Here is a 72,089-nt window from a genome sequence, read left to right as displayed (position 1 = left end):
AATTTAAACCTGATCACAGAAGCAAATGTGTTTTCTAATGGGCAAAACCATGTGTACTGCAGGTGGGGCAGATATAACATGTCGGACAATCAATGAAAGGGTCCTACAAATGTGGGCAGTGTGTCATTTGCCAATATGCACATCCGAACACATGGAACATACTAAATTTTAATGACTCCAAAATGTATCCCATACAAGAAATTATCAACTGTAACACATCATGGGTCATATACATATTAGAATGTCCATGCAAATTGAAATACTTTATGTTGAAAAATCTAAACGTCAATTAAAAATTTGGATACAGGAACATGAAAAGAGCTTCAAAAACAAACAAGAGAATCACACAATTCCCAAAAATTTCAAAAATGATCATAAATCAGATGTTTCAGGTTTGAAATTCAAGGCCATTGAATTGGTACAATTGGGACAAAGAGGTGGAGATCGGGAGAAAAAACTCTCCCAACGTGGAAATGTATTGGCTTTTTAAACTAAACACCCTTCATCCAAATGGGTTAAATGATAACTATGAAATAGCGCCTTTTCTGTAACAATTACCCAGATAAGCTTTTATATGTTTTTTTAAATTGTACATTAAATACTGCTTATATAAATAAACTGTTTTATATGTTTGTGGTAATAGACTATTGCGGTCCTTTTTCTCTATATATATTGTGAGTACAAAGGGGGTAATTCAAACATGATCATAGCAGCAAATTTGTTAGCAGTTGGGCAAAACCATCTGCACTGCAGGGTGGGTAGATATAACATGTGTAGAGAGAGTTAGATTTTGATGGGGTGTGTTCAAACTGAAATCTAAATTGCAGAGTAAAAATAAAGCAGTCAGTATTTACCCTGCACAGAAACAAAATAACCCACACAAATCTAACTCTCTCTGCAAATGTTATATCTGCCACACCTGCAGTGCACATGGTATTGCCCAACTGCTAATAAATTTGCTGCTACGATCAGTTCTGAATTACCCCCAATATGAGGAATCTTGAGACCACTATGTGAGGGACTCCACTGACATCACACAAAAGTGGGTGGGTCTACCCCATTAACAAGACCATTTTCGAAAATTCCACCATAGATGGTTATTTTCCATTTTCTGTTAAGGTGTTACTATTTTTTGCTAATGGACCAAATAACAAACTCACAATACTGCACTACACTAGAGGGCACCATTCTCACCCTATATACTGTATATATATATATATATATATATATATATATATATAGTGTGTGTCTTTTCTCATTGCCTAATACTCCTAATAAAACCATGATACAGTAAATCTGAATAGGGAATCAGAGTATTCTCATAGTTTCACTCAGCTGGTGTTATTATTACACTATTTGTCAAATTTGTAACCTGCACGATATACAGTAGGAGAACGATTTGACCTTAGCTGGGAGCAGCGGCATGCTGCAGGGGTGAATATACAGTTACCTGTACCTCTCCCTTCCTGCCCTCAGCAGCTGCTAGATACTTACAGCACATTCTGCTGGATTAAAGGACCTAATTCAGACATGATCACAGCAGCAAATTTGTTCTCTAATGGGCAAAACCATGTATACTGCAGGTAGGGCAGATATAACTTGTGCAGGGAGAGTTAGATTTCGGTGGGGTGTGTTCAAACTGAAATCTAAATTGCCGTGTAAAAATAAAGCAGCCAGTATTTACCAAGCCGGCCCTAATCAATATGATGACCTAAGCAAGATTTTGGCTGGTGCCCCCTAGCACCATCGCTAGTTCCGCCACTGACTCTGCACCACTTTCCCATCACCATCAGCCCTCACCCATAGCAGTCCTCATTTTGTTGCTCCTATCCGCTATATTTTAAATAGGAACAGTGCACATAGTCATGACACAGCCTAAAAAGCGGCGTGTTCTTACTGGGAAGGGGCATGGCCACACAATAGTACCCCCAATTCAAAATATGACACACAATAGTGCAACTTAATTTTTATTTTATCATGCAATAGTATCCCTTATTCATGTTACATAACACAGTAGTACCACATTACTTTATTTACGTTACTCTTTACAGTAGTGCCCCTTATTCACATTACTTCACACTCAATTGCTCCTTATTCACATTACACCACACCATATTGCTCTTTATTCACCTTAGTCCACACAGTAGTGACCTTTCTTTTCATTACGCCACACAGCAGGGCACCTTATATACATAATGCCACACATTAGTAATGCCTTTATACACATAATACGACACAGTAGTGCCCCTTACACATATGACACACATTATTAATGTCCTTATAAACATAATGCACCTTACACATTATGCCAACCTTTATTAATGCCCTTATATACATAATTACACACATAATGCCCCTTACACATATGTCACACATTATTAGTGCATTTATACACATGACACACATAATGCCCCTTGCACATATGCCAAATACTATTGCACAACGAACCCACCCACACACAGCACTCACGCAGTGGCTAACACTGACATCTGCCTCTGCTTGGATACAGATGTGTCCTCATACATCTTGCCTCAATATGCCATGCAGCTCCTGTCCAACTCTGCTGATGTTGGGCACCTTTTTTTTCCAGAAAATGTATCTTATTTGCATTGCTGTGTGACTAGGACACAATCAGCTTCTGCTGATTAAAATGATACTAAGCATGCCTATATTCTGTGTGTGACTGTGGTTGTATCTGCATACAAAATGTTACATTACAGTGATTTCCAGGAATACAATGTGATGTAGCATTCAGTATGCAGATACAGCCGCAGTCACACACAGAATATAGGCTGCATATCATTTTAATCAGCAAAATCTGCTTGTGCCCAATGACATTCCAAATGCCCTAGGCATTTGCCTAGTTTGCCTATGCCTATGGTCGGCTCTGATTATTTACCCTGCACAGAATCAATATAACCCACCCAAATGTAACTCTCTCTGCACATGTTATATCTGTCCCTCCTGCAGTGCACATGATTTTGTCCATTAGAGAACAAATTTTATGCTGCAATCAGATCTAAATTAGGCCAAAAGTCAGCCAGCAGGGTGAAAGAACAGTAGGTGTTGTGACCTCTTTACCTTGTAATATTGCAAAAGCCAGCATCCATTCAGGCTCACTGACAACTCAACCTCAGACTACAGTCTAGCAGCTGCACATTCACTAGAACTACAGTACACTACTATGGACTGGGAGGATGGAGCCCCTCCACCTGCACCTCCTCCCCCAGCCTATGTACACATACTACCTGCTCTGCTCGACATCCCCCCATCCCATAGACCTAAACTACCTCTATCCCAAGGGACAATTTATAGTTAAGAAAGACTTCTATTGAACTCATATTATACATCAGATACTTTATTAATATTGCGCCAATATTTTCAGCTAGATTTAATTATTGCTTTAAGTTTAGACACTGGCTCTGGTGGTGGGCTATGGTTAACCTGCCCTACACCATGGCCTCTGAAACATACCCATAAATTGCCCCTCACACCATTGACCAGCTTTTGTAACATAACATACCCCATTCCATGATTTCTAAACATACAGTAACCCCCAGCCCAGGTACATATACTACCTACCCTGCTACCCCCCACCCAACCCCCAGCCATTAGACCTAAACTATCCTCTTGCCTATGGGATATACACTCCCCACCCTACCTATTGCCTACTGGGCCCATGGACATATACTCATATGTCCCTGAGTTGGGGGGGTACTGAATGTTATAAGACAGGGGAGGGGGTATATTACCCACCCTAACACAACCACCCCATTCCAATGGACATATACTACCCCCCACCCTGCCCCCCACTTCATATCCTTGTTCCTCACTGTACCCCCAACATCAGAACATACACTACCTGCCCTACCACCACTACCCTCTTTTGCTCGAGAGACATACACAACCCACACTACCCTCCCTCCTTAGCCCACTAGACACTGTTGTCCCCCAAACCAGGTTACGTGGCGGAGACCAGCATGACAGCCAGTTTTGCAGACAGGTCAGTCTTCTGTGGGATGTATGTTTTATTTTGTTCCTGTGGGAGCCAATGTGTTTTAGTTTTTTTCCTGTAGGGGTCCAATGAGTATTATTTTTTTACTGTGGGGCTAATGTGTTTTATTTCTTTTTTCTTGCTAGGTCTATTGCAGTTTTTTAATCTTCCTGTGTGGGTTAATAAGTTTAATTTTTTTGTCTTCAGCATGCCAACATATTTTCTTTTGCCCCCTATGAGGGCCTATGTGTTATTTTCCTGTCTGGGGCCAATGTGTTTTATATTGTGTGCATGCGCAGTTGCAACATGGCTTGTGAGCATGGGCCAGTCCTGGCACTTGTCAGAGCCATTGTGCTGGTGCTGGCACCTGGCTGTCTATTCATCTCTCCTCTGTGAGTATGGGGGTAGGGGCAGCCCCCTCCTACAAGTAGATAGGAGCCACCACTGCATCGGACTAAGAAAGCACTGGGTTGTAGTTTCCCAATGCTTTCTTATGGCAATGATTGGGAGTCATTTGTGGAAAAAAAAGTTATTTGTGAAGGAACCAAATAGGTGGGAAGGTTTTTTGTCAGGATCCTGACAAAAAAAGAACCCTTTCCTTGTTGACTTATGTCAGCATTCCTGACCAGTCTAATGCTTTTTGGCACTACATTTAAGTAAGTTTCTGTCACTTTGCATGTCTAGATCTTGGAATTTGAGCACATTCTTCTTGACAAAATTGTTGAGGATTGATGGTTATAATTGGTGTACTGCAGTTTTTAAATAATTACATACTGTAGCTGCTCAATTGGTTTTATCATCTTGAAGCTGCCACCACTATGCTTCAGTTAAGGGATGTTGTGTCATTGCTATGTGCAGTACTGGCACCAAGCATATTGCCCAGTATTGTGGCTGAAGAGGTCAATGTTGGTCTCATCAGACCATAGAATCTTCCTTCACATGGTCATGTCTCCCAAATATCTTTCAGATATATATATATATAACAACTTTGATGAGAGTTTGTTTCAACAGATGTCTTCTTGTCATCCGCCTATAAAACCCAGATGTATGAAGCATGTGTCTTATTGCTGACCAATACACAGTTACTATCATCGCTGACTCATTTAGTTTGCCAAATTCATCTTGTTGGTCTCCTTTACTACAGGTCTTCTCCCTCCAAAACTCAGTTTGGAGGGTAGCCTGATCTAATCAGCTCCACAGTTGTTTCATGCTCTCATGCTTTCTTAATTTGTTACAATGGATTTCAGTGTATAAATGGATAGATAGATATATATAGACAGATAGATAGATAGATAGATAGATAGATAGATAGATAGATAGGTGTGTGTGTGTGTTTGTGTGTGTGTGTGTGTGTGTGTGTGTGTGTGTGTTCCTATATACAGTACCCACCTCATTACCAAAAGATACAGCTGCCATCTTGGACTATAAACTAATTTGCATTTTAGAAGTAAATCTTTACCAGTGATGACTGCCTTTACTAAGCACACTTTACCTCAAGGACTATCAAGTTTGTGGACATAAGCACATAGTTAATTTTTCTTACAATATGTACATTTTGAGAGTTTTTTATTATTATTTTCTCTGTTGTTGCAATAAACATGTGCATAGAACAGAGTGCACCATAGAGATTTTCCTTTATATTCTTATGTCACCTGGAAGCTTGTATGTCCTATTGTGATGGTGAAAGCTACACACAAAGCAAAACACAGATAAGCAGCATGTCCTGTCTCTATCTATCCCTTGTATGTACGTGTATATATATATATATATATATATATATGTATATATATTGGATCGATGTACTCTTATTCTTTGCTAAATGGGGGCTGCACCTCTAGAATAACCATTCTGCTAGCACAGGGTTCAAGAAACACGTAGAAAACCAAATTCAGAGGGCGCACAATAGTAAATAATTAAAACAGTACAATATCTTATTGATATTTAGAAACCAACCAGCAACCAAATACAGAAATATATATAAAATTTATTAAAACATAACAGTTGGGCAAATATACCCCTAAAGTACTATTAATTTCAGGGGCTTGTTGTCCTTATAGAAGATGTATTCATTTCGCAATACAGCTTGGTAATATAATACTACTAAAAAATAAGAAGTACGCATATAGATAATCCATTTGGGAAGAGACAGACTTACATCTTGTTGGAGCCATACCCATGGATCATTATTTTTGACGTATAAAATAAAGGACACAATCTCACTAAATACATTATTATCACATATTGTTAACTACTAAATCTTCTTCCTGGCAAAGTGAGGTCACTTTCATGATCATACTTCTTCATTTTTAGTAGTACTATATTATCAAGCTGTACTGTGGATTTGCTTCACCACTTGTGAAATGAATACATCACTTATTGGATGGTGACTTATCAAATGAGCTCTCTCTCCAAATTGATTTCCCCTGATGAAGTCATTCTAAGGACGAAACTCGTTGGACCAGAGATTAATTCTCTTCTATAAGGACAACAAGCCCTAGAAATTAATAGTACTTTAGGGGTATATTTGCCAACTGTTATGTTGTAAGAAATGTTAAATATATTTTTGTATTTGGTTGCTGGTTGGTTTCTAAATATCAATAGGATATTGTACTGTTTTAATTATTTACTATTGTGCGCCCTCTGAATTTGTTTATATATATATATATATATATATTTATATGCAGAGGCTGACTTACATTGGTGCAGCATGTGCATTGCTGTGGAAGAAGGGGTCTACTGCTATCCCCTGGCTTCACCCCGCAGATCATTTTCAGTAATGTCGGATAAATGGCCAAGTACAGAGAGCAGGGTGAGCCCCAATGCCCCTCTCTGTCACCATCTACTTGCCCTTGCCTTCTGCTGCCAGCCTTTGCCTCTCTATGTTACTCTCGGCCTCCCCATCTCTTATGCTGTCACCCTCTGTGCCTTTCCCTGTCACCCATTGTAATGTGGCATATTGTGAACCTGGGTTGGAGTGGAGGGGGTCAAAATTAAATTTTTGCACCTAGACCCACCACTCACATGTTCCGCCTCTCTCTCTCTATATATATATATATATATATATATATATATATATCGAAAGAAGAATGGAGGGCGCAGGTGTAAGTAAAAGGTTTACAATTCCATTTATTAAAAACAAATGCTCACATACATCTCAGTTTAAAATGGTGCGTTCCGTCCTTCACATAGCAATCAAGCACCGGAGCCGCTCTCTCCCATAACCGATCCTCCGTCTCTCTGTTAGGAATCATGGGCAGTTACTCCTTCTTTCACCGGGAACAAGACCAGGGTATGACAGTCTGTCACCAGCTCCACAGGCCACACCCAACGCGTTTCATCAATGGACTTTGTCAGGGGGTGTGGCTATGAACTATCTAACACTTCATTTATACCACAAAAAACACCTGTACATCATTATCATATGAACCTGTGCAATCTACAAGGATTGGAAGCATTTGAGCTGACACATTCTATACACATATATAGATATCAAGATCACATGCTTTTAAGAGATTTGTATACAGTGCAATCTCTCCAAAAAACTTTTACAAATACTTATTCATATACCATTATTTATAAACCGCTACTATATATCAACATCATATCTCTACCTAGTAGCTATCATATAATAACGAATTTAAAAAGGAATTTTAAAAAGGAATTTAAAAAGACACAACAAGTATGGGTACTCCAGATATCACATATTAGCGCAATACAACCTGAAAGAGAGTAAATGAAACGGTGACTGGCAACAGATACAAACTTCATAATAGATCATTTCAAGGGATAAATCCAGAGAATAATAATCATTTTGATATGCTCAAGTTCAACAAAGGCATTTATTACAAATTAACCCCTTTCAACCTGAATTCCAATATACCCGTAGGAGCTCAGCTCACAGTGGGGCAAAGGGATCAATGATCCGACTACAATGCCGCACAAAGCGAGGTCCCCGTGGTACATCTAATGTAGAAAAGGGGTAATATCATAGTTCTCATTTAGTCCTAATGGACTAATTGTCTCTAACTCATGGATCCAAAAAACCTCCCTTTTACTAAGCTGTTTCAGAATATCTCCCCCTCTATCATCTAACCTAACATGCTCCAGTGCTTTAAAGCTGAACTTACTTAGATCACCTCCATTGCACTTCAGAAAATGCCTCGGGACACTATGTTCCAGACATTTATTAGTTATACTTCTTGTGTGTTCTAACATACGAATTTTTAGCTGGCGTTTGGTCTTGCCTATATAGCATGCTCCACATGTGCACTCCACCATATATATCACACAAGTGGTCTGACAGTTTATTATTTCTTTAATAACCCAATGCTTACTTTTATCCCTGTTCCAGATTTTCTTTCTTTCTTTACTTACAAAGGAACACATTTTACATCTACCACATGGGAAGAATCCGGTTGTTTTTTTCAACCAGGAGTCATCCTTCATTTTTGGCAGATTACTAGGTTGGAATCCCCTGTGTGCATGGGTTTATCAATGTGTCTAAATAAATAGACACTGGCTGTTATAATGATCCACAGGCATCGAATGGCGATGAACAGGTGAGAGCACTTCAGTTTTAATTATATGTGGGGCTTCAGTTTATATGTTTTGTAACTTTTAGTCTTCGTGAGCCTGTCCCTGATGATGGGCGTAAGCCCGAAACTTTGGATAATCAAGTACCTATTTTTTGCATATTTACAAATCTGCTGGGTGCAGCCAGATATTTGGATGCACATGTGGGGTTGCTACACCCTGGGAGGGTACCCCGGCAAGTATTGCTTGAACACTTATATGAGTGCTGGACCACATGGACTATATATATATATATATATATATATATATATATATATATGGGATGAAGGGATGTGCGCTGGCCGAAATTGTGGTATTTGGTTTTGGATCGGTAGCTTCTACATGTTTTGGAGCTGTATTTCTTTTTGCCAAAACCGCTCTTGTGGGTTTTGGATCTGTATTTATTTCCAAAAATCATAAAAACAGCCAAAATCACAGAATTTGGGTCAGTTTGTTACTACAGTAATACTATCCTCAATAACATTTAGTTCCAGTAAGTTCCTCTCTATTCTGACTCAAGCTATCTGGCTGACTAAGCTCCTTTGAGTGAAATGCATTAGGGGACCTGTTGCTGCAATACATATTTTCTGTGAATCGCCTCTGAGACATCGCTACACAAGGTGAAGTACAGGTGCGGCTTCACATTCACTGTCATGGATGTACTTTTAATCCGGACATTTGAAACAAGTGGAGACTATATAGCAAGCCCTGGAGCCCCTTTTATGTACACTCATGGAGAAAATGAAACTGATGGTAGCTGTGTGCAGCGCCTTCCCTTACTATACTTCATAGAGAAGAATGGGAGTGCCGCTTGAAGCAGCTCTCAGTAAGCTTATTGGAAGTGGTTGCTATCCACTTATTAATGACATTATATTTGTAACTATGCAGCGATTGCAAATTACATTTAACTCACCCCACTCCCGAGTGTGGGGAGAAGAAAAAGTGCTTACATATTCAGATTTTTTAAATACCTGTTAATCAGAGGATATTCCTCTCTTTGAGTTAGACTGACCCAGGTGTGCACCTATATATGTTTTTAAAAACATTTATTGTATGTATTAATAACAAACAAAAATCTGTATATGTTATACATTATAAATTGTACCATTTTTTGTATTTTTTCATCCATAATGCTACAACTTTTATTAGCGCAGCTCTATCTTTTTTTTCTTGTTTACTAAACTAAGCAACAGCAGAGGCCAGCAAATACGTGGCAGTTAAAAATATTTTTAAATATTTTATTTGTCTGTTAAAATTATTTTCAACTTTAATGTAGGATCAATTTCTTCAGTTCCTGAAAGACATCTTTGACCTGGAGAAGGTTCTCTAATCATCTGTTGAAATTATTTTTAGCCTCAATGTAGGATTAATAGGCCCTACACACAGGGCGATATACGTGAAAGATATGAACGATCTTGATCATTATTGAACGAGATACCGTTCATATCATTCATTGTGGAGGCACCAGCGATGAACGATGTGTGGCCCCGCACTCGTTCATCGCTGGTGCCCCGTCGCTTGTGCATGCAGGCCAATATGGACGATCTCATCCATATTTGCATGCACTGCTATGGAGCTGGGTAATGAGGGGAGTGAAAAAACTGTGTAGGGCCAATAAGTTGTTCATTTCCTGAAAAATCTCTTTGACCTGGAGAAGGTACGCTATTCCAGTGTGGAGAGTTTGTTAGAAGATATCATGCAGTATTTGACTATGTACCATTGCACAGAAATGTTTTGGGCATATATAGCAGGATCATGAAGCCAATTTGAGTCCTATGTGAACTACTGTAAGTTAAACCAACCATCTAAAATCTGATCATATGAGCATATGTTGCTAACACATGGGGGGTCATTCCGAGTTGTTCGCTCGCAAGTGTATTTTAGCAGATTTGCTCATGCTAAGCCGCCGCCTACTGGGAGTGAATCTTAGCATCTTAAAATTGCGAATTATGTATTCGCAATATTGCGATTACACACCTCGTAGCAGTTTCTGAGTAGCTCCAGACTTACTCGGCATCTGCGATCTTTTCAGTGCTTGTCGTTCCTGGTTTGACGTCACAAACACACCCAGCGTTCGCGCAGACACTCCCCCGTTTCTCCGGCCACTCCTGCATTTTTTCCGGAAACGGTAGCGTTTTTTCCCACACGCCCACAAAACGGCCTGTTTCCGCCCAGTAACACCCATTTCCTGTCAATCACATTACGATCGCCAGAACGATGAAAAAGCCGTGAGTAAAATTCCTAACTGCATAGCAAATTTACTTGGCGCAGTCGCAGTGCGGACATTGCGCATGCGCATTCAGCAGAAAATCGCTGCGATGCGAAGATTTTTACAGAGCGAACAACTCGAAATGACCCCCATAGTGTATGCACCCATTTTGTGTCAGCCTCATGAATATTGATAACCATAGTGAGCAGACCATAAATGGCTGCTACCAGTGTGAATTACTGACAGCTATGCTAAATATTTTGTGTGCATCTAACAGAAAGGTGGTGGCCTTGTTTCTGGAGGCTCTAATAGTACACACTGTAAACATATTTATTTTGTGCTCAGGGTGGTTATTGGGGATAATAGGACCAAGATTTTCTGTTCTATGACAGAGAAAAGCAGCCTGTAGCTCTCCAGCTGAACTATGACTTTCAGGATCCATGTTGTTTGCCGAGCCTGCTGGAAGTTGCTTGTCAACAACGGTTGGAGTGCCTTTACATACCAATATACACAACTGATTTTTGTATTAATTAATTAATTAACTAGATCATTGGCCCACGAGAGGAGTGGAAGGAAGGATTGATTAGTAATTTAATTTAATTTGTTTGATTCTAAAAATTTAAAATAATCAATGGGGGCATTGGTGATGGTCTTTATAGCATAGACAACAATCTTTATTAGTTATTGCACTAATCCGACTTTTACTATTTCTTTGATTTTACATGTCCTGACTTAAGCCTTCTATGCCCTTGGGCATCGACCATAGTAGAAGATGTTGATGGGCTTGTATCATCATGACTGGCGGCAGCATCTGCAGCACTAGTATGTGGTTCATGATTTCCTCTCAATTGTTTTCCCTCTACACAGTATCTCTCAACAAACACAAAGCAAGGGGTACATCACACATCACAATTTGTACAAAAAATGTACCATCTACAGTGTCACAATACGTGTATGAGTAAGAGATAACAATCTAACACTACAGTAAACTTTCACCTACAGTGTCACACAATGCGTGTATGAGTCAGAAAGAGGAATCAAACACTGTAGTTTAATTTTACCAAATATTAGTATAGTACACTGGGGTTTAGCACTATTTTTTTTAATTAGATATTTAGCTATTATAACTGGTGCAGAGCGCCCATCGATTGGCAGAGGACACCTTTATGTACAACAAAGCACAGACCCCTACAGTGTTACAATATGTGTATGATTATACAGTACGATCTACACAAACACAATGGGGGGTCATTCCAACCCGTTCACATGCTGCGGTTCATCACTGTGGTGCGAGCAGGTAAGAACTGTGCATGCGCGGTGGCCGCACTGCACAGGCGCATCACTGCCCGGCAATGGCTGTCACCGGGCAGTGACGCCGCATACGAAGAAAGCGGTCGCAGCGACGACCGCAAGAAGATTGACAGGAGGAAGGCATTACGGGGAGTCAACTCACCATTTTCTGGGCGTGGAGATCTGAACGCAGGCGTGTCCAGGCGTTTGGAGGACGGATGTCTGATGTCAATTCTGAGACCTTCATCACTGGATCCATCGCACAGGATAAGTAACTGCAGGGCTAGTCTTGTTTTACACAAAACTTTTTTTGCATTGCAGGGCTGCACAAGCGATCACAGCCCTGCTATGCTAAAATACACCCCCCCCTTAGGTGGCATCTAGTTGATCGCACGAGCAGCAAAAAGTTGCTACGTGGGATCAATTCGGAATGACCCCAATATAATCAAACACGGTAAGTGCTAATGCAAGAGAAAAACGGAAAAACACCCTAAGGTGATTTTCTCAAGGCGCTGAACTAGGGGAGGTTCAACACAGCAGCTATAAAGAAAGAGGTTGGTCAGACCTCACAAAACAATGGCAACAATAGGATTCTAGCGCTATAAGGTCATAGATGAGATGAGAAGATCAATATACAATCATATTTAATGCATATAAAAAAAGACCTTGAAAAAGTTGTGTGATCACAACGAAACGCGTTGGTGTGAGCTGCTCTCCTGCAATACTCCCTGGACCTACAAATACCTGGAGATAGAGGACCTGAACCAAGCCCCCATACTGAACCTCATGGACCTTTGCTGGAGGTAAACCATTTCAATTGAGGAACTTTACAGCCATTCCACTGCACCAAGGAACTGCAATACTGCGGAATGCTGAGCCGCTTAAATATCCTTGATCATCTGTGGTAACTATTGTTAACAAAGGACTATCCTATTGGTACTATTGGATACAGAAGGGGACATTTTTCATAGGAACAGGTCCTAGTATTTTCTCCACAATTTCAGCTGAATGTGTCTGGGAGTTATGCTATACACCCTTTTCTAGGGTATATTATCATCATACATTTTATATATGTATAGTTACTATATATTTTTTATTTAAGTGTTCAATTCCATGGATGTTTTAGTGATTTTTTATATGCATTAAATATGACGGTAAGTGCTAACATACTGGTGGAATTTTATCCTTTCTAATTTGATTATTTCTTATTAGTGTCAGCTGCTGCTTCCGCACACTGAGGTAATTGCCAACCTCTTTTGAAACAGAAAGGAAAAATAAAGAAAGTTGGGGATGCGCTGCTTCCACTAATTTAATGAAACTATTAAGCAACACTCTGAGCGGTCATGTGTTACATCATAAGGAGCCCGGTTACCGTTGTGGCCATTATCACTCCACGGACCACATACGAATTGGAACCACCAGCAAACTAACAGTCCCTGCACTAATAGCACTGCCATTACCATCTGAATCAACAGTGGAGGCTAAGAGGGACAAGGTCTTTACGTGGAACCAGGGGAATAAAGTGGAAAAAGGACTCTCTTTAAAGGCACAGTGGTGAGCAGGAATGCATTGGCCTATGAGGTTACCGGGAAGGTTGCCGGGAGGCTGACCGCACCGTGGGGCTGATTACCGCATGTGGCTCTGCCCCCCTCATGGCGCATCACTCAGCATTAAATATGCCAGCTGCAAGAACCTATCAGAGGCTATAGCTTGGGGGAGTTCTGACTCTGGATATCATCGCACGTGACAGAGCTCCCCCAGTCACCAGTAACAGTTCCCGGCAGCCCCACAGCAAAGCACACAGGGTGAGTGTCTCCTCTCCTGCTCTCTCTGCTACAGTCTCAACCCCTTCTCACACACACTCCACCCTCATCTGCTCCCTCCCCCACCTGCGATGCCCCCCTTCCCCACTTGCGGCACCCCCCTCCCCCACTCGCGGCACCCGCCCATCCCCACCTGCAGTATAATGTGAGTAACGTATGTCGATGTGTGCTGTAATGTGACGCCGCTGTGCGCTGTAATGTGAGTAACGTATGTCGATGTGAGCTGTAATGTGACGCTGTTGTGCACTGTAATGTGAGTAACTGTTATCGCTGTGCGCTGTAATGTGAGTAACGGTTGTCGCAGTGCGCTGTAATGTGACACCGCGGTGTGCTGTAATGTGAGTAACGGTTATCGCTGTGGGTTGTAATGTGACGCCGCTGTGCACTGTAATGTGAGTAACGCATGTTGATGTGCGCTGTAATGTGATGCCACTGTGCACAGTAATGTGAGTAATGGTTGTCGCTGTGCGCTGTAATGTGTGTAATGTATGTCGATGTGCACTGTAATGTGATGCTGCTCTGCACTGTAATGTGAGTAACGGTTGTCGATGTGTGCTGTAATGTGATGCCGCTGTGTGCTGAATGGGAGTAATGGTTGTCGCTGTGCGCTGTAATGTGACGTCGCTGTGCGCTGTAATGTGAGTAATGTATGTCGATATGCACTGTAATGTAACGCCGCTGTGCACTGTAATGTGACGCCACTGTGCACTGTAATGTGAGTAACTGTTGTCGCTGTGTGCTGTAATATGAGTAACGGTTGTCGCTGTGCGCTATAATGTGAGTCCCGGTTGTCGCTGTTCACTTTTATGTGATGCGCTGTGCGCTTTAATGTGACGCAGTGTTTGCTGTAATGTGACACACTGTGCGCTCTAATGTGAATAATGTGACACCGCTGTGTTCTGTAATGTGAACGGACATCGCCCCACAGCAGTGCACACAGGATGAGTCTGTCTCCTCTTCTGCTCTCTCTGCTACAGTCCTGACCCTTTCTCACAAACACTCCAACCCCATCTGCTCCCTCCCCCACCCATGATGCCCCCTTCTCCCCCACTCGCAGAACCCCCCATCCCCCACTCGTACCAACCCCTCCCCCACTCTTGCAACCCCCGTCCCTACCTGCAATATAATGTGAGTAACATATGTCGATGTGTGCTGTAATGTGACATAGCTGTGCGCTGTAATGTTAGTAATGGTTGTTGCTGTGCGCTGTAATGTGAGTAACGGTTGTCGCTGTGCACTGCAATGTGACGCCGCTGTGTGCTGTAATGTGAGTAATGGTTGTCGCTGTGCGCTGTAATGTGACGCTGCTGTGTGCTGTAATGTGAGTAACGCATGTTGATGTGCACTGTAATGTGATGCCACTATGTGCTGTAATGTGATGCCACTGTGCACTGTAATGTGAGTAACAGTTGTCGATGTGCACTGTACTGTGACGCCACTATGCGCTGTAATGTGAGTAAGGTTTGTCGATATGTGCTGTATTGTGACACCGCTGTGTGCTGTAATGTGATGACGCTGTGCACTGTAATGTGATGCCACTGTGCGCTGTAATGTGAATAATGGTTGTCACTGTGCGCTGTAATGTGACGCCGCTGTGCACTGTAATGTGAGTAATGGTTGTCACTGTGCGCTGTAATATGACGCCGCTGTGCGCTGTAATGTGACGCCATTGTGCGCTGTAATGTGACGCTGCTGTGCACTGTAATGTGAGTAATGGTTGTCGCTGTGCACTGTAATGTGATTAAGGTATGTCGATATGTGCTGTATTGTGATACCGCTGTGTGCTGTAATGTGATGCCGCTGTGCACTGTAATGTGACGCCACTGTGCGCTGTAATGTGAATAATAGTTGTCACTGTGCGCTGTAATGTGACGCCGCTGTGCTCTGTAATGTGAGTAATAGTTGTCGCTGTGCACTGTAATGTGAGTAATGGTTGTCGCTGTGCACTGTAATGTGATGCCGCTGTGCGCTGTAATGTGACGCCATTGTGCGCTGTAATGTGACGCTGCTGTGCACTGTAATGTGAGTAATGCTTGTCACTGTGCGCTGTAATGTGAGTACTGGTTGTCGCTGTTCACTTTTATGTGATGCGCAGTGCAATTTAATGTGATGCACTGTGTGCTGTAATGGGATGCATTGTGCACTCTAATGTGATGCACTGTGTGCTGTAATGTGAATAATGTGACACCGCTGTGTTCTGTAATGTGAACAACGGACATCAGTGTGTGCTGTAATGTGATGTCGCTGTGCACTGTAATGTGATGCCACTGTGTGCTGTGATGTGATGCTGCTGTGTGCTGTAATGTGAATAACGGACATCACTGGGTGTTGTAATGTGATGCTGCTGTGTGCTGTAATGTGGCGCTGCTGTGTGCTGTAATGTGAGTAACGGATGTCGCTGTGTGCTGTAATGTGACGCTGCTAAGCACTGTAATGTGATGCTGCTGTGCGCTGTAATATGAGTAATGGACGTCGCTGGGCGTTGTAATATGACACCACTGTGTGCTGTAATGTGACGCCGCTGTGCGCTGTAATGTGAGTAACGGACGTCGCTGGGCATTGTAATGTGAAGCCAGGGGTGTATCTAGGGGTCTGAGTGCCCCAGGCAAAGCAAGGGACTGGCGCCTCCCACCTCCCCCACCCAGAGACACAGAGAGGGGAGTTACAGATAGGCTGAGGTCAGGGACACTGAGGGAGAATTACAGGGAGGGTGTGGGTGCGGTGTCAAACACAGGATTTCTAGAGGGGGTTTCCAAATGCAGTACACAATCTCCCACTCTGCGGAACGTTGGATCGATTGTGGGAGTCTGGGGGAGCGGTAGAAGAACTTAGTAAATACCCTGGACATTAATGTATACTGTATGGAATGCAGTATAAATATTTAACACTACAGATGGTCTATAGTATAGGCTGTATCACACATTTAAATAATATAAATAAGTGGTCTGGAAAAAGATTAAACATACCATAATAAATATTACAAACATAATAGAACCAGTCCTGCACTTTTTAAGCACAAGTTCTCCCACCTCATGGTAAGGCTCCTGTCTTTTCTTCCTAGCTACTCTCTTGTCCAGTGTACTGATTGAGGATTCACACAGCAATCTTGGTAGAAGATGCTACCACTGGGCATGTGCAGCAGCTCTGTTCTGTCCCTTACACTGCATTATGTAGTGGTAGCTCTAGTTATCGTGTTATATACCATTGCTATTGTTTTCATAATTTGAGCCACTTGCCAAGAAGAGGGGGTTTTCCGGGCAACGGGAACCCCCCCTGCGTTTGCCTATGTGGTAGGGACAATGAGGTGGAGGTCTTACAGGGAGACTCCTCTCTAGGTGTGGTGGCACTACATGTATCAGCAAATCCAGTTGACAAGATGTGCTGGGACTTGTAGTCTCAACACAGCTGGACAGGCAGTCACTGGTCTAGATACCTCTCCATACAGAGCTCTTTGTAACATGTTATCCAGACTGCCAGGATAGACCATGCAGAGCACCTACGGTACTGCAGAAATTGTACAGGTATGCTCACGCTCCACTGCTGACTGGTGCTGATTGTAGTGGCTGGTGTTTGGTGACAGACCACATGGGACCAATGAGAAGGGGAGCGGATGAGGAAGAGGAGGTGCCTCACCCCTCCCCATACCTGGAAGTGCCCCACTCCCCGGCTATATTTACCATCATTGTGACTGTAGTCACAGAGAGTGTCAGAGTGCAATACGCTTTTAAGAGTCCAGCAGTGGATGAGCACTGCTAAGGGATGTACTCAGTGAGAACTACTATGTCATTCTACCCCCTGGCATGTGTGTCACTGCCGGGCGGTGCCCCCCCACCCCCCTTGGCTGGCGCCCCTGGCAAGTGCCATCCTGGACAATAGGAAGATACACCCCTGTGTGACGCCACTGGGTGCTGTAATGTGATGCCGCTCTGTGCTGTAATGTGAGTAACGGACATCTCTGGGTGTTGTAATGCGATGCCGATATGTGCTGTAATGTGATGCACTGTGCGCTGTAACGTGAAGAATGAACAATGGACATTGCTATGTGGTATAATGTGTTAGGTTCCTGGTGCTCAGAACAAGGGAGATGTTATGAAGCGAGTCCAGAGCACCAGGACGTAATGCTGGGAAAGGGGAATGGAAAGGGAATAGCCCCTGGCGCCCTAACTCCGTTGTCTCGCCCGTGTGGTCAGAAATCCCCTGCGAGACTATGGTTGCTTGAGCCCATGGCAGCCGCGTTTGAAGGGCGGATTATGTCTGCCCAACTCCGATGCCCCCTCAGGTCTTAATGGGAGACAAAGGGAAATCCGAGACAGGGTGATAACAAGGGGCCCTCTGACTAAACAACCAGGCCAGGGGCTACAAGCTAACTGACTAAACCTGAGGTATGTGCGGTAACCCGCCAGGAAAAAGGACAACCAAAATCCACTAGTCCGTACTCCTACCCAGCACCGCTGGATACCAGAGTGGATCTGTGGGAGCGGAATCCTCCGCAAAAGCTCCGGAACACAAATAATAAAAGATAAATAATTAAGCGGCCCAAGCCGCAACACACGGCTACGCCGTGACTCACGAACACCACTGGATGTTCAAAGGTGCTCAGTCAGGACTCCAGGAACAGATGACGACTTCCGAGTACAGGACAACTGAGAACAGGAACGACCGGATACAGCAGGACTGGAAACACTTTCAGCAAACAGATTCAGCATTCAGGAAGCTCAGGAACTAGCAGGAACCAAGCTCAGAACTCAAGCAGACTGAAAACCCAGAAATATCACCAGCATCTGCGAACTGCAATCAGCCAGCATATAACAGAGAGGCCTAATTAATAATCCAGTGCAGCTGGCCTATTGCAGGACTCCAAGCTGACAAGATGCAATTAGCAGCCAGATGAGGCTGAACACATGGGAACAAGCTGCAATTGCACAGACTCACCAGCGGCAGCAGACAAGAGTAATCTAAAACAGAGCAATGGGAAATCCTGGCATGCAAGACAACTAAATAAACATAAAATAGAAATGAACCACTACCTGTGGTTCATAACAGTATCCCCTCCTTAAGGGTGAGCTCCGAGCACCCCATGACACCCACGGGGAACATAAACAGAAGTATAACATAAAATACATAACAAAAATGCAAAACAGGAATGAGCCACAGCCGTGGCTCATAACATTACCCCCCCCCTTGAGGAGGGGTCAAAAGACCCCAAAATTCAGACTATCCAGAACAAGGGATACAAAAAAAAAACAAAAACCTGACACACTGGTCTAACAGACAAGAAAACAAAAACAAGCTGTAGCAACAACTTGTAACAGTGCCCTCCCCCTAACGGTGGCCACAGGACACAAGACAAGGAGAAAAAAAATCTCTTTTTTTTTTTTTTTTTTTTTTTTTAAATCAAGGCAAGAGTCAAAAAATTATTTCTTTTTCTTCTTCTTCTTTTTACAAAGCTCTTTAGGTCTGACCAAGGTAATTCCCCAAACATTGTCTGAACTGATGGTACCACCCAGCAAGGCTGCGTTCAAATCAGAGACAGGTTTCTTACCCTTGGGAGCTGAACTTTCTGGTAAAGTACTATTATTAGAAGAAGAAGAAGTCAAAAAAGCACATCCTGCAGTCAAAACATCGGGCTGGGACTCTTGTGCAGAGTTTACAGTATTTGGTGGACTCTCAGCAAACAAGACGGGTGACTTAGAGGAACCTGAACCAATTTCTTTGGAACCGTATCTTTTAACAATTGCATCACAGAATGCTAGGGGATCCTGAAGAATGGGATCTTCAGCTTTCATTAGGCTGGTTGCCCACTCAGAAGGCTCTCCTCTAAAAGAATAAATCAGATAGAGCCCAAGGTTTTCTGAAGTGATGCCCAGAAATGGTCTAGACAACATAATAGTGTAATAGTGTTTGAAAAGCGCCAGAAATTGGGCGAAGTCCCCATCAAAGGTTATGGATGTTGAGATATCAGAGTCAGGATCTGTTTCCTTCTCATCTGACTGACTGGAGTGCTTTGCTAGGACCTGGTCACTATTGACCTTACTCGAGGCTGAGACTCTCTGAACCCCACCCGGGGCTGAGACTTTCTGAACCCCACCCGGGGCAGTGACTTTCTGAACCCCACCCGGGGCAGTGACTTTCTGAACCCCACCCGGGGCAGTGACTTTCTGAACCGCACCCGGGGCAGTGACTTTCTGAACCCCACCCGGGGCAGTGACTTTCTGAACCCCACCCGGGGCAGTGACTTCCGGGAACCCCGCTGGGGCAGTGGCCTCCGGGGACCCCGCTGTGACAGTGGCCTCCGGGGACCCCGCTGGGACAGTGGCCTCCGGGGACCCCGCTGGGACAGTGGCCTCCGGGGACCCCGCTGGGACAGTGGCCTCCGGGGACCCCGCTGGGACAGTGGCCTCCGAGAACCCCGCTGGGGCAGTGGCCTCCGAGAACCCCGCTGGGGCAGTGGCCTCCGAGAACCCCGCTGGGGCCAGCACCTCGGATTCTTTTACTGGGACCGGGCCGTTGGCCTCCCTGACTGGGATCGGGCCATCGGCCTCCCTCTCTGAGTCGATAATTATCGAAAGTTCTCCCGGGACTATGACTTCCGGGACTTTTGCTAAAGCAATAACGTTCAGATCCTCCACTAATGCTATGCTTCTTAAGTTCTTTCCTGGGGAAGCGACTTCTAGACCCTTCTTTGGGGCTGCGTCTCTCGAGACCCCACTTGGGGATATTACTTCAAAGATCCCTTCTGGGGTTTTGCTTCTCGAGTTCCCCTCAAGAACTATGGCTTTAGAGACCCTTTCTAGGGTTGCGCTTTTCAAGTCCCTACCTGGGGTAACAGCTTCTGAGACCCCTTCCGATATGGACACCTGAACTATAATATTTGATGTCCCTCTATAAGCTAGGGCATCGGGTACCGCTCCAGCACTCTGGGCATCGGGTACCGCTCCAGCACTCTGGGCATCGGGTACCGCTCCAGCACTCTGGGCATCGGGTACCGCTCCAGCACTCTGGGCATCGGGTACCGCTCCAGCACTCTGGGCATCGGGTACCGCTCCAGCACTCTGGGCATCGGGTACCGCTCCAGCACTCTGGGCATCGGGTACCGCTCCAGCACTCTGGGCATCGGGCACCACTCCAGGACCCTGGGCTACGGGCACCACTCCAGCACTCTGGGCATCGGGCACCACTCCAGGACCCTGGGCTACGGGCACCACTCCAGGACCCTGGGCTACGGGCACCACTCCAGGACCCTGGGCTACGGGCACCACTCCAGGACCCTGGGCTACGGGCACCACTCCAGGACCCTGGGCTACGGGCTCCACTCCAGGACCCTGGGCATCGGGCACCACTCCAGGAACCTGGGCATCGGGCACCACTCCAGGAACCTGGGCATCGGGCACCACTCCAGGAACCTGGGCATCGGGCACCACTCCAGGAACCTGGGCATCGGGCACCACTCCAGGAACCTGGGCATCGGGCACCACTCCAGGAACCTGGGCATCGGGCACCACTCCAGGAACCTGGGCATCGGGCACCACTCCAGGAACCTGGGCATCAGGCACCACTCCAGGAACCTGGGCATCAGGCACCACTCCAGGAACCTGGGCATCAGGCACCACTCCAGGAACCTGGGCATCAGGCATCACTCCAGGGACTTGCAACTCCGCTTCCACAGGAACCTCAAGAGAGGAGAGAAACATTCTCTTTTGATTCCTGAATCTATAATGGGGCTCCCTTGCCCAAGGACCCCAATTATAGGACAGAGAGCTTTTTTGTGTGGGTTGTGTGACAAGTGCCTCTGCCACAGTAGAGACAGGAGTAGGTCTTGTATCATGACTCAACTTGGCCAGAGGGCAAGACTCGTCACCACACTTTGGCTTGCGCAACTCACAGGTCTGCAGATAATGGCCTAAACCCCCACAATATAGGCATAAGTTTAAGTTTCTGCGACGCAGACGCTCCTCTTCTGAGATCCTGGGCCGCAGAAAACTTTTAAACCTTTTCTCTTCAATTAGACCAGAGGATTCTCTTGTCACCATACTGTGAGCAAGAGTCTCTTTAGAGATAGATGTACTCTCAACGACTTCTGGCAAAATGAGCAAGATTTTAGTCAGAAGGTTTTGCAGTTGCTTTAGGGATTGCTGCAAAACTTCTAGTCGCTCTGGTCTCAAAGCACTGAATACAGAGTTCAGAGCTGCGAGAGATGCCTGCAGGGCTTGCATAGTAGACATAGGAGGATTTAAAACTAGAAGAGAAGACGAGACAAGACAAGACAAGGCAAGACAAGGCAAGACAAGGCAAGGCAAGACAAGGCAAGACAAGGCAAGACAAGGCAAGGCAAGACAAGGCAAGACTACATTTTGCTAAACAAAACAAGACTTTTTTTTTTTTTTTTTTTTAAACACCGGACTGGATTCTAAACACCGGACAGGATTCAAAACACCGGACTGGATTCAAAACACCGGACTGGATTCAAAACACCGGACTGGATTCAAAACACCGGACTGGATTCAAAACACCGGACTGGATTCTAGACTAGACACTGGACTTGGCCAAAAAAGAAAAAAAAGTTTTATTTCTTTTTTGTGGTATGGCTGGTGATAATGTTAGGTTCCTGGTGCTCAGAACAAGGGAGATGTTATGAAGCGAGTCCAGAGCACCAGGACGTAATGCTGGGAAAGGGGAATGGAAAGGGAATAGCCCCTGGCGCCCTAACTCCGTTGTCTCGCCCGTGTGGTCAGAAATCCCCTGCGAGACTATGGTTGCTTGAGCCCATGGCAGCCGCGTTTGAAGGGCGGATTATGTCTGCCCAACTCCGATGCCCCCTCAGGTCTTAATGTGAGACAAAGGGAAATCCGAGACAGGGTGATAACAAGGGGCCCTCTGACTAAACAACCAGGCCAGGGGCTACAAGCTAACTGACTAAACCTGAGGTATGTGCGGTAACCCGCCAGGAAAAAGGACAACCAAAATCCACTAGTCCGTACTCCTACCCAGCACCGCTGGATACCAGAGTGGATCTGTGGGAGCGGAATCCTCCGCAAAAGCTCCGGAACACAAATAATAAAAGATAAATAATTAAGCGGCCCAAGCCGCAACACACGGCTACGCCGTGACTCACGAACACCACTGGATGTTCAAAGGTGCTCAGTCAGGACTCCAGGAACAGATGACGACTTCCGAGTACAGGACAACTGAGAACAGGAACGACCGGATACAGCAGGACTGGAAACACTTTCAGCAAACAGATTCAGCATTCAGGAAGCTCAGGAACTAGCAGGAACCAAGCTCAGAACTCAAGCAGACTGAAAACCCAGAAATATCACCAGCATCTGCGAACTGCAATCAGCCAGCATATAACAGAGAGGCCTAATTAATAATCCAGTGCAGCTGGCCTATTGCAGGACTCCAAGCTGACAAGATGCAATTAGCAGCCAGATGAGGCTGAACACATGGGAACAAGCTGCAATTGCACAGACTCACCAGCGGCAGCAGACAAGAGTAATCTAAAACAGAGCAATGGGAAATCCTGGCATGCAAGACAACTAAATAAACATAAAATAGAAATGAACCACTACCTGTGGTTCATAACAGTATCCCCTCCTTAAGGGTGAGCTCCGAGCACCCCATGACACCCACGGGGAACATAAACAGAAGTATAACATAAAATACATAACAAAAATGCAAAACAGGAATGAGCCACAGCCGTGGCTCATAACATAATGTGCATAACAGACCTTGCTGTGTGCTGTAATGTGCCGCTGCTCTGCGCTGTAATGTGACGCCGCTCTGCACTGTAATGTTATGTGGTATGCGCTGTAATGTGAATAATGTGACAATGTGCGGTTTAATGTGACTAACGGACGTCGCTGGGTTCTGTAATGTGAGTAGCGGACAACGCTGGGCGGTGTAATGTGAGTAAAAGAGAACGTTGAGTGGTGTAATATTAGTAATGGATGCCGCTGTGACGCCCTGTGCACTGTAATGTGAATAATGTGACACCGCTGTGTGCTGTAATGTGAACAGTGGATGCCACTGTGCGGTATAATGTGAGTAACAGACATTGCTGGGTGCTGTAATATGAGTAACAGACAATGCTGAGCGGTGTAATATGAGTAGCAGATGCCGCTGTGTGGTGTAATGTGAGTATCGGACGCCGCTGTGATGCGCTGTTCACTGTAATGTGAATAATATGACACCACTGTGTGCTGTAATGTGAACAGTGGATCCGCTGTGCGGTATAATGTGAGTTACAGACATTGCTGGGTGCTGTAATGTGAGTAACGGACACTGGTGGGCAGTGTAATGTGAGTAACCGACAATGCTGAGCGGTGTAATATGAGTAACGGATGCCGCTGTGTGGTGTAATGTGAGTAATGGACGCCGCTGTGACGCGCTGTTCACTGTAATGTGAATAATATGACACCGCTGTGTGCTGTAATGTGAACAGTGGACGCCGCTGTGCGGTATAATGTGAGTTACAGACATTGCTTGGTGCTGTAATGTGAGTAACGGACACTGCTGGGCAGTGTAATGTGAGTAACCGACAACGCTGAGCGGTGTAATATGAGTATCAGATGCTGCTGGGCATTGTAATGTGAGAAACGGATGTTGCTGTGTTCTGTAATGTGAATAACGGACAACGCTGAGTGGTGCAATGTGAGTTTCAGACAACGCTGAGCAGTGTAATATGAGTAATTGTTGCCACTGTGCGGTGTAATGTGAGTAACGGACTTCGCTAAGTGCTGTAATGTGACGCTGCTGTGTGCTGTAATGTGATGCGATGTGAGCTGTAATGTGAATAATGTGACACCGCTGTGTGCTGTAATGTGAACAGTGGACACCACTGTGCGGTATAATGTGAGAAATGGATGTTGCTGGGTTCTGTAATGTAAATAACGGACAACGCTGGGTGGTGTAATGTGAGTAACAGACAACGCTGAGCGATGTAATATGAGTAACGGATGCCGCTGTGACGCCCTGTGCACTGTAATGTGAATAATGTGACACCGCTGTGTGCTGTAATGTGAACAGTGGACACCGCTGTGCGGTATAATGTGAGTTATGGACGTTGCTGGGTACTGTAATGTGAGTAACGGACACCGTTGGGCAGTGTAATATGAGTAACAGATGTCGCTGGGTTCTTTAATGTGAGCAATGGACAATGCTGGGTGGTGTAATGTGAGTAACAGACAACGCTGAGCGGTGTAATATGAGTAACGGATGCCGCTGTGTGGTGTAATGTGAGTAATGGACGCCGCTGTGACGCGCTGTTCACTGTAATGTGAATAATATGACACCGCTGTGTGCTGTAATGTGAACAGTGGATGCCGCTGTGCGGTATAATGTGAGTTACAGACATTGCTGGGTGCTGTAATGTGAGTAACGGACACCGTTGGGCAGTGTAATGTGAGTAACAGACAACGCTGAGTGGTGTAATATGAGTAGCAGATGCCACTGGGCATTGTAATGTAAGTAATGGACGTCGCTGGGTGTTGTAATGTAAGTAACTGACAACGCCGGGCGGTGTAATGTGCGTAACGGACGTCACTGGGCATTGTAATATGAGTAACGGACAATGCTGGGTGATGTAATGTGAGTAACGGATGCTGCTGGCCGTTGTAATGTAAGTAACGGACACCACCGGGCAGTGTAATGGGAGTAACGGATGTCGCTGGGTGGTGTAGCTGGGCATTGCAATGTGAGTAACGGATGTCGCTGGGCAGTGTAATGTGACGCCGCTGTACGCTGTAATGTGAATAACAGATGCTGCTGGCCATTGTAATGTAAGTAACGGACACCCCTGGGCAGTGTAACGGGAGAAACGGATGTCGCTGGGTGGTGTAGCTGGGCATTGTAATGTGAGTAATGGATGTCGCTGGGCAGTGTAATGTGACGCCGCTGTACACTGTAATGTGAATAACAGATGCTGCTGGCCGTTGTAATGTAAGTAACGGACACCACCGGGCAGTGTAATGGAAGTAACAGATGTCGCTGGGTGGTGTAGCTGGGCATTGTAATGTGAGTAACGGATGTCGCTGGGCAGTGTAATGTGACGCCGCCGTACGCAGTAATGTGAATAACAGATGCTGCTGGCCGCTGTAATGTAAGTAACGGACACCACCGGGCAGTGTAATGGGAGTAACGGATGTCGCTGGGTGGTGTAGCTGGGCATTGTAATGTGAGTAACGGATGTCGCTGGGCAGTGTAATGTGACGCCGCTGTACGCAGTAATGTGAATAACAGATGCTGCTGGCCGCTGTAATGTAAGTAACGGACACCACCGGGCAGTGTAATGGGAGTAACGGATGTCGCTGGGTGGTGTAGCTGGGCATTGTAATGTGAGTAATGGATGTCGCTGGGCAGTGTAATGTGATGCCGCTGTACACTGTAATGTGAATAACAGATGCTGCTGGCCGTTGTAATGTAAGTAACGGACACCACCGGGCAGTGTAATGGAAGTAACAGATGTTGCTGGGTGGTGTAGCTGGGCATTGTAATGTGAGTAACGGATGTCGCTGGGCAGTGTAATGTGACGCCGCTGTACGCAGTAATGTGAATAACAGATGCTGCTGGCCGCTATAATGTAAGTAACGGACACCACCGGGCAGTGTAATGGGAGTAACGGATGTCGCTGGGTGGTGTAGCTGGGCATTGTAATGTGAGTAATGGATGTCGCTGGGCAGTGTAATGTGATGCCGCTGTACACTGTAATATGAATAACAGATGCTGCTGGCCGTTGTAATGTAAGTAACGGACACCACCGGGCAGTGTAATGGAAGTAACAGATGTGGCTGGGTGGTGTAGCTGGGCATTGTAATGTGAGTAACGGATGTCGCTGGGCAGTGTAATGTGACGCCGCTGTACGCAGTAATGTGAATAACAGATGCTGCTGGCCGCTGTAATGTAAGTAACGGACACCACCGGGCAGTGTAATGGGAGTAACGGATGTCGCTGGGTGGTGTAGCTGGGCATTGTAATGTGAGTAACGGATGTCGCTGGGCAGTGTAATGTGACGCCGCTGTACGCAGTAATGTGAATAACAGATGCTGCTGGCCGCTGTAATGTAAGTAACGGACACCACCGGGCAGTGTAATGGGAGTAACGGATGTCGCTGGGTGGTGTAACTGGGCATTGTAATGTGAGTAACGGATGTCGCTGGGCAGTGTAATGTGACGCCGCTGTACGCTGTAATGTGAATAACAGATGCTGCTGGCCGCTGTAATGTAAGTAACGGACACCACCGGGCAGTGTAATGGGAGTAACGGATGTCGCTGGGTGGTGTAGCTGGGCATTGTAATGTGAGTAACGGACACCACCGGGCAGTGTAATGGGAGTAACGGATGTCGCTGGGTGGTGTAGCTGGGCATTGTAATGTGAGTAACGGATGTCGCTGGGCAGTGTAATGTGTCGCCGCTGTACACTGTAATGTGAATAACAGATGCTGCTGGCCGTTGTAATGTAAGTAACGGACACCACCGGGCAGTGTAATGGGAGTAACGGATGTCGCTGGGTGGTGTAGCTGGGCATTGCAATGTGAGTAACAGATGTCGCTGGGCAGTGTAATGTGACGCCGCTGTACGCTGTAATGTGAATAACAGATGCTGCTGGCCATTGTAATGTAAGTAACGGACACCCCTGGGCAGTGTAACGGGAGAAACGGATGTCGCTGGGTGGTGTAGCTGGGCATTGTAATGTGAGTAATGGATGTTGCTGGGCAGTGTAATGTGACGCCGCTGTACACTGTAATGTGAATAACAGATGCTGCTGGCCGTTGTAATGTAAGTAACGGACACCACCGGGCAGTGTAATGGAAGTAACAGATGTCGCTGGGTGGTGTAGCTGGGCATTGTAATGTGAGTAACGGATGTCGCTGGGCAGTGTAATGTGACGCCGCCGTACGCAGTAATGTGAATAACAGATGCTGCTGGCCGCTGTAATGTAAGTAACGGACACCACCGGGCAGTGTAATGGGAGTAACGGATGTCGCTGGGTGGTGTAGCTGGGCATTGTAATGTGAGTAACGGATGTCGCTGGGCAGTGTAATGTGATGCCGCTGTACGCAGTAATGTGAATAACAGATGCTGCTGGCCGCTGTAATGTAAGTAACGGACACCACCGGGCAGTGTAATGGGAGTAACGGATGTCGCTGGGTGGTGTAGCTGGGCATTGTAATGTGAGTAATGGATGTCGCTGGGCAGTGTAATGTGATGCCGCTGTACACTGTAATGTGAATAACAGATGCTGCTGGCCGTTGTAATGTAAGTAACGGACACCACCGGGCAGTGTAATGGAAGTAACAGATGTCGCTGGGTGGTGTAGCTGGGCATTGTAATGTGAGTAACGGATGTCGCTGGGCAGTGTAATGTGACGCCGCTGTACGCTGTAATGTGAATAACAGATGCTGCTGGCCATTGTAATGTAAGTAACGGACACCCCTGGGCAGTGTAACGGGAGAAACGGATGTCGCTGGGTGGTGTAGCTGGGCATTGTAATGTGAGTAATGGATGTCGCTGGGCAGTGTAATGTGACGCCGCTGTACACTGTAATGTGAATAACAGATGCTGCTGGCCGTTGTAATGTAAGTAACGGACACCACCGGGCAGTGTAATGTAAGTAACAGATGTCGCTGGGTGGTGTAGCTGGGCATTGTAATGTGAGTAACGGATGTCGCTGGGCAGTGTAATGTGACGCCGCCGTATGCAGTAATGTGAATAACAGATGCTGCTGGCCGTTGTAATGTAAGTAACGGACACCACCGGGCAGTGTAATGGGAGTAACGAATGTCGCTGGGTGGTGTAGCTGGGCATTGTAATGTGAGTAACGGATGTCGCTGGGCAGTGTAATGTGACGCCGCTGTACGCAGTAATGTGAATAACAGATGCTGCTGGCCGCTGTAATGTAAGTAACGGACACCACCGGGCAGTGTAATGGGAGTAACGGATGTCGCTGGGTGGTGTAGCTGGGCATTGTAATGTGAGTAATGGATGTCGCTGGGCAGTGTAATGTGATGCCGCTGTACACTGTAATGTGAATAACAGATGCTGCTGGCCGTTGTAATGTAAGTAACGGACACCACCGGGCAGTGTAATGGAAGTAACAGATGTTGCTGGGTGGTGTAGCTGGGCATTGTAATGTGAGTAACGGATGTCGCTGGGCAGTGTAATGTGACGCCGCTGTACGCAGTAATGTGAATAACAGATGCTGCTGGCCGCTGTAATGTAAGTAACGGACACCACCGGGCAGTGTAATGGGAGTAACGGATGTCGCTGGGTGGTGTAGCTGGGCATTGTAATGTGAGTAATGGATGTCGCTGGGCAGTGTAATGTGATGCCGCTGTACACTGTAATGTGAATAACAGATGCTGCTGGCCGTTGTAATGTAAGTAACGGACACCACCGGGCAGTGTAATGGAAGTAACAGATGTGGCAGGGTGGTGTAGCTGGGCATTGTAATGTGAGTAACGGATGTCGCTGGGCAGTGTAATGTGACGCCGCTGTACGCAGTAATGTGAATAACAGATGCTGCTGGCCGCTGTAATGTAAGTAACGGACACCACCGGGCAGTGTAATGGGAGTAACGGATGTCGCTGGGTGGTGTAGCTGGGCATTGTAATGTGAGTAACGGATGTCGCTGGGCAGTGTAATGTGACGCCGCTGTACGCAGTAATGTGAATAACAGATGCTGCTGGCCGCTGTAATGTAAGTAACGGACACCACCGGGCAGTGTAATGGGAGTAACGGATGTCGCTGGGTGGTGTAGCTGGGCATTGTAATGTGAGTAACGGATGTCGCTGGGCAGTGTAATGTGACGCCGCTGTACACTGTAATGTGAATAACAGATGCTGCTGGCCGTTGTAATGTAAGTAACGGACACCACTGGGCAGTGTAATGGGAGTAACGGATGTCGCTGGGTGGTGTAGCTGGGCATTGTAATGTGAGTAACGGATGTCGCTGGGCAGTGTAATGTGACGCCGCTGTACGCAGTAATGTGAATAACAGATGCTGCTGGCCGCTGTAATGTAAGTAACGGACACCACCGGGCAGTGTAATGGGAGTAACGGATGTCGCTGGGTTGTGTAACTGGGCATTGTAATGTGAGTAACGGATGTCGCTGGGCAGTGTAATGTGACGCCGCTGTACGCTGTAATGTGAATAACAGATGCTGCTGGCCGCTGTAATGTAAGTAACGGACACCACCGGGCAGTGTAATGGGAGTAACGGATGTCGCTGGGTGGTGTAGCTGGGCATTGTAATGTGAGTAACGGACACCACCGGGCAGTGTAATGGGAGTAACGGATGTCGCTGGGTGGTGTAGCTGGGCATTGTAATGTGAGTAACGGATGTCGCTGGGCAGTGTAATGTGTCGCCGCTGTACACTGTAATGTGAATAACAGATGCTGCTGGCCGTTGTAATGTAAGTAACGGACACCACCGGGCAGTGTAATGGGAGTAACGGATGTCGCTGGGTGGTGTAGCTGGGCATTGCAATGTGAGTAACGGATGTCGCTGGGCAGTGTAATGTGACGCCGCTGTACGCTGTAATGTGAATAACAGATGCTGCTGGCCATTGTAATGTAAGTAACGGACACCCCTGGGCAGTGTAACGGGAGAAACGGATGTCGCTGGGTGGTGTAGCTGGGCATTGTAATGTGAGTAATGGATGTCGCTGGGCAGTGTAATGTGACGCCGCTGTACACTGTAATGTGAATAACAGATGCTGCTGGTCGTTGTAATGTAAGTAACGGACACCACCGGGCAGTGTAATGGAAGTAACAGATGTCGCTGGGTGGTGTAGCTGGGCATTGTAATGTGAGTAACGGATGTCGCTGGGCAGTGTAATGTGACGCCGCCGTACGCAGTAATGTGAATAACAGATGCTGCTGGCCGCTGTAATGTAAGTAACGGACACCACCGGGCAGTGTAATGGGAGTAACGGATGTCGCTGGGTGGTGTAGCTGGGCATTGTAATGTGAGTAACGGATGTCGCTGGGCAGTGTAATGTGACGCCGCTGTACGCAGTAATGTGAATAACAGATGCTGCTGGCCGCTGTAATGTAAGTAACGGACACCACCGGGCAGTGTAATGGGAGTAACGGATGTCGCTGGGTGGTGTAGCTGGGCATTGTAATGTGAGTAATGGATGTCACTGGGCAGTGTAATGTGATGCCGCTGTACACTGTAATGTGAATAAAAGATGCTGCTGGCCGTTGTAATGTAAGTAACGGACACCACCGGGCAGTGTAATGGAAGTAACAGATGTCGCTGGGTGGTGTAGCTGGGCATTGTAATGTGAGTAACGGATGTCGCTGGGCAGTGTAATGTGACGCCGCTGTACGCAGTAATGTGAATAACAGATGCTGCTGGCCGCTGTAATGTAAGTAACGGACACCACCGGGCAGTGTAATGGGAGTAACGGATGTCGCTGGGTGGTGTAGCTGGGCATTGTAATGTGAGTAATGGATGTCGCTGGGCAGTGTAATGTGATGCCGCTGTACACTGTAATGTGAATAACAGATGCTGCTGGCCGTTGTAATGTAAGTAACGGACACCACCGGGCAGTGTAATGGAAGTAACAGATGTGGCTGGGTGGTGTAGCTGGGCATTGTAATGTGAGTAACGGATGTCGCTGGGCAGTGTAATGTGACGCCGCTGTACGCAGTAATGTGAATAACAGATGCTGCTGGCCGCTGTAATGTAAGTAACGGACACCACCGGGCAGTGTAATGGGAGTAACGGATGTCGCTGGGTGGTGTAGCTGGGCATTGTAATGTGAGTAACGGATGTCGCTGGGCAGTGTAATGTGACGCCGCTGTACGCAGTAATGTGAATAACAGATGCTGCTGGCCGCTGTAATGTAAGTAACGGACACCACCGGGCAGTGTAATGGGAGTAACGGATGTCGCTGGGTGGTGTAGCTGGGCATTGTAATGTGAGTAACGGATGTCGCTGGGCAGTGTAATGTGACGCCGCTGTACACTGTAATGTGAATAACAGATGCTGCTGGCCGTTGTAATGTAAGTAACGGACACCACTGGGCAGTGTAATGGGAGTAACGGATGTCGCTGGGTGGTGTAGCTGGGCATTGTAATGTGAGTAACGGATGTCGCTGGGCAGTGTAATGTGACGCCGCTGTACGCAGTAATGTGAATAACAGATGCTGCTGGCCGCTGTAATGTAAGTAACGGACACCACCGGGCAGTGTAATGGGAGTAACGGATGTCGCTGGGTGGTGTAACTGGGCATTGTAATGTGAGTAACGGATGTCGCTGGGCAGTGTAATGTGACGCCGCTGTACGCTGTAATGTGAATAACAGATGCTGCTGGCCGCTGTAATGTAAGTAACGGACACCACCGGGCAGTGTAATGGGAGTAACGGATGTCGCTGGGTGGTGTAGCTGGGCATTGTAATGTGAGTAACGGACACCACCGGGCAGTGTAATGGGAGTAACGGATGTCGCTGGGTGGTGTAGCTGGGCATTGTAATGTGAGTAACGGATGTCGCTGGGCAGTGTAATGTGTCGCCGCTGTACACTGTAATGTGAATAACAGATGCTGCTGGCCGTTGTAATGTAAGTAACGGACACCACCGGGCAGTGTAATGGGAGTAACAGATGTCGCTAGGTGGTGTAGCTGGGCATTGTAATGTGAGTAATGGATGTCGCTGGGCAGTGTAATGTGACGCCGCTGTACACTGTAATGTGAATAACAGATGCTGCTGGCCGTTGTAATGTAAGTAACGGACACCACCGGGCAGTGTAAAGGGAGTAACGGATGTCGCTGGGCGGTGTAGCTGGGCATTGTAATGTGAGTAACGGATGCCGCTGGGCGGTATAATGTGACGCCGCTGTACGCAGTAATGTGAATAACAGATGCTGCTGTGCGGTGTAATGTAAATTGGAAATATTCTGTGGCCACAACCCCATATTTTTTGCCACGCACCTTTGGTGCGCCCTGTCAATATTTTGGTTATGTGGTTACCCTGAGGCTGCAACATATGTGTTACCGTTTAGGATATCCTATTCATTACAGCACAGGGAATTACAGGTCATCGGTGCAGAGGAATGCTTGCCATACAATAGGTATGAATACACAATATTGACACGTGGATCGACCCATTGCATGTTTTGGGTGCGATTACGATGCAATGCACATCCCCATGGGTCACACGTCACATCAACTGATCATATGTGCTGCACATATGATCAGTCGATCGAGGGGGGGTGTCATTTTTTTCCAGGGCCACTTTTAGTTCCCAATCCGCCCCTGGTGGTGAGAGGGCCACATTTGCATTCATGCAGCACTTTAATTATAAGCTTTTCACAGTTGTGAAATAAGTGATGTAAAATCTTCACTATCGATTGGGAATACACGAACTTCCAAACTGTGTACCGGTACATATATTTACTAACACCTAGAGTAGGGGTGGGCAACAGGCGGCCCGCGGGCCGGATGCGGCCCGCGGACCGATCCTGCCTTTCCCACTGTGCCCCACCAGAGTGCAATGACAAGCGGCCCGACATGCCCCTTGTCATTGCACTGCTCTCAGACGCGGCGCCGCTGAGGAAATCCCGGTCACGTCACAGGGTCAGCTGACCGGGATTTCCTCTGTTATCATGCGCTGGGAGGCACAGGGGCGGGCACTGCAGTGAGCAGGAGCGGCGGCCGAGAAGCGGTGAACGGCATCCGATTTGAGCAGCAGGAGGGCTTGATTATGCAATGCGTTTCCCACCCATACCTTCCCTACAGTGTGTCTCCCGGAGGGCATTTTTAAAATGACAGAATTTAAGGTTTTATCATTGATAAATAGACCACTAAAACATGTACACGTCTGCACATACTGGCAACACAATATAAGCAGAATGGGAATCCTACTGCGGCCTTCAACAGCTCAGTGCTAAAAACCACATAAATCAGTAAAAACATCTCTATTCTAGTTTGGAAATGTATATCACGTCCCAGGGATTCAGGAACCATTCTAGAAGGGGGCGTTATAAATACATAATTCCTTCACTTTATACTCAGCATTAAATGAGTGATAGCTCTATTGCATTAAAAAAGCACTTGCATTGCCAGGATAAACAACAAGAGGTCAGTTGTGGGGCTGTCTCACTCCCCTCTCCCAGAAAACGGGGGCGCTGTCTGCCGTAATGTGTAAAAACGGGACGCTGTCTGCCGTAATGTGTAAAAACGGGGGCGCTGTCTGCCGTAATGTATAAAACGGGGGCGCTGTCTGCCGTAATGTATAAAAACGGGGGCGCTGTCTGCCGTAATGTGTAAAAAGGTGACGCTGTCTGCCGTAATGTGTAAAAACGGGGGCGCTGTCTGCCGTAATGTGTAAAAACGGGGGCGCTGTCTGCCGTAATGTTTAAAAACGGGGGCGCTGTCTGCCGTAATGTGTAAAAAGGGGACGCTGTCTGCCGTAATGTGTAAAAAGGGATCTCCTTTTGAGTATTTTGCGTGTGGCCCTCGAATATTCGCTAGAAGTGTTAAGCGGCCCCCCAGCTGAAATAATTGCCCTCCCCTGACCTAGAGGATGTATATGGACACATTGAAAGTAGATAAATTATGATGATTTAAATATCCTAGTCTCGCAAGCCATTCTTCAGTGAGATCACTATATATGGTTTTTATTAATTATGTGAATTTATTGTGTTTTATGTGAGATTAAATAAGCTTTTTAATTTATAACACATGACCACTCAGAGTGTTGCTTAATAGTTGAATAAAATTAGTGGAAGCAGCGCATCCCCAACTTTCTTTATTTTTCCTTTCTGTTACACTACGGTCTGACTGTCAGTGTCACAGAACATTAACAGTATGCCCCAGTAGCACAGTAGCACAGTATGCCCCAGTAACATGCACTATTGTGTTCCTGCCTACACAGCCCCTACAGCTGATTACACTGCAGCTAAGCACTACATGTAAATAGCACCGAGTCCCACCCACAATACCATTTAAGGATACCAAGTCCCACGAGAATCTGATGCCGGGAGGATGACGTTCGGTCTCATTTTTCTGTTCTGAAAAAGGCACGGAGATCTGAACTGTGACTCAAATCTCTTCAGAATCACTATGTTTGGGTGGATTCAGTTTCCAAGAAACCAATGCCACTTATCTCTAATATATACTAGAGATGAGCGGGTTCGGTTTCTTTGAATCCGAACCCGCACGAACTTCACTTTTTTTTTCACGGGTCCGAGCGACTCGGATCTTCCCGCCTTGCTCGGTTAACCCGAGCGCGCCCGAACGTCATCATGACGCTGTCGGATTCTCGCGAGACTCGGATTCTATATAAGGAGCCGCGCGTCGCCGCCATTTTCACACGTGCATTGAGATTGATAGGGAGAGGACGTGGCTGGCGTCCTCTCCATTAGAATAGATTAGAAGAGAGAGAGAGAGAGAGAGAGAGATTGTGCAGACAGAGTTTACCACAGTGACCAGTGCAGTTGTTGTTAAGTTAACTTTTATTTAATATATCCGTTCTCTGCTATATCCGTTCTCTGCCTGAAAAAAACGATACACAGCAGTCACACAGTGTGACTCAGTCTGTGTGCACTCAGCTCAGCCCAGTGTGCTGCACATCAATGTATAAAAGCTTATAATAATTGTGGGGGAGACTGGGGAGCACTGCAGGTTGTTATAGCAGGAGCCAGGAGTACATAATATTATATTAATTTAAAATTAAACAGTGCACACTTTTGCTGCAGGAGTGCCACTGCCAGTGTGACTAGTGGTGACCAGTGCCTGACCACCAGTATAGTAGTATATTGTTGTATACTATCTCTTTATCAACCAGTCTATATTAGCAGCAGACACAGTACAGTGCGGTAGTTCACGGCTGTGGCTACCTCTGTGTCGGCAGTCGGCACTCGGCAGGCAGTCCGTCCATCCATAATTGTATAATTATATACCACCTAACCGTGGTATTTTTTTTTCTTTCTTTATACCGTCGTCATAGTCATACTAGTTGTTACGAGTATACTACTATCTCTTTATCAACCAGTGTACAGTGCGGTAGTTCACGGCTGTGGCTACCTCTGTGTCGGCAGTCGGCAGGCAGTCCGTCCATCCATAATTGTATTATTATAATATATACCACCTAACCGTGGTTTTTTTTTCATTCTTTATACCGTCATAGTGTCATACTAGTTGTTACGAGTATACTACTATCTCTTTATCAACCAGTGTACAGTGCGGTAGTTCACGGCTGTGGCTACCTCTGTGTCGGCAGTCGGCAGGCAGTCCGTCCATCCATAATTGTATTATAATATATACCACCTAACCGTGGTTTTTTTTCCATTCTTTATACCGTCATAGTGTCATACTAGTTGTTACGAGTATACTACTATCTCTTTATCAACCAGTGTACAGTGCGGTAGTTCACGGCTGTGGCTACCTCTGTGTCGGCAGTCGGCAGGCAGTCCGTCCATCCATAATTGTATTATAATATATACCACCTAACCGTGGTTTTTTTTTCATTCTTTATACCGTCATAGTCAGTCATACTAGTTGTTACGAGTATACTACTATCTCTTTATCAACCAGTGTACAGTGCGGTAGTTCACGGCTGTGGCTACCTCTGTGTCGGCACTCGGCAGGCAGTCCGTCCATCCATAATTGTATTATAATATATACCACCTAACCGTGGTTTTTTTTTCATTCTTTATACCGTCATAGTGTCATACTAGTTGTTACGAGTATACTACTATCTCTTTATCAACCAGTGTACAGTGCGGTAGTTCACGGCTGTGGCTACCTCTGTGTCGGCAGTCGGCAGGCAGTCTGTCCATCCATAATTGTATTATAATATATACCACCTAACCGTGGTTTTTTTTTCATTCTTTATACCGTCATAGTGTCATACTAGTTGTTACGAGTGTACTACTATCTCTTTATCAACCAGTGTACAGTGCGGTAGTTCACGGCTGTGGCTACCTCTGTGTCGGCAGTCAGCAGGCAGTCCGTCCATCCATAATTGTATTATAATATATACCACCTAACCGTGGTTTTTTTTTCATTCTTTATACCGTCATAGTCAGTCATACTAGTTGTTACGAGTATACTACTATCTCTTTATCAACCAGTGTACAGTGCGGTAGTTCACGGCTGTGGCTACCTCTGTGTCGGAACTCAGCAGGCAGTCCGTCCATCCATAATTGTATTACAATATATACCACCTAACCGTGGTTTTTTTTTCATTCTTTATACCGTCATAGTCAGTCATACTAGTTGTTACGAGTATACTACTATCTCTTTATCAACCAGTGTACAGTGCGGTAGTTCACGGCTGTGGCTACCTCTGTGTCGGAACTCGGCAGGCAGTCCGTCCATCCATAATTGTATTACAATATATACCACCTAACCGTGGGTTTTTTTTCATTCTTTATACCGTCATAGTCAGTCATACTAGTTGTTACGAGTATACTACTATCTCTTTATCAACCAGTGTACAGTGCGGTAGTTCACGGCTGTGGCTACCTCTGTGTCGGAACTCGGCAGGCAGTCCGTCCATCCATAATTGTATTATTATAATATATACCACCTAACCGTGGTTTTTTTTTCATTCTTTATACCGTCATAGTGTCATACTAGTTGTTACGAGTATACTACTATCTCTTTATCAACCAGTGTACAGTGCGGTAGTTCACGGCTGTGGCTACCTCTGTGTCGGCACTCGGCAGGCAGTCCGTCCATCCATAATTGTATTATAATATATACCACCTAACCGTGGTTTTTTTTTCATTCTTTATACCGTCATAGTGTCATACTAGTTGTTACGAGTATACTACTATCTCTTTATCAACCAGTGTACAGTGCGGTAGTTCACGGCTGTGGCTACCTCTGTGTCGGCAGTCGGCAGGCAGTCCGTCCATCCATAATTGTATTATAATATATACCACCTAACCGTGGTTTTTTTTTCATTCTTTATACCGTCATAGTGTCATACTAGTTGTTACGAGTATACTACTATCTCTTTATCAACCAGTGTACAGTGCGGTAGTTCACGGCTGTGGCTACCTCTGTGTCGGCAGTCGGCAGGCAGTCCGTCCATCCATAATTGTATTATAATATATACCACCTAACCGTGGTTTTTTTTTCATTCTTTATACCGTCATAGTCAGTCATACTAGTTGTTACGAGTATACTACTATCTCTTTATCAACCAGTGTACAGTGCGGTAGTTCACGGCTGTGGCTACCTCTGTGTCGGAACTCGGCAGGCAGTCCGTCCATCCATAATTGTATTACAATATATACCACCTAACCGTGGTTTTTTTTTCATTCTTTATACCGTCATAGTCAGTCATACTAGTTGTTACGAGTATACTACTATCTCTTTATCAACCAGTGTACAGTGCGGTAGTTCACGGCTGTGGCTACCTCTGTGTCGGCACTCGGCAGGCAGTCCGTCCATCCATAATTGTATTACAATATATACCACCTAACCGTGGTTTTTTTATACCACCTAACCGTGGCAGTCCGTCCATAATTGTATACTAGTATCCAATCCATCCATCTCCATTGTTTACCTGAGGTGCCTTTTAGTTCTGCCTATAAAATATGGAGAACAAAAAAGTTGAGGTTCCAAAATTAGGGAAAGATCAAGATCCACTTCCACCTCGTGCTGAAGCTGCTGCCACTAGTCATGGCCGAGACGATGAAATGCCAGCAACGTCGTCTGCCAAGGCCGATGCCCAATGTCATAGTACAGAGCATGTCAAATCCAAAACACCAAATATCAGAAAAAAAAGGACTCCAAAACCTAAAATAAAATTGTCGGAGGAGAAGCGTAAACTTGCCAATATGCCATTTACCACACGGAGTGGCAAGGAACGGCTGAGGCCCTGGCCTATGTTCATGGCTAGTGGTTCAGCTTCACATGAGGATGGAAGCACTCAGCCTCTCGCTAGAAAACTGAAAAGACTCAAGCTGGCAAAAGCACCGCAAAGAACTGTGCGTTCTTTGAAATCCCAAATCCACAAGGAGAGTCCAATTGTGTCGGTTGCGATGCCTGACCTTCCCAACACTGGACGTGAAGAGCATGCGCCTTCCACTATTTGCATGCCCCCTGCAAGTGCTGGAAGGAGCACCCGCAGTCCAGTTCCTGATAGTCAGATTGAAGATGTCAGTGTTGAAGTACACCAGGATGAGGAGGATATGGGTGTTGCTGGCGCTGGGGAGGAAATTGACCAGAAGGATTCTGATGGTGAGGTGGTTTGTTTAAGTCAGGCACCCGGGGAGACACCTGTTGTCCGTGGGAGGAATATGGCCGTTGACATGCCAGGTGAAAATACCAAAAAAATCAGCTCTTCGGTGTGGAGGTATTTCACCAGAAATGCGGACAACAGGTGTCAAGCCGTGTGTTCCCTTTGTCAAGCTGTAATAAGTAGGGGTAAGGACGTTAACCACCTCGGAACATCCTCCCTTATACGTCACCTGCAGCGCATTCATAATAAGTCAGTGACAAGTTCAAAAACTTTGGGTGACAGCGGAAGCAGTCCACTGACCAGTAAATCCCTTCCTCTTGTAACCAAGCTCACGCAAACCACCCCACCAACTCCCTCAGTGTCAATTTCCTCCTTCCCCAGGAATGCCAATAGTCCTGCAGGCCATGTCACTGGCAAGTCTGACGAGTCCTCTCCTGCCTGGGATTCCTCCGATGCATCCTTGCGTGTAACGCCTACTGCTGCTGGCGCTGCTGTTGTTGCCGCTGGGAGTCGATGGTCATCCCAGAGGGGAAGTCGTAAGCCCACTTGTACTACTTCCAGTAAGCAATTGACTGTTCAACAGTCCTTTGCGAGGAAGATGAAATATCACAGCAGTCATCCTACTGCAAAGCGGATAACTGAGTCCTTGACAACTATGTTGGTGTTAGACGTGCGTCCGGTATCCGCCGTTAGTTCACAGGGAACTAGACAATTTATTGAGGCAGTGTGCCCCCGTTACCAAATACCATCTAGGTTCCACTTCTCTAGGCAGGCGATACCGAGAATGTACACGGACGTCAGAAAAAGACTCACCAGTGTCCTAAAAAATGCAGTTGTACCCAATGTCCACTTAACCACGGACATGTGGACAAGTGGAGCAGGGCAGGGTCAGGACTATATGACTGTGACAGCCCACTGGGTAGATGTATGGACTCCCGCCGCAAGAACAGCAGCGGCGGCACCAGTAGCAGCATCTCGCAAATGCCAACTCTTTCCTAGGCAGGCTACGCTTTGTATCACCGCTTTCCAGAATACGCACACAGCTGAAAACCTCTTACGGCAACTGAGGAAGATCATCGCGGAATGGCTTACCCCAATTGGACTCTCCTGTGGATTTGTGGCATCGGACAACGCCAGCAATATTGTGTGTGCATTAAATATGGGCAAATTCCAGCACGTCCCATGTTTTGCACATACCTTGAATTTGGTGGTGCAGAATTTTTTAAAAAACGACAGGGGCGTGCAAGAGATGCTGTCGGTGGCCAGAAAAATTGCGGGACACTTTCGGCGTACAGGCACCACGTACAGAAGACTGGAGCACCACCAAAAACTACTGAACCTGCCCTGCCATCATCTGAAGCAAGAAGTGGTAACGAGGTGGAATTCAACCCTCTATATGCTTCAGAGGTTGGAGGAGCAGCAAAAGGCCATTCAAGCCTATACAATTGAGCACGATATAGGAGATGGAATGCACCTGTCTCAAGTGCAGTGGAGAATGATTTCAACGTTGTGCAAGGTTCTGATGCCCTTTGAACTTGCCACACGTGAAGTCAGTTCAGACACTGCCAGCCTGAGTCAGGTCATTCCCCTCATCAGGCTTTTGCAGAAGAAGCTGGAGGCATTGAAGAAGGAGCTAACACGGAGCGATTCCGCTAGGCATGTGGGACTTGTGGATGCAGCCCTTAATTCGCTTAACAAGGATTCACGGGTGGTCAATCTGTTGAAATCAGAGCACTACATTTTGGCCACCGTGCTCGATCCTAGATTTAAAGCCTACCTTGGATCTCTCTTTCCGGCAGACACAGGTCTGCTGGGGTTGAAAGACCTGCTGGTGACAAAATTGTCAAGTCAAGCGGAACGCGACCTGTCAACATCTCCTCCTTCACATTCTCCCGCAACTGGGGGTGCGAGGAAAAGGCTCAGAATTCCGAGCCCACCCGCTGGCGGTGATGCAGGGCAGTCTGGAGCGACTGCTGATGCTGACATCTGGTCCGGACTGAAGGACCTGCCAACGATTACGGACATGTCGTCTACTGTCACTGCATATGATTCTCTCAACATTGATAGAATGGTGGAGGATTATATGAGTGACCGCATCCAAGTAGGCACGTCACACAGTCCGTACTTATACTGGCAGGAAAAAGAGGCAATTTGGAGGCCCTTGCACAAACTGGCTTTATTCTACCTAAGTTGCCCTCCCACAAGTGTGTACTCCGAAAGAGTGTTTAGTGCCGCCGCTCACCTTGTCAGCAATCGGCGTACGAGGTTACATCCAGAAAATGTGGAGAAGATGATGTTCATTAAAATGAATTATAATCAATTCCTCCGCGGAGACATTGACCAGCAGCAATTGCCTCCACAAAGTACACAGGGAGCTGAGATGGTGGATTCCAGTGGGGACGAATTGATAATCTGTGAGGAGGGGGATGTACACGGTGATATATCGGAGGGTGAAGATGAGGTGGACATCTTGCCTCTGTAGAGCCAGTTTGTGCAAGGAGAGATTAATTGCTTCTTTTTTGGGGGGGGTCCAAACCAACCCGTCATATCAGTCACAGTCGTGTGGCAGACCCTGTCACTGAAATGATGGGTTGGTTAAAGTGTGCATGTCCTGTTTTGTTTATACAACATAAGGGTGGGTGGGAGGGCCCAAGGATAATTCCATCTTGCACCTCTTTTTTCTTTTCTTTTTCTTTGCATCATGTGCTGATTGGGGAGGGTTTTTTGGAAGGGACATCCTGCGTGACACTGCAGTGCCACTCCTAGATGGGCCCGGTGTTTGTGTCGGCCACTAGGGTCGCTAATCTTACTCACACAGCTACCTCATTGCGCCTCTTTTTTTCTTTGCGTCATGTGCTGTTTGGGGAGGGTTTTTGGAAGGGACATCCTGCGTGACACTGCAGTGCCACTCCTAGATGGGCCCGGTGTTTGTGTCGGCCACTAGGGTCGCTAATCTTACTCACACAGTCAGCTACCTCATTGCGCCTCTTTTTTTCTTTGCGTCATGTGCTGTTTGGGGAGGGTTTTTTGGAAGGGCCATCCTGCGTGACACTGCAGTGCCACTCCTAGATGGGCCCGGTGTTTGTGTCGGCCACTAGGGTCGCTAATCTTACTCACACAGCTACCTCATTGCGCCTCTTTTTTTCTTTGCGTCATGTGCTGTTTGGGGAGGGTTTTTTGGAAGGGCCATCCTGCGTGACACTGCAGTGCCACTCCTAGATGGGCCCGGTGTTTGTGTCGGCCACTAGGGTCGCTAATCTTACTCACACAGCTACCTCATTGCGCCTCTTTTTTTCTTTGCGTCATGTGCTGTTTGGGGAGGGTTTTTTGGAAGGGACATCCTGCGTGACACTGCAGTGCCACTCCTAGATGGGCCCGGTGTTTGTGTCGGCCACTAGGGTCGCTTATCTTACTCACACAGCAACCTCGGTGCAAATTTTAGGACTAAAAATAATATTGTGAGGTGTGAGGTATTCAGAATAGACTGAAAATGAGTGTAAATTATGGTTTTTGAGGTTAATAATACTTTGGGATCAAAATGACCCCCAAATTCTATGATTTAAGCTGTTTTTTAGTGTTTTTGGAAAAAAACACCCGAATCCAAAACACACCCGAATCCGACAAAAATAATTCGGTGAGGTTTTGCCAAAACGCGTTCGAACCCAAAACACGGCCGCGGAACCGAACCCAAAACCAAAACACAAAACCCGAAAAATTTCAGGCGCTCATCTCTAATATATACGTGTGCGTGTACTTGATATATGTGTGCGTGTACTTGATCCAGATTAGAAGAAGTCAAAAAGAGAGCAGAACACAATCATAAATAGTTAAATAAAGTGCTTATATTCACATAATAGCAGCTAACAGTTTATTTCTCATACGTCATAGAGGATGCTGGGGTCACATTAAGAACCATGGGGTATAGACGGGATCTGCAGGAGACATGGGCACTTTAAGACTTTCAAAGGGCGTGAACTGGCTCCTCCCTCTGTTCCCCTCCTCCAGACTCAAGTTTTAGAATTGTTCCCAGGCAGACTGGATGCACACTGAGGAGCTCTACAGAGTTTCTCGGGAAATACTTTTGTTAGGTTTTTTCATTTTCAGGGAGACTCCTGGCAACAGTCTCCCTGCTTCGTGGGACTGAGGGGAGAGAAGTTAGACCTACTTCCAGTGAGTTCAAAGGCTCTGCTTCTGGCTACAGGACACCATTAGATCCTGAGGGTTTGATCGCTAGGTACGCCTAGATGCTCGCTCCCAGAGCCGGCCGTCACCCTCCTTACAGAGCCAGAAGTCAGAAGACAGGTGAGTAGAAGATCAGAAGACTTCAGTGACGGCTTTCTGAGGTACCGCACAGCGATCACACGCTGCGTGTCATGCTCCCACACACACAGCAGCAGTTTAGGGTGCAGAGCGCAGGGGGGGCGCCCTGGGCAGCAGATAAAGCTCTAAAATGGACTGGCAAGAGGGCACATAAGTGCCTAGGCACTGTCCTAACCCCCGCCAGTATAAATATATATTTGAAAAAAGCGGGACTGAAGCGCGCCATTAAGGGGGCGGAGCTTCATCCTCACAGCTCACGGAGCTCAGCACCATTTTCCTCTCCACAAGGCTGCAGAGACGCTGGTCCTTCCTCACACTTCTGACTAAGTATCAGGGTGCAAAAAGGGGGGGGGGCACAGGAATATCGGTGCAATATATATTTGTTATAAAAGCGCTGCAGGTCTGGGGCATCCTTTAGTGTTCCAGTATTGGTGATTAGGTGCTGGGTTGTGAGCTGGCAAAACTCCCTCTGTGTCTCTCTAACAGGCTTTGCTGTGGGTTTGTCCCCAATATGCCCGTGTGTCTGTGGGTGTTTGGTACACGTGTGTTGACATGTCTGAGGCTGAAGGCTCTTCCCAGGAGGAGGCTGTATTAGGGACACAGACATATGTGGGTGACCCTGTCGGCACCACCAATAACTGACTTGGTAAAAATTTGCATGATAATGTGATTCATATCAGAGTAAGGTTGCATAAATCTGTGTCCCAGACACAGACGTAGAAATATCTATGGAGGATGTGATGTTCATAGCTATTTTTCCCTCAGACCCCTCGGGGTCGCAAAAATGTTATTTTGCCCAGTTACTACTCCCTGATACCGACACGGATACTGATTCTTATATCGACCATAATGTTTCCTGATTAGATCCACTATTGACAAAGAGCATTCAGTACATGATTATGCATATTAAGGACATATTAACGTCACTGAGGACCCTGCTGTTCCTGACAATAGGGTTTATTTGTGTGTATATATATATATATATATATGTATGTATATATATATAGTGTATATATATATATATAGATATATATAATGAAAGCTGAGGTAACGTTCCTCCATCTCATGTGCTGAACGCTCTGTTTGAGTAAGTCTGGGTCAGTCCTGACAAGATGGTTTCAAATCCCCAAGAGGATTCCGATTGTTTATTCCTTTCCCGCCGCAGACAGAATAAAGTGGGAGTCACCCCCTGTTCTGCATGGGGCCCTGTTACAAATCCAGCGGATCGTATGCAGGAAGCTACGTTATATTCTAGTTATGTGACCACGCATACATTATTTAGACCTGCCATTACATGCGCATGGGTGAGTAGTAGTATTCAAATATGGTCGGATACCTTGTCATCCGATATAGATACCTTGGGGAGAGATGGGATATTCCTTACATTGGGTCACATCAAGAACACTGCAGCATTCTTACGTGAGACTGCAATGGATATAGAACTCTTGGGTTCACGGGCCAATTCCATGGCGGTCTCGGCTACAAGGGCATTGTGGATTCACCAATGGAATGCTGATGCTGACTCCAAGAAGAAATGGAGTTTCTTCCCTATGAAGGTGAAGCCTGGTTTGGTGATGGCCTAGTTAATTTGATCTCGGCAACTGCCGCAGGTAAGTCTACCTTCTTGCCCTTTGTTCCCTCACAACGGATGATGACGCATCATTATCGGATGCAGTAATTTCAACCCAACAGATACAGTTTACCCTTTCTTTGCAGGTAGGCGAAGGAGAAGAGGATAGAGGTCCGCAGCCTCTTCAAGATCCCAGGAGCAGGAATCATCCTCTGCTTCTGCCAAATCCACCGCATGATGCTGGGGCCTTCTTGCGGGAGCCCACGCCGGTGGGGCCACGTATAAAACTATTTGTCAGCATCCGGAGTCTTACCGGTACACTGGGGCCACGGGGCTGGCTTCCTTGGCGATGTGCGGGCAGCGGCGGAGGTGGGCTGCTGCGCCGGATCCAAGGGCAGCAGTAGCGGCGGTGAAGGAGTCCGCTCATGGCGGCGGGACGCCGCTACAGCGGATCAGTCTTGCTGAGCCGTTGCTAGGAGACCAGGGGCAGTGAGCAATGTGGCTTTGCAAAAAGGTCTGCATTACTGGGCGCCGCCATGTTGGAGACCAAGTTTTGAGCCTAGTTCCTGTTTCCTGTTTCTTCCAGCCAATCCAGGGGAAGCTCTCCCTATAAAAGGGGGCTGGTTTAGGACAGGGATGCCAGTGCTTCAAGTTACAACCCTGTTGTAGGTGCTTTAGCCTGTGCTCCAGGGATTCCTGCTGTATTCTGGTTCCTCCTGATCCTGCTTGGTTGGTTCTCTGTTGCTGCTGCAGCCCTGCCGTTTCTAGCCTGCTACAGCCTGTGGTAGCGCTCCTGGAAAACCCGGTCCAGTAAGACTCTTTGGGCACATTCAGCCCCGGGTCTTCTGCCTCGTCTTTCAAACCACACTCCACAGATCTCCTTCACCAGCCACGCCTTTGTACCATGACCACAGCCTGCAGATTATTATCTTCAAGACTCGTTTTCCAAACCACAGTCCACAGTCCTTGTCTCCAGCCACGTCTTCAACCACCAACCACAGTTCCACAGTTCATCATCTACAGTCTCGTCTTTCAAATCACAGTACACAGTTCTTCGCCTCCAGCCACGTCTTTAACCATCGTGCTCCAGCCTCGGTTCTCTATCTCAGCCCTGTACATAATAAATACTTTCCATTGACTCTCAAACCCCACCTATGTTCTTCATTGCTCCGTGTCCCATGTGGAGGAACTATATCCAGCCCCCTCATCTGGTTCATTCACTGCCTGCTACCTCCTCAGGCAAATCTCAGCTGCCGGATCCTCAAACTCTGCTAGACGTGACACTCTTCAGTCAGTCCTGGAGGTGTTTGGGCCTGGACCCGTGGGTTTTACAATTAATGTCCCAAGGGTACAAACTGGAGTCAAGACGTTCCCCCTCACCGATTTTTCGAATCGGCCTTACCAATTTTCCTCCGGACAGGGAGGAAGTATACGATGTAATACAAAAGTTGTGTCAGAATCAGGTCATTGTCCAGGTTTCCCCTGTCACAACAGGGAGAAGGCTTTTATTAAAGCCTCTGCGTGGTCTCGAAGCCAGACGGCTCGGTCAGACCAATCCTAAATCTGAAATCCCCTCAATTTCTACTTAAAGAAATTCAAATCCAAGATGGAGTCTCTCAGGGCAGTAATCTCCAGTCTGAAAAAGGGAGTTTTTTTCATGGTGTCAGTAGACATAAAGGATGCCTACATACATGTTCCCATTTTCTTCCACATTAAGCTTACCTGAGGTTTGAAATTCAGGATTGTCATTACAATTATCCAGTACTTGGACGATCTCCTGATATCGGCAAGATCCAGGGACCAGTTGGTGCAAAACATTGCACTCTTCCTGACAGTTCTTCAACATTGTTGGCTCCTGAACTTGCCAAAATCACGGTTGGTCCCAACGATGCAGTTGTCATTTTTGGGAATGATACTGGACACAGAACTACAGAGAGGTTTTTCTTCCAGTGGAAAAGGCTCTGGAGATCCAGAGTCTGGTCAAACAAATTCTGAGACCAGCAAGAGTGTCAATCCATCAATGTATTCGGTTGCTGGGAAAGATGGTTGCGGCCTACGAGGCCATTCAGGTTGGCAGGTTCCATGCCAGAGTGTTCCAGTGGGACCTGTTGAACGAGTGGTCCGGATCCCACCTACACATACACCGGAGGATAATCCTGTCTTACAAGACCAGAATCTCACTCCTGTGGTGGCTGCACAGTTCTCACCTCCTAGAGGGGTGCAGGTTCGGGATCCAGGACTGGATTCTAGTAACCACGGATGCAAGCTTCCGAGGTTGGGGAGCAGTCACACAGGGGGAAAACTTCTAAGGAAGATGGTCAAGTCAGGAAACTTGTTTCCACATAAACGGTCTGGAGTTAAGGGCCATTTAGAAAGGTTTTCTGCAAGCGGAACATCTTCTTCGAGATCAAACCGTGCTGATTCATTCGGTCACTGTAACAGCAGTAGCGTACATAGACCGTCGGGGTGGAACGAAAAGCAGAGCATCAATGGCAGAAGCAACAAGGATTTTCCACTGGGCAGAAAAACATACAAGCGCTCTCTCAGCGATATTCATTCCGAGAGCGGACAAATGTGAAGCAGACTTCCTCAGCAGACACGATCTCCATCCAGGAGAGAGGGGCCTCCTCCAAGTAGTCTTCGAAGAGGTGACATATATTTGGAGCTTCCTCAAGCTTCGTCTCAACAAGAGGTTTTAGAGTTCCAGGTCAAGGGACCCTCAAGCAATAACAGTGAATGCACTGGTGACACCGTAGGTGTTTTCAGTCGGTATATATATATATATATATATATATATATATTCCCTCCGTTTTCTCTCATTCCAAAAGTTCTGGGATCATAAACAGTACAGAGATTGGAGCGATCCTCATTGTCCCAGACTGGCCAAGGAGAGCTTGGTATTCAGATCTCAGGAGTTCCTCATAGGAAATCCCTGGCCTCTTCCTTTGCGCGAGAACCTGTTGCAGCAGGGGCTGTGTGTGTATTAGGACTTGCCGCGGCTACATTTGATGACATGGCGGTTGAATGTCAAATCCTAGCCCGTGAGGGTATTCCCAGTGAAGTCGTTCCCACACTTATTCGGGCTAGAAAAGGGGTAACGTCTAAACATTACCACCGTATTTGGAGAAAATATAGTTCTTGGTGTGAATCCAAGAAGGCTCCTATGGCAGAGTTTCAGCTAGGACGTTTTCTCCATTTTCTACAAGCAGGTGTGGATGCGGGCCTAAAATTGGGCTCAATTAAGGTATAGATTTCAGCCTTATCGGTTTTCTTTCAGAATCAATTGGCCTCCCTTCCAGAAGTTCAGTCTTTCGTGAAGGGTGTGTTGCACATCCAACCTCCATTTGTGCCCACAGAGGCACCATGGGATCTTAATGTGGTATTGCAGTTCCTTCAATCACATTGGTTTGCACCTTTACGTAAGATGGAGTTGAAATTCCTCACTTGGAAAGTGGTCATCATGTTGGCCTTGGCATCCACAAGGCGGTTGTCTGAGTTAGCGGCCTTGTCTCACAAGAGCCCTTATTTGATCTTCCATGAAGATAGAGCAGAGTTGGGGACTCATCAACAATTTCTACCGAAGGTGTTTTCTTCCTTCCACATGTACCACCCTATTGTGGTGCCTGTGGCTACTGACACCTTCGCTGAGTCAAAGTCTCTGCATGTGGTCAGAGTTTTGAAAAAGTATTTCGCCAGAACGGCTCCATTTTGGGAAAACAGGCTCGGTTTGTCCTGTTTGCTCCCAACAAGATTGGGTGTCCTGCTTCCAATCAGACATTTGTGCGCTGGATCTGTGGTACGATTCAACATGCTCATTTCATGGCAGGATTGCCGTTACCAAAATAGGTGAAGACCCATTCTACTAGAATGGTGGGCTCATCCGGAGCGGATGCCCGGGGGGGTCTCGGCATTGAAACTTTGCCGAGCAGCTATTTAGCAAACACTTTGGCTAAGTTTTACAAGTTTGATACCTTGGCCGATGTTGACCTCAAGTTTGGTCATTCGGTGGTGCAGAGTCGTCCGCACTCTCCCGCCCATTCTAGAGCTTTGGTATAACCCCATGGTTCTTAATGTGACCCCAGCATCCTCTAGGACGTATGAGAAAATGGGATTTTAATACCTACCGGTAAATCCTTTTCTCTTAGTCCATAGAGGATGCTGGGTGCCCATCCGAGTGCGTACTGTATCTGCAGTTATAACTTGTAGTACACACATGTTGTGTACGGTTCTGGTCAGCATGTTGCTGCAATTGTTCATGCCGTTGGCTTGTGTCCTATTGAATGCCACATTCTGCGGCATGCTAGAGGTGTGAGCTTGTAAAATGCTCACCTTGGTTTAACAATAAATCCTTTCCTCTAAATGTCCGTCTTCCTGGGCACAGTTCCTTAAACTGGAGTCTGGAGGAGGGGCATAGAGGGAGGAGCCAGTTTACGCCCTTTGAAAGTCTTAAAGTGCCCATGTCTCCAGCAGATCCCGTCTATACCCCATGGTTCTTAATGTGACCCCAGCATCCTCTACGAACTAAGAGAAAAGGATTTACCGGTAGGTATTAAAATCCTATTATTTACACCATAGCAGCATTAATAGGCATGGTACTTATCACAGTCATGTTGGAGAGCATACTGTATCTACAGTATAGATAGAAATTTTTCATGCCCGATTATTGTTTTGGTGGAGAGCCATCTTTCTCAAGGGAATAATTTGATGACAGCAGCTGCCTTATAAAGACAATTTAGCACTTGCTTAATCCAGCATAACCCCACTCACCTAAGTATATATTTTAGAACACCAGCCTCCCCGTTATGCACAGAAATTGGAAGCATCCGTGGTGGAATGCATTACCGCAGGGGAACCGCATTCTAGTTTCCACACTGCCACACGACACAGCGTCACTTCTGTCTAATATCCTCAATTTGGACAAACACAGTGATAACTGTTCAATCTTTCTGGAGATACTTATTAGGTGCTTGAAAAGGAAGGAGTTACACCAATCAGCAAACAGAAATCGAAGGGGGCACTTTTTCTTCCTGGTACTGTAGCACATTGACTGATACCTGTAACAATACTTGATAACTATCTGGTAATAGAATTTCAGAGATATTTGTTACATATATTTGCAAATACCTACATATCCAAGCCTCTCCGTGGTTTCTCTGATTATTGGCAGTCCTACAGTATATGACAGCAGTGCCCACAATGATGATCTAAGGCAGTGGTTCCCAAACTGTGTGCCGTGGCTCCCTGGGGTGCCTCGGGACACTTGCAGGGGTGCCCTGGATTGGTGATCCAGGACCAATTCAGATTATTCATAGTCAATATAATAGGCAAAACCAGTGCTGGTGGCTGCCAGTCATACAATATGTGGCCAAACAGAAGCGAATCTTGTCCCTCACCACAAAACTGACCCTAAGAATGACATATAAACGCGATCTACTTAATGTAATATTTATTTCTAAAGTTATCAATAAGAAATTTTTGGCCTAGGGGTGCCGTGAAAAGAATTCTGATATCCTAGGGTGCCGTGATTCAAAAAAGTTTGGGAACCACTGATCTAAGGGCCTCTCCTTTGTGCAAACACATAAAAAAGAGTCTTTGATTGTGAGGTGTAATTATTCAAATTTCAAAGATAACTAAAAATAAAAGAAGATTTTTTTGACCCCCAGACTGAAAATGTTGCTGTTTTTTTTTTCATTTTACACTAAAAACACTTTGACCCCCCTCATATATCCCTTAATTGATACCTCAATGCGATAAGTAAAACAACATGTAATCCCCTTCATGAAGAAATAGAAAATGTCCTATTCAAATGTGACCAGAGATGAAGTACAAGCAATTAAGGGTTTAAGAGAAAATAAATCCATAATTATACTCACTGATGATAATGTCGGGGGTGTTGTTATAATGAATATTGGTGATTAAATTGCTCAATTTCATTAGCAGTTTTTGCACCCCATATGTTATAAATTAGGACCCTACTTATGGCTATTAGAAGAAGATTGATTCTGCCATTGCTATCATTCTGACCAATGGATGGATAGATGATTAGACAGTAATATTCCTGACCCAGGAACATTCCATTACTATACATTCTTCCAAAGGTTCACAAATTTTTGACAAATGTTGATACTTTCCTTCCCGAGGTCTCTTTGCCAAACTCTCTCACAGTATGTATGTTTCTACAATCTTTGGTTGAAAACACTGACAGTTTTTTAAGGACACCACTTATTTTTTTACCAGATTAAAACATTTTGGTCAACCACCATCAACATGCTTGTTGGTACCCCTGACATTACGAGCCTCTATAGCAACATCAGTCATGATGAGGGACTTTGTGCTATACATGTGTATTGGTGTTTATTTGTGAATAAATATATCACCTTATTTTGGAACACATCCAAATATCATTATTGTTAGCACTAGGGTCCAACACACATCTGCCAAAGAAAGCCATTTCTACAAGTCCACATTATTTATCTTTCTAATGAATAACTTTTATTGTTAATTGATATCCTGCATGAATATTACTTTTTATTTGAAAATTCCTTCTTTTTGCAATTACAGGGAACATTGATGGTGTCCAATAATGCCTATTTGTGGTTTATTGATGATATTTATTTATTATGGACAGGTGATAAAGTAAGCTTAAATGATTTTGTTCTATTACTTAATTCCGTGACAAGTACCATTATATTTACACTTTCAAGATGCCCTCTTAATATACATTTTTTGATTTCTCAATTTCTATCATTTACAAAAATACAGTTTTATTGGTTGACAGCTTTCACCCAAAACCCCTCTGAAGAGGACATCCCTTCTCCCAATTAGTTCATGTCATCAGACTTACCTCTGGCAAATTATCTTTGCCTATTGCCTTACAGAAGATGCATGAGGACTTTGTGCAACACAGATATGCTAGAAGAGACATTTAGGAAGTAATACAGAAATGTCAGACCCTTGCTATGGTGATGCTGTTATAGACTGAGATGAAATCTGGAGATTTGGATTGCTTGGAATTCCCAAGCATGTTTTATCATAACAATGATAGTACTACATTCTTAGGCACTGGCATATACTGGAGTCTGACCCTGTATTAGGTACACATTGACAAAATAAACCATTATTTGCCTACCAAGTCACTATTTGAAGAAAATGATTACCTTCTCTGATGTTAGTCCACAAGTGAACAGTGCTAACTGGCTGTCTTTGAAGAATGGATCTTTTCAATGTAGTGGTTGTGTAAATTGCAAACATATAGTTATGGGTTAATTCTTTGTTCACCCTAATACAGGCATGGTACATCATCTTGAACAAAGTATGACCTTTGTTGTCTATCTCATTGTTTACCCATGCCGATTAATCTATATACGGTAGGTGAGACAATTTGAATGCTTAAGGAATGGATAGCTAGGAACCACTCTTACCAATGAGCATCCAAGTTACAGCAAATCTGGAGCAGCTAGTGTGCCTGTTTACTATGATACATGCATGCGCATGCATGTGCCACCATAGGAAATACATAAGGCTGTGGCTAGCCGAAGCCCAGCATCTGAAGTCACACCCATGGCATGCCATTTGTGCCCATTCAGCCGTGCCACTGGTTCGATGAGTGCGGCTACATCTGTACAGTACAATTAAAATAGACCAAAGTTTACCACCAGTCACCAGACACTTTGCTGAAAATGGACATATGGTACCATGAAGGATTTTTTTTATACCATTAAACCAGATCAAACCCCTGAGGAGGGTCAGGGATTGCCATAGGGTACTGTTACAACATAAATGTGAATTTATATATAAATAAAATACAGTATACCCTTTTGGTCTCAATGAAGAACTAAACCTGAATGTTTTTCTATATTTTTTTTCTTTTATTTTTTTTTACTTTATTAGGAGGGCTGCTTGTTTTGTTTTGTTTTGTTTTTGTTTTTTACTGAATAAGGTGTGGGACTAGTATTTTTTTTTCTATATTTTTACTTACATATATTAATATTTTCTTTTATATTTGTTTTTGTTTTTTATTGTTTTTACACATTTTGATCTTTATTGCTATTGTGTGAGAGAATTTTTTTTGGCACTTGTCATGACCTATGTGTTTCTGCACATTATTGCTATTGTGTGAGATAATTTTTTTTGGCACTTGTCATGACCTATGTGTTTCTGCACATTATGGGGGTAATTCAGACCTGATCACTCGCTAGAGTTTTTTGCAGTGCTGCGATCAGGTCAGTACTGCGCATGTGTATGCACCACTGCGCAGGTGCGTTGCACAGGTACAAAGCGGATCCCCGCTCAGCGATGGGTTTGTGTGAAGAATCCATTCACACAGGCGATCGCAAGGAGATTGAAAGGAAGAAGCCATTTGTGGGTGGCAACTGACCATTTACTGGGAGAGGTTCGAAAAATGCTTGCGTGTCCAAGGGAGGGTTCCTGATGTTATTTCTGGTCCTGCACAGGCTGAAGTGATTGCAGCGGCTAAGTAAGTCCTGGGCTGTGCAGAGACTGCACAAGATCTGTTCGTACAGCTCTGTTACACATGTGTTCGCACACTTGCAAAGCAAAAATACACTCCCCTATGGGCAGTGACTATCTGTTTGCAGCAGTGCAAAAAAACCCTAGCGAGCGATCATGTCTGAATTATTCCAAATATCTGAAACCTTACTTAATGTATGGGGCTATCATTGTGATATCTTTATTTGGTTTTATGCCCCAATTTCTATGGTTACCCCTTGTTGTTTGCAGTTGGCTGGACATTTTTTACTGTGGTACTTTGAGTTTAGTGCCCTTTAAAACATTGGTGTTGCATACAAGCCCTGGTTAACACAATTATGCTCTGTCACTTCTGGCTGGCTGGTGGATGCGCTGGTATTTTGAAAACACTGTTGTTATCATGGATCAGAAGTGACTGTGCTGTATGGCAGCTGGGATGTGTTCCACCATAGAATGTGTTCCACCACAGATACTGCCAGTTTCTGATGCCTGATGGGGAGGCTGGTGTTTTGAATTATGTACTCAGGTGAATGGGGTTAACTAGGTTAAGCAGGTGAAAAATTCCCTTTATAAGGCAGCTACTGTCATTGTGAAATTATGCCCTTGAGGAATATGGTACAGTACTCCACTGAAACAATTGTTGGGCAGGGCAAATAACTATGTACAGTATATGCGCTCCAAGATGGCTGTGATAAGTACCATGCTGCTAATTAATAATTAATGCTGATAAGATGATCATTTAAACTGTGGCTGGTACTGAATATGCGAATACAAGAACTTTATTTAACTATCTATGGTGGTGTGCTGGTCTCTTTTTGGCTGTTTCTAAGGGATGTAGTTGACATGCCAATGTACGGAATCCCTATGGTCAGTAGACTGCTGCTGGAATCCCAACAGTTGTCATAATGCCGGCACCGGAATCCCAACAGCTCAACTCACAAATGTAAGTATGCCAGGAATAGTTAGGGTTACGCAATGGGGGGTGCTTAGGGCTAGGCTGTGGTGAAGGGTTAGGGTTAGGTTGCGGGAAGGAAGGGTTAGAGATAGACTGCAGGGGGAGGGTTATGGTTAGGCTGCGGGAAATGGTTTGGTGTTAGATTGTGGGGGGAGGGTTAGAGGAGCATTAGGATTAAGGTGAGTATACTGCAGTGCCCTGTCAGGATTTCAAGCAGTTGGATATTGGTGTTGGTATTCTGACTGCCAGTATCCCAAACCTAGCCTGATAAATGTGTGCACTTTCTCCACTGGCTGTGTTTTCTATACAGTATATATAAAATTAAATTATGGTGCATTTCATCTATTTAAGATTAGTAGTAGCAAATGCTCATGGGTTCTAGGACAGGAAGGCTTGCTGCCATGATCATGTTTCAGGAATTGTTAATGATTTGAAAACAGATATGTCAGAAAATGTTGTACATTGCTTTCCATTTATAGCTATAAACTGTCTTATGGTTAATCTCCAAACTAATATTGAAAATAATTACTGGAAATACAAATAGAGTAATAACAAGTTAATTTATATATATTATTCAGCACAGTGTTGCTCTATTCCATGGTAAGTAAAATATCTATAGCCACTGAAAGATAATTCTTTACAACTAAATATTTTTCTTATATTTGTACCACAACATTTTTTAGATATATGGGGCCTAATTCAGACCTATGATCGACTCAGCCTGATTGACAGGCAGAGGCGGGCGCTGGGCAGGTGGGGGCAGGCCGGCGGCGTTTGGCCGCCATTTTAGGGGAGCATTCTGGGCAATACAGGTGTGACCGGACCGTGCTGGGGGGAGGCGTGGTGGCTGCGTTATGTCACATGCAGCCGACAGCGATGAGTAGCTCCCTGCCAGTGTGCAGGAGTTGTGCTGGTATTGAGCTACTCTTCAAGTACAAAAGAATTGCCACTGTGTGATGCTTTTGTACTTGTGCAGCGGGGTAGGGCCAGACATGTGGGGTGGACTAGCCCTGTGCTAGGCGTCCCCCCGCATGTTGGGGAAGTTGATCATAGATGTGCTAAATTTAGCACAGCTACGATCAGGTCTGAATTAGGCCTATGGTACACCAATATAACATCAACAATTTAATTTAAAAAGAACAACATTGTCTACAAATATGTGTGTAATTGTGTTCATACAAACATCTCACTGTATGTAATGAATATTTTTGACATTATGACATTTTGTTTTTAAATATTTCCAGAAATCTAATTGTAGATACTTATTGCAACTGATGTTTACAGATGTACAGCAAGTAGTTGATTAGTCTAGCATAGTTTGGAAAATGAAACCAAATGGATTATTGGGTAATAGGAATGACAGACTTTTTTTGTACAAATACCTACACACAAGTTGTATGGGTTCCTATAAGCTGTTGCTACATTTGGCAGAATGTAGGTTTCTAATGTGGAAAGATCCATCAACATACTTTACTACAACTTGGAAGGGATATATGTTAGGTCAACAGCTCATGGGGGGGGGAATGATGAGCAATGCTGCCTAATAGTGCTGGGGCGATGGGTTTGATTCCAAACATGACACTATCTGTGTGGAGTATCAGCATAGGGTTCCTCCAATTGATCAGATTTCCTCCAACAGTCCAAAACTATGCTGGTACTTTTGATACAATAAACCCTAGAAAATATTTGTCTAGTATGGAATTTAGACTATTTTCCCAGTAAATGGAAGGGAAGGACACCCAAAGCACAGGATCTAACAAAATATTGGAGGGTAGGAACTATCCAAAGTGTGTAAACAATAATGCCAAAAATTGATAAGAAAAATCAGACATTAGAGGTGCACCCATGAGAGTAAAAACACTATAGGGGAGAGAAGAAAAGGTACTCTTCATAGTTGTGGAACTCAACCTACCCAAATAAAAATAAAACTTGGCTTTTATTATTATATGTTTAAAAAAAAATCCATAGAAAGATGCTAAAGTAAAAGGTAGAGATGAGTGGGTCCGGTAATCCAAGAATCGGACCCACCCAAACTATGGAATCTGAGTCCAGATCCAAGTCCAGCTCAGGACTTTCTGCCTTACTTGGATCCCAAATCGAGGTCGAATGTCATAATCCTGCTGTTTGATTCTCACAGATTTTGGATTCAATAAAGGTCCCTGGTTATCGGCGCCATCTTCACCCCGGCTGTGGAGAGTGTACTGGACAGAAATGTTTGTCTCAGTACTGTGTTGTGTGGCATGGGGTGGGTGCTCTGTCTACTGTATCTGAAAGAGGTGATCTGTGTGCTGCATCTGAAATGGGTGCTTTGTCTGCTGTATCTGAAAGGGGTGCTCTGCTGTATCTGTCCAGGTGGGGTGCTCTGTCTGCTGTATCTGAAAGGGGTGCTCTGTGTGTCCATCCAGCGGCTCCACCCCAGTGTAAAATTAAAATAATAAAAGCTAAAAACAAATAGCCTAAAAATATAATTATTAAAAAACTATATATATTTTTGTTTGTGCTCTTCCCCAGTGTACAATACATTTTTTTCCCCATAATTACTGTGACACTGCCGGTCAGACCGTAGAACATCATTATTTTGTACTCATACACGTATAGTGCGACACTGTTGGTGAAGGTCAACCACAGTGTTTGATTACTATTTCTGAAGCACATGCGTATTGTGTGACGATGTGGGTGAAGGTGGTACCAAGTAATATGTTATATTTCTTACTCATACACGTATTGTGCTACTCTTTTTGTGAAGGTCAAACGCAGTGTTCGATTACTATTTCTGATTCATACACGTATTGTGCGATACTGTCGAAAAAATTAAACCGCAGTGTGGGCCCAAGGACAATTCCATCTTGCACCTTTATTCTTTACATTATGTGCTGTTTGAAGCATTGATAACTGTCTACTTGTGTAGACGATACATATTTGTACAGTTTATTAAACTGATACCCTGTCTGCCACTACAGGGCCATTCTGTTTCCTAGATGTGCTATGTTGGAAGTTTAAGTGCCACATGTTTGTGTTGCCGAATGCTGTCACTTAGCTTAGTCATTCAGCTTCCCCAGTGCAACCGTTTGGCCTAAACTGGATGAAAACAATTTTGTGATCTGTGAGGTGGTCAAAATTGACAGGAAATGAGTGGAAATTATTATTGAGGTTAATAATACTGTAGGAACAAAAAGAGGCCCAAATTCTGTGATTTTTACCTTTTTTTTTTTTTAAAGAAATACAAATCCAAAACAATACAGTTCCTAAACTTGCAACAGAGATTTTGGCAACACAAACACCGGTTCAAAACACAAAGGAGATACAGATCCAAATCAAGAACCCCAAAACTAGAGATGTGCGGCGTGCACTTTTTGTGTTTTGTGTTTTGGTTCTAATTCCCTGCTCATGTTTTGGTTTTGGATTGGTTTTGCCAAAACCACCCTTTCGTGTTTTGGTTTTGGATCTGGATGATTTTTGAAAAAACCATAAAAACAGCTAAAATCACAGAATTTGTGGGTAATTTTGATCCTATGGTATTTTTAACCTCAATAACATTCATTTCCACTCATTTCCAGTCTATTCTGAATACCTCATAATATTGTTTTTAGGCCAAAAGGTTGCACCGAGGTGGCTGTATGACTAAGCTAAGCAACACAAGTGTGCGGCACAAACACCTGGCCAATCTAGGAGTGGCACTGCAATGGCAGACAGGATGGCACTTAAAAAAAACTAGGCCCCAAACAGCACATGATGTAAAGAAGAAAAAGAGGTGCAAGATGGAATTGTCCTTGGGCCCTCCCACCCACCCTTATGTTGTATAAACAGGACATGCACACTTTAAGAAACCCATTATTTCAGCGACAGGGTCTGCCACATGACTGTGGCTGAAATGACTGGTTTGTTTGGGCCCCCACCAAAAAAGAAGCAATCAATCTCTCCTTGCACAAACTGGCTCTACAGAGGCAAGATGTCGACCTCATCCTAATCCTTGAATTCCGAACCCCTTTCACTGTGTACATCCTCCTCCTCACAGAGTATTTATTCGGCCCCACTGGAATCCACCATCACAGGTTCCTGTGTACTTTCTGGAGGCAATTGCTGGTCAAGGTCTTCGTGGAGGAATTTATAATTCATTTTTAAGAACATCATCTCCACAATTTGTGGAAGTAACCTCCTACGCCAATCGCTGACAAGGTTACGGCTGCACTAAACACAATTGGAGTACACACTGGAGGGGGGGGGGCAATTTAGGTAAAATATAGCCAGTTTGTGCAAGGGCATCCCTATTGGCTCTTTTTCCAGCCAGTATACGTACGGACTGTCTGACATGCCTACTTGTATGCTGTCACTCATATAATACTCCACTATTCTTTCAATGGTGACAGAATCATATGCAGTGACAGTAGACATGTCAGTAATCATTGGCAGTTCCTTCAGTCTGGACCAGATGTCAGCACTCACTCCTGACTACCCTGCATCACCACCAGTGGGTTGGCTCGGAAATCTTATCCTTTTCCTCGCAGCCCTAGTTGCGGGAGAAAATGAAGGAGGAGCTGTTGACAGGTCACGATTCATCCACTTGAGTTGACAATTTTCTCACCAGCAGGTCTTTGAACCTCTGCAGACTTGTGTCTGCCAGAAAGAGAGACACAACGTAGGTTTTAAACCTAGGATTGAGCATGATGGCCAAAATGTAGTGCTCTGATTTCAACAGATTGACCACCCTTGAATCCTGGCAAAGTGAATGAAGGGCTCCATCCACAAGTCCCACATACTTTGCGGAATCGCTCCATTTTAACTCATCCTTCATTTTCTCCAGCTGCTTCTGCAAAAACCAGATGAGGGGAATGACCTGACTGGCAGTGTGGCAAGTTCAAAGGGTTGGAGAACCTTGCACAAGATGGAAATCATTCTCCACTGCACTTGAGTCAGGTGCATTCCCCCTGCTTTGCCTATATTGTAGTTGGATGTATAGGCTTGAATGGACTTTTGTTGCTCCTCCATCCTCTGAAGCATATAGAGTGTTGAATTTCACCTCGTTATCACCTCTTGCTTCAGTTGATGGCAGGGCAGGTTCAGGAGTGTTTGATGGTGCTCCTCTCTTTGGCACATGGAGGCTGAATGCCAAAAGAAGCCCGCAATTTTTCAGGCCACTGACAGCATCTCCTGCACGCCCCTCTCATTTTTCAAAAAATTCTACACCACCAAATTAATTGTATGTGCAAAGCAATGGACGTGCTGGAATTTGCCCAGATGTACTGTAATGCATGCACAATATTGGTGGCATTGTCCGATATCACAAATCCCAAGGAGAGTCTAATTGGGGTTAGCAATTGTGCAATGATGTCCCTCAGTTTCCATAAGAGTGTTGTCAGCAATGTGCCTCTTTTGGAAAGCGGTGATACATAGCGTAGCCTGCCTAGAAACAAGTTGGCATTTGCGAGATGCTGCTACTGGTGTCGCTGCTGTTGCTGCTGTGGGAGGACATACATCTACCTAGTGGGCTGTCACAGTCATATAGTCCTTGTTCTGCCCTGTTCCACTTGTCCACATATCCGTGGTTAAGTGGACAATGGGTACAACTGTCCTTTTTCTGATGTCTCTGTACATTCTCAGTATCGCCTGATTAGAGAAGTGGAACCTAGATGGGATTTGATACCGGGGACACAGTACCTCAAACAATACTCTAAGTCCCACTGAAATAATAGTGGATACTGGACGCACATCTAACACTAAAATAGCTGTCAATGCCTCAGTTATCCACTTTGCAAAAGGATTATTGCTGTCATATATCATCTTCCTCACAAACACAATTGCTTAGTTGAAGTAGTACAAGTGGTCTTCCATCTTCCCCTCTGGGATGATGATCGACTCCCAGCAGCAACAACAGCAGCGGCAGCAACAGCAGCAGTAGGGGTACCACTCAAGGATCCTCCGGAGGAATCCCGGTCAGGAGAGGACTCCTCAGTCTTGCTAGTGACATGACCTGCAGGACTACTAACGATCCTGGATGAGGAGGAAGTTGACGTATAGGGAGTTGGTGGTGTGTCTTGCAGGAGCTTGAGTACAAGAGGAAGTAGTTATTTAGGTATCAGTGGACTGCTTACGCTCTTACCCTAAGTTTCACAACTTGACACTGACTTCTGATGAATGCGCAGAAGGAGACATATAAGGGAGGATGTTCCTAGGTGGTTAACATCCTTACCCCTACTTATAAAAGATTGACAGAGGCAACACACCGCTTGAAACCTGTTGTCCGGATTTGTGAAGAAATAATTCCAAACCGAAGAGGTGGCTTTTTTGGTATTTTGCTCAGGCATCAGAATGGGCTTCTTCATCCCACGAACAACATGTTTCCCCCCCCCGGTGCCTGATTTAAACAAACCATATAACCATTAGAATCCTCATCGTCAACTTTCTCCTTAGCGCCATCAACACCCATATCCTCATCTTGGTGTACTTCAACAAGGACATCTTCATTGTAAATATCAGAAACTGGAATGTGAGTGCTCCTTCCAGCACTTGCAGGGGGCATGCAAATGGTGGAAGGAGCCACCTCTTCCCGTCCAGTGTTGGGAAGGTCAGGCATCACAACCGCCGACACACTTGGACTCTCCTTGTGGATTTGTGATACCATCTTAGAATGCACAGTTCTTTTCTTTGCTTTTTCCAGCTTAACTCTTTCAATTTTTCTAGCAGGAGGATGAGGGCTTCCATCGTCATGTGAAGCTGAACCACTAGTCATGAACATAGGCCAGGGCCTTAGCTGTTCCTTGCCACTCCGTGTTGTAATTGGCATATTGGCAAGTTTACGTTTCTCCTATTTAAATTTCTTTTTTTGGGTCTTTTTACTGAACTTTGGCTTTTTGGATTTTACATGCACTCTATTATCACATTGGGCATCGGCCTTGGCAGACGACATTGATGGGATTTCATCATCTATGTCATGACTAGTGGTAGCAGCTTCAGCACTAAGAGAAAGTGGTTCTTGATCTTTCCCTATTTTATCCTCCAATTTTTTGTTCTCCATTATTTTTCTGGAGTTATATAACAATATGTGGCACAGGAGACCATACCTCTACACCACACAGGGCAAACGCTGTGAAAATTATTTGGATTAAATATTAATAACCCCTTTATTTGGAGTAAATAATATACAGCACAGGACAGCACTATTGAACTTATATGGCAGCACCACTGGACTGGATTTATATGGAATGATATAGACTTATATGGAATTATATGGCAGGAACACTGGATTTATATGGCAGTACCGCTGGACATATACGTCCGTATCAATGGACATATACGGCAGTATCACTGGACAGATACATCAGTATCAAAGGACTGGACTTATACTCCAGTACCACTGGAATTATACAGCAGGATCACTGGAATTATACAGCAGGATCACTGGATTTATATGACAGTACCACTGGACATATACGGCAGTATCAATGAACCTATATGGCAGTATCACTGGACATGTATACGGCAGTATCACTGGACTGGACTTATACGCCAGTACCACTGGAATTATACAGCAGGATCACTGGAGTTATACGCCAGTACCACTGGAATTATATGACAGGATCACTGGAATTATCCGTCAGGTACACTGGATTTATACGGCAGTACCGCTGGACATATATGGCAGTATCACTGGACATATACGGCAGTATCATTAGACTGGACTTATACACTAGTAGCACTGGAATTATATGGCAGGATCACTGGATTTATACGCCAGTACCACTGGAATTATACAGCAGGATCACTGGAGTTATACGCCAGTACCACTGGAATTATATGACAGGATCACTGGAATTATCCGGCAGGATCACTGGATTTATACGGCAGTACCGCTGGACATATACGGCAGTATCCCTGGACTGGACTTATTTATTATTATTATTATTATTTATTAGCAGTTACTTATATAGTGCAGCATATTCCGCTGCGCTTTACCAGTACCACTGGAATTATATGGCAGGATCACTGGATTTATACGCCAGTACCACTGGAATTATACGGCAGGATCAACGGATTTATACGGCAGTAGGAATGGACATATACGGCAGTATAACTGATCATATACGGCAATATCACTGTACATATACAGCGATCATTGGACTAGACGTATGCATCAGTACCACTGGAATTATACGGCAGGATCACTTTATTTATACGGCAGTACCGCTGGACATATACGGTAGTATCACTGGACATATACCCCAGTAACACAAAAATTATACGGCAGGATCACTGTTATTACACAGCAGGATCACTGGATTATACGGCAGTACCACTGAAAATATATAGCTGTATCAATGGACATATACTGCAGTATCACTAGACATATACGGGCAGTATCACTGGACTGGACTTATACACCAGTACCACAGGACTTATACGGCAGGATCACTGGATTTATATGCCAGTACCACTGGACATATACGGCAATATCACTGGAATTAAACAGCAGGATCACTGGATTTATACGGCAGTACCGCTGGACATATACTGAAGTATCACTGGACATATATATGGCAGTATCACTGGACTGGACTAATACGCCAGTACTACTGCAATTACACGGCAGGATCACTGGATTTATACGCCATTACCAATGGAATTATACGGCAAAATCACTGGATTTATACGGCAGTACCGCTGGACATATACAGCAGTATCAATGGACATATACGCGAATACCACTGGAATTAAATGGCAGGATCACTGGAATTATACGGCAGGATCACTGGATTTATACAGCAGTACTGCTGGACATATACGGCAGTATCAATGGACATATAAGGCAGTATCACTGGACATATATGGAAGTATCACTGGACTGGATTTATACAGCAGGATCACTGGACTTATACGCCAGTACCACTGGAATTATAAATCAGGATCACTGGAATTATACTGCAGGATCACTGGATTTATACGGCAGTACTGCTGGACATATACAGCAGTATCACTGTACACATATGGCAGTATCACTGGACATATACGGCAGTACCACTGGACATATACGGCAGTATCACTGGACTGGATTTATACAGCAGGATCACTGGACTTGTACACCAGTACCACTGGAATTATACGTCAGGATCACTGACGTTATACAGCAGTATCAATGGACATATACGGCAGTATCACTGGACATATACGGCAGTACCACTGGACATATACAGCAGCAAAGGGACACCACCTGTGGACTAATGCAGGACAACACAGCAGCACTGCAGTGGAGTGGACTTATACCGCAGCACTGGACATATGGCAGCAGAGGACACCACCACTGTGACTGTTCTTATGCAGCACAACACACCACCACTGGACTGATGCAGCATACCACAGCACTACTGGACTGGACTTATACAGCAGCACTGGACATATGGCAGCAGAGGACACCACCACTGTGACTGGACTGATGGAGCACAAGACACCACCACTGGACTGATGCAAAACAACACAGCACCACTGGACTGGACTTATACAGTAGCACTGGACATATGGCAGCAGAGGACACCACCACTGTGACTGGACTGATGCAGCACGAGACACTACCACTGAGGACACTGAGGATGGAGACACATCCGCTCTCTACACTCTCCAATGCCGGAGTGAAAATGGTGGGGACGCGCAGCTCCAAACTCCGCGAGAATCTGACAGCGTGATGATGTTTTGCCTCGTTCTGGTTTCCAAGTCAGGCGGAAAAACATGAGCCTGACTCGGATCCGGGCTCGTGATGTGAAGTCCAGGGGGTTTCGGTTCTCTGAGAACCGAACCCACTCATCTCTATCACAAACCGAGTAAGAGGTAATGCTGTATGTATATGAGTAATACAGAGAGCAAATACTGGTATTGGCTGTGACCCAGAGAAATACAAAATTAGTACTGTACAGCTTAATAGCAGAATCTCCCAGTAAGTGTGGGGTTGAGTGAACCTCTCACACCTACCTGGTAGTCAGAAGAAAGGGGACAGAATGTCTACTTTTGTGGAGCAGTTGGATGCATTCTGATATCTTATAGTATGCTGCTATCCTCCATTAACTACCAGAAGTCGAAAGCCTAAATAAGGGAGACAGTGCAGAGGTAGGGAGTGAGGCTGGTCAGTGTGCTGTCATCCACAGTAAACTGTTGGGGAGCTGTCCCAGTCAGGTTCCCCCACCAAAGGCAGGATGCATCGAGATAGCTCCATTGATGAAAAAAATTGCCCTGCCCACCGAAATCACCACGGTGCCAGTCGTGTCTTTCCCAATGCACCAGAACTAGGAAAAGCCTTGTCCCCCAACATTGATCAGCACCTCAGTGACTCTGCCACTACTGCGGCAAACAGTCCTTTCATAACCCAGGTAATTTCTGTTTCAGGACTGCCCACACAGATGTCACACACTTGGTCTCCCTGTGCTACACTGTAACAGAGTGACCTTAGTGATTCCTGTGACACTGCAGGCTCTCCCTTCTAATCTCACTATGGAGGGGGATCCCGGCTGGGATGACTGTGGATGACTGCAAACTGTTGGTAGCAGCATCTCAACTTTCCTCACTCTCCTGCCTTTGCACTCTCTCTCTTATTCGGGCTCTTTTGTTCTGATAGTGGAGGATAGCAGCCTGCCATAACATATCAGACTGCATCCCACATTCCACTTATCCACAAAAGTAGAAGTCCGTGCCCTTTCTTCTAGCTATGAGGCAGGGGTGAGAGGTCTGCTCACACACCTTTCACTGGTAACACATGATGTGCAGTAGCCATCTCCACTCCGCACTGTGTGGCTGTTAAGGCATTAATACCTACTCTCTCTTGCACTGCTATTTATGTATATCTTTCATATATTCACCAATGTGTACATGTGCATCGAAACCTGTGAAATATTCTACATGTATCTACTCTCACAGAAATATATTTTTGCTGCAGTCCTATGTATAGATACCTGTACTCACATTTTTGTTATGAGAATTGACACACATGTATGCAGTATGCATAATGGCCCTCATTCCGAGTTGTTCGCTCGTTATTTTTCTTCGCATCGGTGCGATTTTCCGCTAACTGCGCATGCGCAATGTTCGCACTGCGGCTGCGTCAAGTAAATTTGCTAAGAAGTTTGGTATTTTACTCATGGCATTACAAGGTTTTTTTCTTCATTCTGGTGATCGGAGTGTGATTGACAGGAAGTGGGTGTTTCTGGGCGGAAACTGACCGTTTTATGGGTGTGTGTGAAAAAACGCTGCCGTTTCTGGGAAAAACTTGGGAGTGGCTGGAGAAATGGGGGAGTGTCTGGGCGAACCCTGGGTGTGTTTGTGACGTCAAACCAGGAACGACAAGCACTGAACTGATCGCACTGGAAGAGTAAGTCTCGAGCTACTCAGAAACTGCAAAGAAAAATATTTTCACAATATTGCGAATACTTCGTTCGCAATTCTGCTAAGCTAAGATTCACTCCCAGAGGGCGGCGGCTTAGCGTGTGCAATGCTGCTAAAAGCAGCTAGCGAGCGAACAACTCGGAATGAGGGCCAATATACTGTATGTTAAAAGTTATTGTCATTTTTGTGCAGATTACACACATGGTAAACTCTGTTGAGATTGTTGGAGTGCTTGTACACTACTATTGATCACCACACTCAATACGTACTTGACGACTTTTTGGCTGCTCTATCCGGGAGAGAGCAGCTAGGTAGGCTCAGCAAGGGGGCAGGCTGCGACGTGCAGTGCAGAGGGGGGTGGGCCAAATGCGGAACGGGGCATGGCAGGGGCGGAATGGGGGCATGGCTGCAGGATCACATCATTTAAGCCATGCCCCCCATTGTGTAATGCCTCTATTACCGGCATTATACAGCAGGGGGCATGGCTATGATGACGTGATTCAACAAGAATCGCGTCATCGCCTGCCCGGACCACCCACTTTACTCGTTAAGAGGGCGGCTGGGCAGGGGGAGACCACTTTAATCAGGAGACTTGCCTGCTCTTCTGGGGGGCTGGGAGGGTCACCCGATTTTTGGGATCCTCGCGCCATTCCTGGAGAGTGGACAAATATGACTCAATATGACCCATACAGTCACAGTCATAGGAAATTGTCATTACAGGTAGTAACAGGAGATGTTCCACTGATGTCAATATATAATTCAAACTGCAATTAAGTTGGCTGAGTGTAAATCTTGGGCTGCTACAGTACTTCCTATTCAACACACTATAAATTAAATTATCCTATGCAGTGGTCTATTACGTGTTATATTTCTTGCAAAACTCACCTTTCAAGACATGTCAGCAGAGACTGACCCTAATACTGATAAGGCACAGATCTTAAATGTGCTGTGTGTTTTTTTGTGTTTGAACATTGTTGTGCATCGGATTCTGGGCCTAATTCAGACCTGATCGCTTCTGTGCATTTTCGCACAGAAGGCGATTAGGTCTGAACTGCGCATGCGCCAGTGCCGCAGTGTGATGGTGCATACCAAACAGACAGTAGCCGTCTCAGCCCTGCAATCTCCTCTGCCTTATTGACAGGCAGAGGTGGTCGCAGGGCAGGGGATGGCAGGCCGGTGTTTGGCCGCCGTTTTAGAGGTGCGGTCCAGGCAATGCAGGCATGCCCAGACCGTGCAGGGGGCAGGCCGTGGCGGCTGCATGATGTCACAGATGAACATAGGACTGAGCGCAGTACAATTACCTGTCTAATGATGTCACACCCAGCTGCTGTAACCCTAACAGCGATGAGTAGCTCCCTTCCAGCGTGCAGGAGCTGCGCTGGTAGGGAGCTACTCTTCAAGTACAAAAGCATCACCGCTGTGCGATTCTTTTGTACTTGTGCAGTGGGAAAGGGCCAGACATGCAGGGCTGACTAGCCCTGTGCTGGGCGTCCCCCCGCATGTCAGGGAAGCTGATCGTAGATGTGCTAAATTTAGCACATCTATGATCAGGTCTGAATTAGGCCCTCTGTTGCTGGTATTTTTCCCATTGATGAAGTATAGTTGTTTTGGACATATTTTTAGACTTGGTTATTGTAAAAGATACATCACATGATTGTTTAGTTCTGAGACAATTACATCACAGATAATAGTTATGGACTGTTAATACCTGCTCTCTATGAAAAAAGTGGGATCACTGTTAATACTTTAATATTTGTTTTATTTAATTTCATTTGACTCTGACTTCTTACTACAGCATCCTTTTGTGGGTGTTATTTTAAAAATATAATAATATCCCATTTCTTGTTTATCCTGAGTGGGCTTTATGGGATATTTATTTGACTTCTAGGCAACCCAAACCACTACAAAGTCAACATATTTTACTTTCAAACATTGCTGTGGTGGGTAAGAAGACTATCCTGTCACAGTGGATATCTTTAAACACACTGACTCTACCCTTATTACTGCCTCGGATTTCCTATATATTCCATAAAGACTGGCTAGAGATGAAAATAAAGACAAAAAGGTCGAAGTTCTTTTACATCTGGTTACCATATATACACACTCTGTCTGCCCCTGTAAGAGTCTCCCTCTGCCCAGCTACTGCCCTGACTACATGGTACAGCCTACAGATGTTTTCATTAGGCCATACCCAATTTTGACACCTCTATTTTCCCAATGCAGCTTGTGATTATCTTATAGTTACCTACCTATGGGAATTATGTATCCCTGGATGGTGTCTGTGCATTTGCTTTTTATATTGTAAAACACTTTTCAGACACACTCATTTTATTATATTATGAACTTATGTATATAATATACAGTTCTCCAGTAAAGTTTGTAATAAATATATATAATATACATAGGTAGGTTGAGTACCCCAACTAAAAAGAGTGTTTTTTCTACTCTTTCCTATGGAATTTAGACTGCAAGCCCCAATGGGGCAGACACAGATTCAATATTCTCTGAATTGGTGAGTAACATTGTGCTGCTATACAAACGAATAATAAGAATAAAACATGAGTTCCTAATTTCATGTATTTGGTGTATCTATCTTTACTTAAAATGCCTATTAAAAAGGTTTGTGTCCATCATGTGTGGGTTTCAGCCTTATTGGGAACTCTACATTAAGCAAGGAATCCATTTAGCAGTGTGGTTTGCATTCGAGTAATAGCTCCAGGTTTCACATATAGAGCTATTCAATAAAACTGCTTAATCCCTGTGTGGTAAATCCTCGGTGAATGAGTGCTAACTCATTGATTCCATGCAAAATACATAAACAATGGGTTTCCCCATGTCTTAAACCCCAGACGGTGCCACTTACTGCTGACTTTTCCTCGCAGCTCCTGAAGCTGCAAAGAAAAGTCCTCCTCTGTGGCTTAATGCATAACTGAATTAGCTGGCTCAGGTAATTAGATTTCCCCCTAAGGATGTTATTTGTCAAACCTTTTAAAGAGGACAAGTGGAGGTTACAAGTATTTTGTTTAATTATACTTTTAGAAGAACTTGTAGTATTTACATGAGAGTGAGAGTCCTTGTATACCATCCTGGACTTGTAACTTTTTTTCCACCTAAATATATTAACTATAATAATAACTACTGTATATAGATATGCAGGTTTGGTCTGGCCCACAGGTGCACATGGAAATCCTTGGTGGGCTCCACTACCTAAGGGCCCCAACCCCTCCTCTAGGAGTAAGTATCATGGATGAACTTGAGTTCTTGCTTTGTTTCTATGGCAACTACACCAACAGCCCTTCTGCCAATCAAAATGTGTGGTCCTGACACACCCCTCTCTCATTTTTTATAAAGGGGCCCTGGTCTTTGCCTGTCCTCTCTAATGGTTGGCCAAGTTCCACTGTGGTGGACGATGACCACGCCCCTTAAGCTTGGGCGTCTACCACTGCATTCCCTGGTGGGCACTTTATGCCCCAGTCTAACATTGTAGATATGTAACTCTAAATAATGTGTGTGTGTATGTATATATATATATATATATATATATATATAGTTTGTAATAGAACGCACTCACCAGGCTTCTCCAGAGTGAAAAGAAGTATCTTTTAATTCCAACAGCATGAACTTACAGGGTCATGGTCAACGTTTCGGCTCACCTCAGAGCCTTTTTCAAGACCAGATTACCAGACGAGGCGCAGCACTCAGAGGCTTCAAATCATGCAACAACATGATGCTGGTGAAGGGGAGATGGTCCCCGAAATATTGAGATTGCACTTATACACGTTGTTGCATGATTTGAAGCCTCTGAGTGCCACCTTGTCATTTCCTTGTATCATACAAGGGTGAACCCCCTTAGGAGGGCAGCGAAGTGGAGCTGTAGAGATTTTATATATATATATGAACAAATCTATACTGATTTTCTGAGACTCAGAAACAGGGAAACCGATTTCTACCTACACGGAGTTTGCTTATCTGACTACTTTCGGGAGAAGAAAATCCCCAGGGGGTTTCGCATAAAAAACATGCCTACCATTGGACGTTTCAACACAGATTTCTGTCGAAAATGGGCAGCTGTTTTAAACAAGGCCTCGTTCGACTTAATGCTGCTCGTTATTGAGGAGTCCACGAGGGAGTTAGCGATGACCAGAGAGAAAATCAAAACCCTAGAGCAGAGCAGTTTGGATGTTCTGATCTCTGATACATCTGTGGATTGGATCTCTAAATTAAACACAGAGGTAGAAAAATATAGATCAGAATTAATTCAATTTAAAACCAAAAAATTGGCAACTGTCAATAGAGACTATGAAGAAAATCGGGTATACTACTGGGCTAACCCGCAATCAGGCGGACGGAGACCATACCGCAGGAGGTTTAACAAATTCAATAAACAACCTGGACGATCAGCTCAAGAAACTGACACCTCTAGTGGAACCTCACACAGTGAAGCAGAATTACCAAGCACCAGTCGTACCAAATCCAGAGGTCGTTCCCCTTTAGGGGTAAAAACGAGAGCCAAGGAGGACGGCGCAGAAGACAAAGAACCAGACGTGGCGGCCAATGTGAAAGAGAGACCAAAGCGAGCTGCAAAAACAACAAAGAAATGATATACAACTTATCATCACGCACACTGACTGACCATGAGACTGCAGTGTTGAGTAGAGGTCTAAATTTTGTTCCGACCAACCCCCATAATAGTCTTAAAAGCAAAATTGACCTGAGTCGCCTTAACAGGCAATTGAGACTGAAAGAATTCTTTAGTAAAAATGACTCTGATAAACCTTTAGCTAAAATTGAGAAACCAGCATGTCCTGTTAAATCAAAATCTAATTTTGACCCCTATTCTTCCAACACAGCCATTAAAGCTTTCACTAGAACGGTCACCAACTGTATTGATTTATGCGATAAAGAGAGTGTTACCGGCAATATGAATTTATCACTAGCTGAATGGCAGGCATTGCGTGATCTTGCGACTTGTAATGATATAATTATACGCCCTGCCGATAAAGGTGGGGGCATTGTGGTGCAAGACATAGGTGATTATAGAGATGAGGCTTACAGGCAGCTATGTGATGATAATGTATATACTAAGCTTGAGACTGATCCCACAGCTGTGTATCAAAGGGAGCTCGAAAATGTCTTGCTGTCTGCTGTTGAGGCTGGGCATATCACTGAATCTGTAAAAAATGCCTTGTGTTGTAATTATCCCCGGGTACCAATATTCAACATGCTTCCCAAGTGGCACAAAAATAGTAAGAAGCCACCTGGCAGACCCATTGTGTCTGCTAGGGACTCCTTATACTATCAAGTATCCAAATATCTTGATTTTTACCTCCAGCCGGTAGTGCAAGATAAATCCACTTATCTGAAAGATACGACCATGTTTTTACACAAACTCAGATCTTTTGGTGCTATACCAGAAGAGTGCTGGTAATGCACTATTGATGTCGTAAGCCTATACACAAGTATTCCCCATGACAGGGGACTGGAGGCTGTACGAAGCTTGATCACTAATAACACCCTTTACCTTGGTCCTGATGTGGATTTTTTCTTGCAACTTTTGAGATTGGTTTTGGAAAGAAATTATTTTATTTTCAACAATGAATTTTTCCTGCAGACCCGGGGTTGTGCGATGGGAGCTTGTGTCGCACCAACTTATGCGAATGCTTTTATGTTCCTAGTTGAAAATCAGTTATTTTTTGAAGGGCAGGATTTTGTCAATCTTATACCCCTATATACAAGATATATAGATGACGTGTTCCTCCTATGGAGGGGCACTGAGGAGGAATTTATAAACATGATGTCACTGGCTAACATTAGGGACCAGCACATTAAGTTCACCTGGAACATTCAAAAAGAGAGCATCCATTTCTTAGATGTAGAAGTAAAAATACGTGGTGTTGACTTCAGTACATCTATTTTCCAAAAACCCACAGATTGCAATAATATGCTGCATGCCTCTAGCCACCATCCAAGCTCTCTTAAGAGAGGTCTCCCCTATTCGCAATTCCTGCGGGTTCACCGCATTTGCAGTGATCCTATTGATGAGGTGAACAAGATGGAAATTATGACAAAAAAATTTCTAGAAAGGGGGTATAGTAATAAGGATTTACAATCAGCTAAAACTAAGGCACTCACAGCACCCAAAGTGAAGGACATTACTTGTCCTAAACTTAATAAATTGGACACCACCATGATTTGGGTCAATAATTACACGGTATCCACTAAGACCATTGTCAGTACCGCTAAACGGGTTTGGCCAGTAATTCAAGCAGACCCAGATCTTGCAGAGTTGTCTGATCGTGCCCTACTACCCT

Source organism: Pseudophryne corroboree, chromosome 7, assembly GCF_028390025.1.
Source record: "Pseudophryne corroboree isolate aPseCor3 chromosome 7, aPseCor3.hap2, whole genome shotgun sequence".
In the NCBI taxonomy this organism is placed as follows: domain Eukaryota; kingdom Metazoa; phylum Chordata; class Amphibia; order Anura; family Myobatrachidae; genus Pseudophryne; species Pseudophryne corroboree.
The sequence above is the reverse complement of the archived record's forward strand: the minus strand, read 5'-3'. Positions refer to the sequence as shown.